Source organism: Lycium ferocissimum, chromosome 6, assembly GCF_029784015.1.
Source record: "Lycium ferocissimum isolate CSIRO_LF1 chromosome 6, AGI_CSIRO_Lferr_CH_V1, whole genome shotgun sequence".
NCBI classification, from domain to species: domain Eukaryota; kingdom Viridiplantae; phylum Streptophyta; class Magnoliopsida; order Solanales; family Solanaceae; genus Lycium; species Lycium ferocissimum.
In genome coordinates this window covers 64,598,098-64,670,186 of record NC_081347.1, presented here as the reverse complement: position 1 = coordinate 64,670,186, position 72,089 = coordinate 64,598,098, and the positions used below count along the sequence as shown (strand labels likewise).

Genomic DNA, 72,089 nt, shown 5'->3' with positions numbered 1-72,089 from the left:
ACCTCCCCCTTTTAAAATATAATACACATTTTAAAAACATAGTACATAGTTTAAGAATTATTTAACACAAAATGCCTTCGTAAAAATAATATTTTGATAGGATAAAAATCGTAACACGTCGTTCTAAAATACGAGCTTCGAAATGAGCCCAATATTGATACACTTTTGAGAAATATTCAAAAATGGAAATAAACGCAGTAAAAATGAGCGGGAGTTTATACGTCACTTTAATTAACAATTTTTCGAAGTTGGACGGAGCAGGATATGTATCTTCTTTTCAAATCATGTTTGTGATAGTAAGTAACTAATAATTTCTTGTAATTGTTAATTTTTTTTATAAAAAGTAATAATTAAACGTCAATTTTTGCAATTTTCTTGAAATTTTTAAAATTTTAAATTTTAAAGATGCATCCTTGCTCCGTCTTTGACTCAGGAATTTTGAAAATTAAAATACGTGTCTTATGCGGTGGAAATTAGGTGTCAAAAATTTCCCCTTCGGAGTTTGAGGATGGCGAGGCCATCCTTGAGCTACGAATTTGACAATCCTAATTTCTACTGAATAATAGAAGTTACAGCTCTCTTGCGCAAAATTTCGGAATTATGGCCAAACCCTGGCTTCTGAGCTTCCTACATATCTCACACTAAGTGAGAATTCAGGCCATTTATAGTTCTGACTCTATGAGGACTACGGAAAAAAAAGAAATTTTCTTTAAACTACTTTGAGATATCTTGAGGTAATTATAGGAATATGGCCGAGCCTCGAATTTTGAGTAGCCTACATATCCCTGGCTTTGGGAATCAAGCCAATTGTAGTTTGACTCGATAGCTTGAAAAGGAATATCGCTTTATGTGGGAATCCCTTTGACTATTTCCGGTGAAAACCCTGACCGGAAGCGATTTTTCAAAAGATTTATGAGTGCAGTTGCTTGAAGTGATGTTTTAATCTCGGTGTAGAAAGATTGACTTTTGTACACGATTTTTAACCGGTTGCCCAAGAAGAGTTCCACATTCGCTCCGCATGTCTTGAGTCTGGCTCTTGCTTCCCACCTTTGCAGCTTTTAGCCATCTCCAAATGCTAAGTCCTGCTTGTTAATTTTGAAAACTTTGATTTTAATATAGTCATACCTGAATGTTATTTCATCATTTTGTTGACATTGGAGTCATCCTCCAATATTACGTCCGTCCTTTCGCAAATGCTTGTCCGTCTCCTATCTTTTTCTTGCAAGTGTGTGTCTTTCGTGGATTTTTTAAAAGATGATCTACTCTGGATAATAATCACAATACTTTGACTGGCTCTTTTTCATCATTTTTAGATGTTTTCATCGTTCAATGATAACTTCTGTTGGATCTGGGTCGGGCAATACCGCATTTCTGCGAACCTACACACCCAGTTCGATTGTCATTTTCGTAAGTCGATATGTCAATCATGAAACCCATGTTTTCTTGTGCGGGGCCCTTTTTGTTTCTTACGGCGTCCACTACCCTCGAAAATTTGGCGTCACATCATATTTGCATATCGAGATGACTGTCCAAATCTAGTGTCGCATGTCCCGTTATCCGCATACGGTGATCGCGGTATACAGTTGGTCTAACGTCACCTATAGTAAAAAATACCCAAATGTAGACTGCACATCAGAGTGCAGTATCATAATCCTCTCATGATGACCGCTAATCCCTGTGTCCAAAATTACAACATTTAGTCAGAATTTTCAAGTTAACTACTGCATATTCAAGTGCGGCGCCTTTTCTCATGATTACCACTATCCCTGAACCATGATTATGTTAACTTGAAATAGACTGCAATAGCGACCACAAATCTTGATGTAGGAATCACATTCGTATTTCGACGATTGCGAACATCAACCTCGGAATTATGCTACCTATTTTTGGCTATATTTATGGATGACGACTCAGCCCCTTCGGCACGTAGTCGTTTAATAGATATCGACATTTTGAGGAATGAAGCCTATCTCGGTGGCAAGACTTATACCTTCCTTTTTTGACTCTGGGGAAGAATATCCGCCCGTCGACAGGGTTCACATCTTCCAAAAGGACTAGACTCGATTGTGAATAACGGCATTCAATCTCGCTATCAACGTGTCATTTTAAATTTTTAGATTTTTGAACGTCCAATCAGCCAATATATCAAGGCAAGCCATGCGACGTCTAGGCCGGGGTCTCAATACCTTGATACAAAACTGTTTTTAGTGCAGACCCAGCTTTCGGTATCGTGATCATGTCCTTTAGTAGTCTTAAAATTTTCTTTTTGTAATGTTTTCGTGTTCTACAAAATGAACAAACTTATCAGTGTAAAGAAACTTTACTTGGGGAGGGCTTCGTTACCCTTTCGTACACTTGTTTGCACCGCTATTTTTTGACGTTTCTCCTTCACTTGGCTCGTCATCACTGCCCTATTTTAAACATTCTGGCAAACGAGTTAGTGTAAAACGTCAATGCTTGTTTGTTCCCGCATCCACAAAAAAATTTGTCAATTTCCTATATGGTCGACCGCTCTCTCGGCGCATGGACTTCTTCCTGTTCAAATTTTGGCAGAAAGGGATGCTCATTTTCTTTAAAATCTTTTATTTTCTAGTAGGGCTAATAAAAAATTGCGGTGATTTTGGAAAATATGTATGCATACTTGAGAACATTATATTGTGTTTTGAAAAATAATATTTTACATACGCCTCTTTTAATGTCATGACATTGGTTACTCAAACAAGGTCTTCCGCCTCTTTCCTCCTTTTGATCTTGACTTGTGAAATTTTCGAATCCCTTTCGAAAATTTTGCCCCAGTTTGTGTACGTCTTTGTACTAACTCGAGTCTTGCTATGTCGAAGGATTTTTTGAGACCCACTCAAAAATTTTGCCCTAGTGTAAGTGTGTACTTGTCATTTCGAGATTCTCAAAAATTCCGGCCGGGACGAATTTTTGAGATCTTTCTTAAAAATTTCGAGGTCCTCCCGATTTCCTTGTGGGGTTACCTTTATCTTTCTCTCGGCGAATCACTTATGAGGTTTCCTAGTGTTTATTGGGAATTTTATTCGGAATGACTGAGCTCGGGAGAGCGGCTACGTATCCCGTTTCGGGAATCAGGTCGAAACGTAGTTCGGGGGTAAGCATATTAAAAAATTTTGGTGAGACCGAACTCAAAAGAGCTCCTATGTATCCCAAAATGGGTATCAAGTCATAACGTAGTTCAACATACATAATTTGGATTTTTGGGTAAAGCGGTCGAGCTTGGAAAAGCACCTACGTATTCCCTTATAAGTATGGGGAATCAGGTCCTTGCGTAGTTTGCACATAATTTTCAGATTTGGTTTTTCTAAGCAAAATTACAAACAAAAGGGAATGCAACTTAATAAAACCTAAACTATGGAAACTCTGAATCCTCGCAGTTGTCTTCTTCTTCACACGTTGTATCTTTTGATGGCATCTGAATTTATTGCTTTTGGCTACTCTTGACCATCCATTTCAGCAAGTACTACGGCTCCTCCTGATAGTACTTTTCACACCATATAGGGCCCTTGCCAGTTTGGTGCGAACTTTCCTTTGTATTCTTCTTGATTATGGAATATTCGTTTAAGTACCAATTGCCCGATTTGAAACACCCTAGTTCTCACATGTTTGTTGAAAGCATGCGCCATTCTTTGTTGGTATAGTTGACTATGGCAAACAACAATCATCCTCTTTTAATCTATCAGAGCTAGTTGCTCATACCTTTTGCGGATCCATTCAGCATCGTCCAGCTCAGCTTCTTGTATTATTCAAAGTGAAGGGATTTCTACTTTACCGGTATCCTCGCTTTTGCATACACCAACAAAAGTACTGGGTGGCTCCGGTCGAAAGTCCTGCGTAGTGCGGTATCCCAGCAATGCATAAGGCAACTGTTCATGCTAGTCTTTGAAGTTATCAATCATCTTTCGGAGGATTTTCTTGATTTTTTTGTTGGCGGCTTCCACAACCCCATTCATTTGTGGTCGATATGTGGTTGAATTTCGGTGGGTGATCCGGAACTGTGCACACATGTCTTTCATCAAGTGGCTATTCAAGTTAGTCCCATTGTCTGTTATGATTGATTCTGGGATGCCAAATCGGCATATGATGTTATTGCGCACAAAGTCTGTGACCACTTTCTTTGTCACCGATGAATAAGATGCTGCTTCCACCCACTTGGTGAAGTAGTCTATGTCGACCAAAATGAAATGATGTTTGTTTGACACAGCTGCTCAATCGGTCCTATGACATCCATGCCCCAAGAGGCAAATGGCCAAGGTGATGTCATAGCATTTAGTTCTGTTGGAGGGACCTTTATCAAGTCTCTATGAATCTGATACTTGTGGCATTTTTGGACAAATTTGCTACAATCATTTTCCATGGTCATCCAGTAATAACCTGTTCTCAAGATTTTCTTTGCTAGCACGAGCCCATTCATGTGAGGCCACGGTGTTCCAAGAGATGCACTTCTTCAATCAATTTTGTAGCTTCAAAAAGAGTCAACACATCTAAGCAATCCCAAACTGGAGTTCTTTTGTACAGGACATTCTTGTTGAGGAAGAAACCATTTGCTAACTTCCTGATAGTCCTCTTCTGATTTAAGGTGATTCCTTCAGGATATTCTCCTTTCTCCAAGAACATTTTAATGTCAACGTACCAAGGTTTTCCATTAGTCTCAGCCTCTACAAAAGCACAGTGGGCTGGCTGATCTCTGATTTCAATTTTGACAGGATCAATGTATCTATTGTCGGGATGCTGAATCATGGATGCTATTTTTGCCAATGCATCGGCAAATTAATTCTGGGTTCTTGGTATATGTTTGAACTTGACCTCTCGGAAACGATCTGCCAATCTTTGCACAAGTCCAACATACGGTATGATCTTTTCATTTTTGGTGGCCCACTCTCCTCGAACTTGATGGATTAGCAAATCCGAGTCGCCGATTACCTGAAGTTCTTTCACATCCATGTCGAGGGCTAAACGTAGACCCAAGATACAGGCTTCGTATTCAGCCATATTGTTGGTGCAACTGAAACTCAACTTGGCTGCCACCGGGTAATATTGACCCGAATCTGAAACCAAGACGGCTCCGATTCCTGATCCTTTAAAGTTGACTGCTCCATCAAAGTATACTTTCCATCCTGACTCATCTTCACCTTCCTCACCTTCAATTTTCATTATTTCTTCATCCGAGAAGTAAGTCCATAAAGGTACGAAATTGTCATCTATTGGGCTTCCTGCCAGTAGATCTGCCAATGCTTGCTCTTTATCTGCTTTCTGCGCTACGTATTGGATGTCGAACTCACTTAATAGCATTTGCCATTTGGCCAACTTCCCTATGGGCATAGGCTGGCGAAAGATGTACCTTAGTGGATCCATTCTTGAGATAAAATGGGTCGTGTACGCAACCATATAATGCCTCAACTTCTGGGACACCCAGGTCAGAGCGCAACACATTTTTTCCACCAAGGAATGTTGACACCCGATTTTGTCCCGCCCTCTTTTCCAAAATATTATTTATGAATAATTTTGCATACTTTACCACAATTATTTGCCTTCTATTAATAGGGTCGTTTTCCACTGTCTATATAGTCATCACCCATTATCGTTATTATTATTATTATTATTATAATTATTATTATTATTATTATTATTATTATTATTATTATTATCATTAATGTTATTATCATTATTATTATCATTATTTTTTATTATTAATAATATTATATTTATTATTATTATCATAGTTATTATTATTATTATTATTATTATTTTATTATGCTGCGAGCACTTAATATTATAATTATTAATATTATTATAATCATCGTCTTAATATTATTATTATTATTATTATTATTATTATTATTATTATTGCTATTATTTTTTCATCATACTGCAAGCACTTAATATTATAATCGCGATAGTCGCTTTTAACATTTTGTTTTCCGTCTTATGTAAGACGCATCGCATTTATGTCATACAATCAGGCAATGGCGTTTACTTACTTTCAAACCTTATAAATATTATCGCGCAACTATTATGATAGCGTATAGTTTTCACTGCCATGTAACTACTAGTAATTATACTTTGCGTTGCAAAATTTATTCACTTAAGAACTTGTTAATAGGTAATCTATTAAAGGATGTTAAATCCTTATTTGAAGCCACGAAATTAGAAAAGGGCAGCCCATTTTTTTTAGGCCCAACCGGACCCATCGTCAGCCCAATAAGATGATACCCGCTCGGCCCTTTCATTTTTTTTTCTAGAACGAAAAGGACAAAACTTAATCCCTAATAGCGCCGATCCAAGTTCCTCTCTCTCTCTCTTCCATTTTCATACCAATGTCAGCCGCGGCTCAGCCAAACCCAGGCTTTGCCTATACCATTTTCACGCAAAACGTGTACCCGCGCCTGCTCGTCCACGTGCTCTGTTGAAGACCTTCCCATTCTCGCCTCAAAACACACTATAATCTTCAAAGACCAATGTGCTTGAACCATTTGCGGGTAAGGTCAAGGTCGAATCACGTGAAAAATCTGTTCAAATATTGTCCCTGTTCGGATTTAAACGGTTCCATGTTTGACTCTGTTTTCAAACCCTAGTGGATGGAATCCCGCCCAAATTTCGAACCCAGCAAACCCTAGAACTCTTCCTATAAATACTCGTTTCTTCAGGCATTGGGGAGGGGTTTTTTTTTTTTGGTTGGCTGAAAACGCCCTTAAAAATTATTGTTAATACCCTTTCAATATATTTCCTTTTTTTTTATATACCATCATTTTCATTTTTTGGATCTCAACCGAGGTATTGAATCTGAGTGCGCTGAAGCTCGGAGTTGTCGGTGTTCGAGCATAGATCGAAGACCCCGTACCCAGTTCACTACATCTGAAAAAGGTCAGTGCAATTCCCTCCCACTTTTAATTCGCTTCAATTTTGATGTATATCTGTGTTCTTTTGTTTGTGTGTTTACAGTGTTTTCAGTTTCGAGTTGGGTGTTATGTCAAATTTCGTTGTCCGATGTCATACAATAGGCAGTTATGTTCGACGTCGTAAAATAGAAAATTATATCTGTTTTTGATAATGGTTAACGCTTGTTAGTATACTCAGTGTCTTGTTCGAAATAAGGTTTAAAGGTCTCTGTTTCACCGTTTGTGGGAAGCGTAAGAAAACTCTTGGTTTGGATTAAATTGAGTTAAATATGTTTTCCTATGTTAGTTTGGTTTGCTAGTTAAGTCTGTTTTATATGTTAGTTTCTAGTTAATTCTGTATATTAGCTTAACTTAGCACTATTCACTCAACTATGTCTCATGTATTATCATAGCCTAATTTTGTTTCAGTTAAGCATAATTTGGCTGTTAGTTTAGTTAAAACATGCTTTAGGAGTTATTTTGGCCTGGTCTGTCTATACTAAGCCTGTATTATCTATCGGTTTTGCTCTAGTTAACCATGATTTATAGGCTGTCTTGTTAGTGTTAATTATCTAGTTATTGGATAGTGAGATTTAGATGTTGTTTGTTTTGAAATCTGGCCGCAAGGTAGATATTAGTCCAATCCCTACCTCTCATTTGCTTAAGTACAGCTTGCTATTAGTTTTATTGGTCCTTTACTGTGATAATATGTAGTGTTATGGTTTGACCAAATGAGCTAGTAATACTATGAATGGTTTAAATGTGCTAGTATAAAGTGTAGTTTTGTTTTGCATAAAGTCATGTCTTATTAAAGTTGATCATGTCCTAGCTTCTGTGCTTTTGTTACTTCCTTCGGTTAAATGGGAGTTGATGCAATATGTCTCCGTGTTGTGTACTAAAGATCCTGTGTTAACTTTGCTGGTTATCTAAATGTGAATCTAGATAATTTTGGAGTTAACCTTAGAATCATTTTGACCTATGGTGTCTAAAATAATGGACTGGTTTTTTTTCTAAATGATATGTAGTTGGAACAAAATGTTGTTTTACTGCAAAAATACATTGCTAACTTTAGAACAAGACCCCTCTGTTTACTAGACATGAAACTGCATTTTCTGAGATTGAAACTTGAGTTATTAAGGTAACCAGGATTTGCATGCCCCTTAAAGAACTCTGTCTACGCTGTATGGCCTGTTCTATTCAACTTGCTGATTGTTGTAGTGTCTAAAGATCTCAGAATATATTCCTTTAATATGGGTAAAGGTGTTCAAACTCAGTTCTGCTCCTTTAAAACTGTGTTGGTACTCTGTTGAAATTTGTAATGAATGTTTGAAATTATGTATGGATGAAACATGCTAAGAATGAATGTCCAGCCCTTGTTAGACTTTGTTGCTTATCTTATTTTGAACTTAAACTACGTGTTGAATTAGAATCCCGCTAAAAATATTTGCTTAAAATGTCATCGGTCTAAAGAAGCCTATAAGTCATATTAGGTCCCTGTGATTATGTGTTCTGTTGACTGACTATGCTAAATCCCTACTCGTGTAAACATGCCATGTGTTGATCTAGATATATGCTGGGCAAATTCTTAAATTCTTTTATTGATCTAATGTGTTGAGTGCATTCTGTGTGTGATCCCTTTCTGAGCCTGTTTACTCCGTTACCTACAAAGTGTTCTATGAATATGCCTTGTATGAATTTCCCTTGTTCCTTGGTTTAAAAGCTGTTACCTAAGGTTGCATCCAAAACTGCTTTACTAGAACTTGTATATTGTTGCATATTGGTCCTGCATATCGCTGGCTGGGCTTTGATTCTATTATTGCCAGCCCACATGAGATTTTGAATAATAAGAACCCTCAGCATGTTGTCCTATTACTCTTCTCTCAATCTGCCGATTTTCTGCCTGATATACCAAAGTATACAGGGTATATTCATCTCTGTACCCTCACAGGTGTATGGAGGTGGGTATATTCAGTATACCTAAGGTATGTCACTCCTACAATTTATTAATATGGACTAACATTGTGCCAGTTTGGTCTTCTGGGCCGGATGCTTTTTATCTAATCGTTGGCCCTCCTCTTACGTGCTAAAATTCGCTTTGTCCGTGGGCGGAAATTTTTTTAATTTTGTTAAGTGACCCATATAGGCTTTGGACTTCTCTTTTATTATTTTTGAGCCTTAACTGTTTCTCTTAAATACTATGCTGTAGCTTAGTGACTTATTTGCTCAACTTGTGTGCTTGCTTAGGTTAAATATAAATTGTTTATGCCTTAGTATAAATACTTAGACGTGTACTAATCTTTATCCCCTTTTCTTTGCATGTACACTTTGGAGCAAAATGGAGTCTTCATAAAAGACTCTCATCGCCGCAAGCAGTCTCGTTTGAGATTAATATTTGTTGCCGTTGAGTACAAGACTTGTATTTACATCCCTAGTGGCGCCTCTCCTGTTCTCGAAAACGCATCCAAACAGAATGCACAGAGGGGAAAGAAACAATGGAATTCCCCTCCTATCGCGTCAATCGACTTTACGCTTTATATATTTCTTATAGATTTCTTGACTTGCTAGAATAGTTTATTTCATAGATACGGTTAAGTTAAGAGTACTTCAAATGGTTAGTCTTATGGGGGTTAGTTTAGAGATGATGGATTAGAGTTCAATAGATTTTGAAATGACGTCTTAAAGAGTTTGTTAATTTAGGGCCTGTTTGGAAAGCCACCCAGGTAATTAGAATTGGGTGTAATTGGATGTAATTACACAGTTTGGCCTGTTTGTTTTTCCAAGTAATTACACAGTTAGGTGGGAATTGGGTGTAATTGAGAGGGTGTAATTACACTCTCTAATTCTCAAGGGGGGGCTGAGAATTGAGTGTAATTACACCCTGTAATTACAGGGTTACTTTTTAGTTTATTTCTTTTTAATTTTATTTTAATTTCTTTTCTTTTTTAATTTATTTTTTATTTCGATTATTTAATTTCTTTTTTATTTTATTTTAATTTCTTTTCTTTTCTAATTTATTTTTTATTTCTATTATTTAATATCTTTTTTATTTTTACTTCTTAATTATTTTTATTTTTTAAAATATATTTTTCTTTTTATAGTATTTATATTTCATTTCCTTTCTTCTCATTCTCAACATTTACTTCTTGTGGTTCCATGTAATTGCTCGAATTTTTTTTTCAGTTTTTTATTTTATTCATTTAGCATAATCGTGTTAATATTCTAATATTTGAAATTACATCTCTTAATATTAGAAAGAATGAGTCATTAACAAACTTGGCATATAATGAGTGAAGTTATTAAAATAGAATTTTGTTGTGAATGAGGTTATAGAGTTGTATTTTCCTTTTCTTTTGAATTATAAGAGTATTTACATATGTTACGTTGAAACTTACTTATGTAACGTTGGAATTTGACATAAGAGTATTATGTTAATTTTTTTTCTTTTGGATTTTGAATTTTGAATTTAGGTTATATTTTCGATTTTAAAAATATTTGCTTTAGTACTATTGACTTGTTATTTCACATTGCTTGTTGTTTATTTTTCACTTACAGTTGATAGAATTATTGTCAAACATTTGAATAATGTTATGGCATTATATTTATAATTTTTTTTTTTGTCAAACAACCAATATCATGATGTTCTCACAAAAAAGGTATGCTTTTTGTTTTATAATCAATTAAAATATTATTAATTTGAAATTATATATCAATTATTTTTTACAATATTAGTTACAAATATATGATTATTAATTAACTTATTTTCAAGAAACAATGTATTATTAAATAAATAATTTAATATCATTTATATGCACATATTTTTTAAATATTAATTTTATTTTTTTTATAATTAAATTTTATTTTTAAATTAAACTAACTGTGTAATTACACATGTGCAACCAAACAGCACGCTTGTAATTACACTGTAATTACATTGTGACAAACAAACAGGTCGTGGTAATTACAATACTGTGTAATTACTAGGCTGTGGAATTACTAGGTAGTAATTACACCAATTCCAATTATCAGGTGGCTTTCCAAACAGGCTCTTAATCTATTTTCATAGGTTAAGGTTTTTTTTAGTTATTAATTTTATAGAAGTCTATCTCTAACTATACTTTAGATCAATAGCAATTTTTAATTCAGTCACACCAACTGAAATTTAAATAAAGAGATGTCTTCGAGCATTAATAGCAAATTTTAGGATAATAACTTTACGTTTTTTTTTTAAAATTGAGCAACCCTTTTGTGAACTAAAGGTTATTACCTTTACTTAACTCCTCTTAAATAAAAGTGGCATTCCACCCTTAAGTTATTAAACCTTCTTTTTTTAAAACAAAAGGTTCAAGTTTTTTTTTTTTGTTTCTCTATTTAAATAATTTTCTCAACGTATGAGTCAAATTATTGCTAACATCAAACCCGAAACTCTTAAGTTTCTTTAAAGCAGTTATTTATGTACAACCCCCTTAAATTCATACGAGATACTTTTATTTAAAAACGAGTGACGCTAAGATATATAGTTTACAAAAAATGATTTCAGTTCTTTGAAAATAATTATTTCCTTGTCCAAATTTAGAAACGCACCACTATTTGCAAAGCTCTTTACCTAATTACCTATATTTTTTAGAAAATATCTTTTTTTTCAAAATTACTTATAAGGTATTAATCTAATATATTTTCTCTTAATTTCTAACATTAACCTAAGTTTGGTGATACTTAGTATTTAGCGGATCCTAATGGATGCCTAAGACCTTTCCATTAGGATATTTAGAACCCTTACCTAGAGTTTATTAGGTTAGTAAGACCTTTAAAATTAGAGTTTAGTTTAGTTTCATTTTAGTTGATATTAGGTGTCCTAATTCATCATTAAAAAATAATTAGATGGCGACTCCTTAAGTCAAATAGTCAGGAATCACCAATATGTTGTCTTTCCGCTTTGACCCGGTTAAAATGGGGTATAACAAGGAATATCTGGATTCGCAGGGTGTGAACTTCTTACTGATGTAATAGATGGCTCTCTCTTTCTTGCCTGTTTTGTCATTTTGTGCTAACATGCATCCAAAAGCATTTTCTGATACAGACATGTACAGCAGCAAAGGACTTCCTGGCCTAGGCGGGACCAAAACAGGTGGATTTGACAAGTATCTTTTGATTGTGTCGAAGGCTTTCTGACAGTCCTCGGTCCATTTAGTTAGAGCATCTTTCTTGAGGAGGCTGAGGATCGGCTCTATGATCACTGTGGACTGGGCGATGAAACGTCCAATGTAATTCAACCTTCCTAAGAAACTCATGACCTCTTTCTTTGTTCTCGGCGATGGCAGCTCTTGGATTGCTTTGATCTTGGTGGGATCTAACTCAATACCACGACGACTGACTACGAACCCTAGCAATTTTCCAACAGGCACTCCAAATGCACATTTTGCAGGATTCAACTTCAAATCGTACTTGCGAAGTCTGTCAAAGAATCTTCTTAAATGTTCTAGGTGGTCCTCACCTACCCGGGATTTGACAATGACGTCATCCACATACACCTCAATCTCTTTGTGCATCATATCATGAAAGACGGCGGTCATCGCCCTCATGTTAGTAGCGCCGGCATTCTTGAGTCCAAAAAGCGTTACCCGGTAATGATACACTCCTCATGGTGTGATGAATGCCATATTTTGAGCATCTTCTTCATCCATCAATATATGATGATAGCCTGTGTAACAATCCTGGCATACAACTCTTCGACTTTGGAAAAGTCGCTCCTCCAGAACCTAACCTTTGATAGCCTTTCTGGGTGATTTCTTCTTTGGTCATATGTCAGGAGAGAGTGGGCTCCCCACAGTTGGCTAATTCTCCCTTGGTCAATCCATTGGATAATCTTCCTCTCTAATGCTCCGCACTCGTTGATGGTATAACCTGAATGACCTCGATGGTAGAGACACTTTTTATAACCCACAGAAGGAGCGCATGGTGGCAACAGTTTTGGGCTTTGTGGGTACACTCCAATGCTTACCAAAGTCTCCAAGAGTTCTTGTTTTAGCAGTCTACCGGTGTACCCCAATCATGTGATCTTGTGCCTTTAAGAACAATTATGCATGAAACAGGTGGCTCCTCAAGCTGGAGTCGCGCAGGTCTCCATAGACTTTCAGATTGAGGATAAGTAGTTCGTCATCTCCGTACGGTATGGGGTCAAGCCCTTCTTGTTGATTGAGTGGGACATAACTTTCAAGTGGAGCTTCCGGTGCCTTTCCCTTTTTTACCCAATTGGCAGGGTGTTGCTTTGTTAGTTCCTCAACATAAGCCAGGAGAGTTTTTGCTTCCCTCATTTTCTCATTGGCTGCCTTAGTGGTTTGCACAGCCTCTTTCATTCTGGCAGTGGCTAGGGCCATTTTGTTGTTCCATTGTCTGTTTTTCTCACTTGTTGCTTCCGCACCCTCGTCGCCACTGACTAGGTTGACGTAAGGTGAAGTTGCACTCATGCTGTCTGGAGTCTCCATTTCCTATTAGCAAATCAACCTTTCAAAAGTGGATCTAAATTTGTTTTGATGGTTATCTTCTTTGGTTTTTCTTTTAGGTAGTGGCTGGAATGTGGACCAATGAAGAGTTTCAACAAATTACATGATTTTCACACAAAGCAGGTATATCAAGTAAGCATTTAGATAATATATAATTCGCTTTCCTATACCTCGTTGCTCCGAGGCTACTAACGTATAAAGGAAAATTGTGCCATATGTAAAACAAATGTATTGTTCCCAAAGATAAAATCCAGTGCTTTTCATTAATGATATTCTCCCAAGTGGGATTACAAGGCTTTTAAAAGTAAATGCAATGATCAGAAAAAATCCACTCCACGGAGAGAAATCTGCTCTCTATCATCTTGTGCCTTCTTGGCCCTTCGAAGGCCAGTCTGAATGGCTACATGTGCTGGCATTAATGTTGTCCCGATCTATTAACCCCTCTGATCGTCAGTTAATGACGTCCCCGTGTCTATGGCTCCTTTGACAAAAGTGTCAAGCTATTCCAAGCTCTTCAATAAAGCATTTGCCTCATCTGTCAAACTCTCAATTATCTTTTGGTCATATTCTATCTTTGCTTGATGATCCATTTCTCTTCCTTCTATTCGCCGTTTCATTCTTCTAACTTGGATGGCATTCACGGCTTCCCTATCCTTGGGAAATTTGTACAGATATGGTCCTGGAGTGGCAGTATCAGCTAACTCGGCTCTAAGCCACTCGTAGTAATTTTCGTCATGACTTGGATTGTTTATATCCTTATCCAACTCGTTTTCCCTTATCACATTCTTCAAATTTTTCTGGGCATCTTTTATAGTTTCGATGCGACCTTCTTCATAATCTCGTACAAACTCTCCCATATTACACTCATTCGGAATAACCTGTCTCATACCAAACCGTCTAAGAACTCTCAATGGTGCATAGGTTCTGATTCCCCTAATGCCCATAAGTGGTAAATACGGACGTCTCCGACTTTTAACACAAATAGTCTCGGAGTAAAAAGCAGGTACCCTCCACCTGATATGTTCTTCTCTCAGTCTGGAAAAGATGTGAGCCCATCCTTTTAGATCCTGAACCCCACAAGGCATAACAGTGACTCCCAAATCATCCTATCTCAGGGCCGGATCTCGGCGGGTAGGTAAGCTATTCCTATACAAATGCTTAAGTATCCTCTATTGGACTAAAAGGTTGCAACCTTAGAAGTAGTAATAATGGTCGCGGTATTTTCCCAAAGCCCGGTATATGTCTGACAGGATAATGGGGATGATATCAAAATATTTGGTAAGCCCATTTGTTATGAATCCCCTAAGAACAACATGGGCAACAAAGACAACCCGGGTGTCAATAGCTAGGGAAGTATTTTGTGGAAATACCATGGTCCCCAATAGACAAGTGATAAAGGCTAGTGTTTGATTGGCTTCCCAGGACTGGGGTGAGGAAAACTCAAGGATGTGGTTCTCGTACCCCTGTTTGGATGAATACCTCCCATATAACTCTCTAAAGGCTATAGTGGGTCCCTGCGCCCAATCGGCTTTGTTGACAACAAACAGTCTTTGATTTCTTTTGGGGTAGGTTTGTGAGGGATAAGGATATTTTGGGCTAATTTCTTTTTGGTTCTGATGGCACTTTCTACACTTTCCAGGACATCTCTAATTTCTTCTAAAGTGGGAGTCATCTCTATTTCTCCAAATCTGAACACCATTCTGTCGTTGTCCCAATAACCAGTAATGATCTCTAGCAAACTCGGATCCCCTGTCATATCTATCAACGAAGGCAAATGCCTACACAACTCTTGATTTCTTTCTTCTGATTGTTAGTCAAACCTTTCCACCATATCACTAAACCTGGTAGTGGACCCACAACCATATCAAACTGCACATCAGGAGACATCTGTAAGACAAGACACTGTTAGTTCCCCGCCCCTAGGGATAATAATTTATTTCACACTTGGCACAATAATGCTTCCAAATAGCAAATAGTGGGATGCAGTGTCTTCAGGTTTTTACGCCGTCTGAACACAGTAAGGTGTCTTTCCTGTCTGATTCAGGTAGGTCTGAGATACCCAAACCGGTCTATGGTCAGCATGCGCTATATCAGTAGGGATTTGGCTTAGCTCTACGCTAATTATTCTAGAGTGGCTTTCAAACGAATGACACAGGTTACCCAAGAGGACAAACTGGGGGTGGGCTCTCTAAGGCTGTAGGATGACCGCATGCCCACTCGACCTTAGAGACCTCCAAAGAATATATTAAGGTTTTTTAGTGAAGGTATGACTGCAACTCATCCCGCGTCATCATCCTTTAGAAAAATATAAAATAAATGCCAGGAGAGGCGGAGTATGTATGCATGAATGACAGTTATATTTTGCGAAAATTAAAACACATAAATAATTTATATCACTTAAACAATTTATATCATACAAACACACAAATAATTGGAACCCTTATGGTTAGAACCTTAGATTGTCCCCAGCGGAGTAGCCATCTGTAGTGTGTTCTATTTTTTCTGATTCGTGTTTGCACTTGCCTCATTTAAAAAGAAAAGTGTCCCGGGGAAGTACAGTTGTCAATCGTACCGGAAAAAAGAAAAAAATATACTTCTACGTAATAGTACTCTAAATGGACTTATTTTTAGAGTCGCCACCTAATTTTTAGGAAATCAGAAAAAAATCGAGTAAAAAAGGGTTCATTTACACAGAGTCTAGGTAAGGGTTCTGGTGATTCTCCGGAAAAGGTGTTAGGCACCCCGGTATTAAGGATCCGCTCAATTGCGGTTTACCTACGGGTTCTAATAATATGTCCATATGGATATAAATTGGTTGTGATAAAAATAATTTTGTTTTATACTTCCGCAAATAGATATTAGTCATTCATGCAAAAATACCGCGTTTCAAGAGTCAAAAGTGGTAAAAGTTTGTCCAAAATTGGGCGTTTAGGGTGTCGGACTAGAACACTTAGGCTAATACCCGAAGGCTCTTAGCCTAAGTAGGACTCTACGTAAGTCCACCCAAAATAGTTTTGAAAAAATCGTTAAAGTATGGGAAGATAATTTTAGGATAATAGGTTGAATATATAGTTTATATAGTATTTTACATATATGTATAGGCCATTTTTTATGTCTACCTTTTCTGAGTTTGAGTCAAATTTTATCTTTTAGCCTAAGTCCGCCAATCATAATTAGTCCTAAAAATTCTAATATTGTTTCAAATCAGTCCATCTGCCATCAGCCCACAAGTTTCACAAACGTTCAAATCAGATTTTAATTTCTCGAAAATAGGCAGTTTCAGTCCTTCTCATTAAATCAGTCCCAATTTGCATTAACGTCTCAAAGTTTATAGCAAATTCATTTTTTTAGCGACTTTTAAAATATGAAAATCCGTTAAGGATTCCAATAGGCATGATAATTTGCACAAATAGTAATTTAAAGCACATAATTTAAAGGAGATAGGGTATTTGGGCCGACCAAGCCCAAAAGAGAAAAACGTTCATGCACTTGGGTTCATTGGATCCAACGTATGCTCCATTTTGCTCCGAATTGGGTCGACTCGATCTAAATGCGTTGGTGAACCCCATTGGGGCCCACCAACGGGTTTGAATAGGCAAAGATACAAACGGATATGCATAATATTAGTGTACATTCATGAATAAGACTAAGTACAAAATTAAGACTACAACAATTATTACAAAGGCCAAAAATGAATTACAACTTTATTGGGCTAGGCCCATATATTATAACTAACAGTAGCTAATGAGATGACCTAAAGGTGAAGTGGAATAGTAATGGCAGCTTGAATGTGAAATCATAACTGACGGACCTAGGTGATAAGCCCACGCTATTCTTTTTTCTCTAATTTTCTAAGGGCCAAAGTGTGATATACATGATATACTACTACTATACTACTCGATTTTTCTTAAATTTTTCCAAGTGACAAGAGTCGATATACATAATATACTAACAGTGTATCGCTTATATAGGGAGAGCAAAACCCTTCAAAGGGGGCATACCCTCCATATACACTTGATATAAACCACATATTCAATTTAAACTTGACTCTAAACACCATATTCAAGTCATGTACAAAAACACAAATTTCACAGAAATCCATACAATTTGCAAACATCCAGTTTTAGCTACTACCCAAAACTCAAACAGTCAAACACACAAGCAAGATACCACTGAGTGGTTCATTAGACCCAAGGGGAAGGAAATACCCAGTATTAAGCAATATAAAAGTAACTTAAGGCAAGGCACAACAAATATTTGAGACTCAAGAGATGACCATGGCATAACCAAGAACAATATGAAGGTTTAACATGAATACAAAGTCCTACAGAATTTATTTATGGCATAAAGAATGGCCAAGACAAGATCAACAAATTTCTGAGAGGGTGAAACCAATATGAGTGCAAACATAGTTCAACTGTGGGCCTTAAGGGGTTCATGACACTATCCTGGGCTTAAAATACTATAGTAGGATTTATTATGGGCACCAAAACGGGCGAGGTAAAGTAAGAATTCAAGTGCATGAACCATAGAAATTCACAAACCAGCTATAGGTGCAAGTGCAGGTATCCTACTTACTCTAGCAATAGTAGTTTTGGTCTTAGTTTTAACATGACAGTGCATCAAAATTCAGAATCACACATAGCATAGGTAAGGAAGTAAGCAGTTCTAGGTTACAGTAAGTGAGGCAAAAATAGGCCAGGGACCATACTTGAGGGTCTTCTTTTCTAAATTTAGGAAGAAGTTAGATCTTACTCTAGTTAAGGGAGAAGGGTTGATTCTATGGAGGGTCATCCAAATGCTAAGTAGTGAATTAAGTCATACTCAAACAATCAAGCACTGCCAAGGTAATATCATGAAAACCAAGAACTGATCAAGTAGTTGGCAAAGAAACTAAGAGACAACTTATGCGAAAGTGATCTTAACTCATGTCTCCCCCCCCCCCCCCCCTCAAGCTTTTGCTTAGTTTTAAACACTAGGCACAACAATTCCCAGAAAACTACATTGAAGAACCAACTTGAAAGAACACAGTTTTATAAGAAAAATACACTGCAGAAAATTCTAGGTAAATAACAGGTAAGAAAGGGCAGACAAGTCACAGAATTCTTCAAGTTCTTATTTTTAAAACCAATTCTCCAGTTTTAGAGGCTTCAGTCCACATTCAGGACTTTCCAGATTTACAGTGCAAGTTGACAAGATCATTTTTCACTTTTTCACGCAACTTAGTAGGATTTAAATATGGAAATATATATACAGGTGAAGCCAAACAGTCACAGAAAGACACAAAAACCTTTTCTTATCTCTTTGTCCATCACTTAGTCATAAAATAGGAGAAATCGGAGGGGTCTGAAGACTAATCTAAAAAGAACAAGAATAGGTCCAAACAAATGCAAAATAAGGAATCAGTATCCTAAACACCTTTAAGTCCAAGTTCATAATAAAAAATAAAAACACAGGGCAAACATTGCATTTCAGGTTTCCAAAGTTGTTTTTCAGGTTTAAGAATAGTCTTTGGAGGATCATACCAAATTAGAACATAAGACAAATTCAAATTTTTTTAGAGATATTCACAAGCAAGCTGTTTCAAGGAAAATGGATTCAAACTTAATATTTTTTAGAACCAGTTTTGTTGAAGGCCATTTAGCTATTTTAGAGAAGTTTACATCACCATTTGGACTGAATTTGGTCCATTAATCATGAATAAGGAATCATAGACCACTTTTAAGTTCCAAAACAGTTTTAACAAAGAGCATTGCCAGAAAACCAAACATCACAAGCTTGTATCTTACTCAATATCAACATATCTAAGGTTTACAACTTAAACTGAGCCACAGTCAATCAATACAAGCCTAAAAGAATTTCACAAAAAACAGTGGCCAAACACACAAAAATGGAAAAATGCCTCAAATACTTTAAATTAATCAATGAGACAATAACTAAGAACCAAAACTCAACAATCCTACTTCATTTTAAACCTATTCTTAGCCTCAATACTTACTGGCTAAAACTTAAGAGCCCCTTTGATCTTAATCATATTAACATTATAGCACAATAACTTGATAGACTTAATGAAACAGTAACCATATAACAAAGCTGGAAACTCAAACACCTTAATACAATCAAACTAGACTCCAAACACCATCCTTTATACCCCCATTTTTAGTTCCACAATTCCAGGAAGAAAACAACAAACAAAACTCAAACAAGATTCAACAAAAACAAACTCAGCCACATTATAGCATTTAAATATCATTAATACTACATTGTCAACTATGCTAAGGCAGAAATATATTCAAATCAGTGAAACAAAGCTTCAAACACACATTTTAGACAATAATATGATCATTTAAACTCATATAAAGATTGAAATTGAATCAGAACCTCAGCAACAAAACACTTCAAAACCTTTTCCAAAACTTTTTTTTTTTCAAAAGCAATCCTCTCTATATTGGAGTAGTATCTCTCTCTCTCTCTCTCTATCTCTCTCTCTCTCTCTCTCTCCCTCTCCCTCTCTCTCTCTCTATCTCTCTTATATATATATATATATATATATATATATATATATATATATATATATATATATATATTTTTATTATTTATTTAATATTTCTATATATGGAGTATATACTTAGTGGAGTATCAAGAAATTCAAACCCTTCGAACCCTCTTTTTTTTTCCAGAGAAGAGAGAAGAACCAAAAAAACCAACCCCTTCCACTCTCACCCTCCCCTACCTATTTATAGCAGGGGGAAATTTATCCTTTGGACAAAAGTAGAAGATTCTAGACCTTTTCAAACGAATTTTCCCACATGCACAAAAATCAGAAATCCCAATATCAAATAAAACAAAAGGGATCTTATCCTAATCGTACTAATGGCAAAATAAATTTTAAATTCATACGAAAATAGTGCACCCAAGGACGAAAGATTCCCATTTGTCACAGATTCAAATTAAAAAAAAAAGAATAATGACAAAATAATCCAGCACATTGTACTAAATAGTACTAAAAATCCCTAATATTTCACAAATTGTACAAGGAATAACAAGAATGAGATCGGATTGTACATCCAGTTGGCAAATATTACACCAACACACAAAATATCAAAACTAGACAAACAACAAACAAAAATAGGGCCGTTAAAACCTCATCTAGGCATACACGTGCCCCAAATGATCATCCCATTGTCGAGTAAATAACCACACTCCCCCTTTTTGTGGTGGTGTGGTGGCACAAGGCGGCAAAAGTCTTAAAGGCTCGCCCATGGCATCCCACACCACAAAGGGGGTGGGGAAATACCCATTATAGGATAGAAATAGTGGTAGCGTGGCGGATAGGTGGTGGCTGGTGGTGGAAAAACCCTAGCGCCGCCATCAGATTCTCTCAAAGAGAAGAGAGATAAAATTAGTGTAGGAAAAAAGAGGGGGGAGGGGGTTAAAATGACGCGTCAAAATAAAAAAAGGGGGTGGGGGTAAGTATATTAATTACCTCCCCCTTTAAAATATAATACACATTTTAAAAACATAGTATATAGTTTAAGAATTATTTAACACGAAATGCCTTCGTAAAAATAATATTTTGATAGGATAAAAATCGTAACACGTCGTTTTAAAATACGAGCTTCGAAACGAGCGTAATATTGATATACTTTTGAGAAATATTCAAAAATGGAAATAAACGCAGTAAAAATGAGCGGTAGTTTATACGTCGCTTTTAATTAACAATTTTTCCGAGTCGGACGGAACGGGATATGTATCTTCTTTTCAAATCATGTTTTGATATTAAGTAACTCGTAATTTCTTGTAATTATTAATTTTTTATAAAAAATAATAATTAAACGTCAATTTTTGCAATTTTCTCAGGATTTTTTAAATTTTGAATTTTAAAGATGCATCCTTGCTCCGTCTTTGACTCGGGAATTTTGGAAATTAAAATACGCATCTTATGCGGTTGAAATTAGGTGTCAACATTGAGTATCCACTCTAATACCTTCATCTGAAATAATGTGACCAAGAAAAGTCACAGAGTTCAACCAGAGCTCACACTTAGGAAACTTCACATATAATTCTCTATCTCGAAGAACTCTAAGCACTGCACATAAATGATCTGCATGTTCAGCCTCTGACGATGAATAAACCAGAATATAATCTATAAACACAATCGCAAACAAATCTAGGAAGGGTCTAAATACACGATTCATCAAGTCCGTGAATACAGCTAGAGCATTAGTTAGCCTGAATGACATAACACGAAACTCATAGTGCCCATATCTAGTCCTGACTGCCGTCTTCGGAATGTCTTCCTCCTTTTCCCTAACCTGATGAAACCCCGATCTCAAGTCTATATTTGAAAAGTATTTGGCACCCTGCAGCTGATCAAATAAGTCATCGATCCTCGAAAGTGGATACCTATTCTTTATAGTCACCTTATTCAATCTCCTGTAATCAATACACATTTGCAAAGATCCATCTTTCTTTCTTACAAATAATACTGGCGCTCCCCACGACAATGTACTGGGCCTAATAAAGCCATTCTCGAGTAAATCCCTCAGTTGCTCCTTCAATTTTTTCAACTCTGCAGGTGCCATTCTATAAGGGGGGAATGAATATTGGTCGACTATCTGGTAATAGATCAATAGTAAAATCAATCTCCCTTTCTTGCGAAATACCTGGAAGCTCATTTGGGAACACCTCTGGGAACTCATTTACCACGTAGGCGATCGAGGTGTCGGTGACTGCGCTTTGCGTATCCGAACTCGAACCAGGTGATAAATATACCCTTTTCTGATCATCTTACTTGCCTTAAGGTAGGAGATAAACCTACCCCTCTGCAAAGTAGCATTACCCTTCCACTCTAAAACTGGATCATCTGGAAATTGGAACCGGACCATTTTCATTCTACAATCAACATTAGCATAGCAAGAAGCCAATCAATCCATACCCATAATAACATCAAAATCAATCATACCTAACTCATCAAATCTGCTATGGTGTGGCAATTACAAACTATGACTACACAATCTATATATACTGGCCTAGCTACTACTGGGTCACCAACTGGCGTAGACATTTCAAAAGGTTTAATCGATTCAGGCTTTATCCCAAACTTACCAGCAACAAATGGAGTAACATATGACAAAGTAGATCTGGGTCAATCAATGCGTATACATCATAGGAGAAAACTGATAATATACCTGTAACAACATCAGGAGATGACTCATGATCCTGTCGATCGGCTAATGTATAGATGCGGTTCGAAGGACCGCTCGAGCCAGATACTCCACCCCTTCCTCTACCACGTCCTGCTGGTGTCAGAGAGCCTTGCACTGAAGGGCGTACAGATGAAGAAGAACCAGCTATGGACCCTGTAGGCCGAATCATACCGACACCACCCTTCGACGGACACTCCTTCATCACGTGACTTGGTTGGCCACAGGCATAACAAGCATCTAATCCCAATCGACACTGTCTAGAGTGTAATCTACCACACTGGGTACACCGTGGCAAAAGTGGTCTCACCTGGCCTGACTCTGATATGTACTGAGAACCTGAAGCTATAGAACTCAGACCTGGAAACTGCGGACATGCACTCGCTGCAGAATGGAATAGATGCCGAGAATACTACTGTCTCTGTCCTCCTCTGAAATCACCAACAATATCTAAAAACCTAGCCCTCTTGCCATGGCCCCAATCACGCTCACGATCTATCCTCCGCTAACGCTTATGGTCCTCCAAATTTTGTACATATGCCTGTATGCGAGAAATATCGATACCCGGCTGCAACGCAGCTGTCGTACGCTCATCAATAAAATGTGGCCCTAGACTAGCCACAAAGTGATGAACTTGATCCTCCATCTCAGCCACCATAGCTAGGGCATATCTAGCCAATGAATCAAAGTATACACTATACTTCTGAACACTCATACTGCCCTGCTGAATGTGTAAAAACCTGTCTGCTCGGGCCCGCTGAACCTCTAGCGGCAAATAATGACGAATAAAGATATCTAAAAATTCTCACCAAACGGCTAGAAGGGAATCCCCTCCCCTAGATAGTTCCCACGTCTGCACCACCGTGACCGCAATATCACGGAGCTGCGTAAGAAGCCAGCTAATCACTCAACCTCATTAGCATGCATGACCCTCAGAGTCCTTTGCATGCTATTAATAAAGTCATGGGGGTCCATATTTTTCCAAAACACGGAGAACTCTGGGGATCTAAACCAAGGAAATTCTTAACCCTCGCACTACTGGCTCAGTCTGCCTGATCAACACCAACGGCTCGACAAACAGCGAGCTGCCAATGCTACTCAACAACTATATAAGCATCCCGCATATCCTGACCCGGTACGTACGGGGAGGGACCGGAGGTGTCTTTGGAGGCGAAGGTATCTGCAATCGAGAGATGGGGTCTCACTTTGAGACTCGCCCCAAGCCCTGGTAGTCTGCTGAGTATGGCTAGTAGCCTCCCCAATCACTCTCTTGCCCTTCTGGGCAACTGTAGCTTCCTTTCAAGGCATCGCTGAAATCATAACAGGTTGTTAGCAAATAAATTCTTATCACACGGCTCTATCGCACGATTTAGAATAGAAAAAATAACAGCATCCTAAATGTCCTGTAGCCTCCTGCTTATAAGTGTGGTGCGCGACGTCACACCCATAAACAAGACTGCACTAGACACGGTGCAACAACCCTGGAAAGAACGCTCCGATACCACTTCTATCACGACCCAAACCGATGAGTCATGCCGAGTGCCTGACCCCTACTGACCGACACCCCTAAACTTATATCGAGATCTCGCTAAACAACTGGTGGACTATACATGACTTATAACTGAACTATAGTGATACAAGTAAGAACAATACCATGGACTCTGCATCAGAAATCACATCCACCTGTATATATATATATATATATATATATACTGAAAATAACAGTACGAGCCAACTAGGCTGCCATATATGTTGTACATCAAAATAATAGGAGCCGACAAGGCTACATCACATCCCAACTATCACAACCTGCCTGTACGGACTACTAATAGAATGCAAAATTTGTCAGAAAGGATGGGACGATTGCTTGCCCCATCATACCCGTATATACATGTCGAAATAGCATACCAAAAATTAAGCAGCATGACTCACGAACTAAGTAGAGCGCGGCGGCTATCGGCCATGAGTGGAAGTCCTCTTTGCATTTGGACCGCCTATCATCTGCACGAACTTGTGGGCATTACGGCAGCCAAGTTTTGTGGCAATTCAAGCTCATAAGCTACTAGACCAACTTTTCGCAAAATTCTGTATGGTCCAATATAGCGGGGATTAAGTTTTCCCTTCTTACCAAGCCTCATGACACCCTTCATAGGCGAGACTTTAAGAAATACCCAATCATTAACTTCAAACACTAAATCTCTTTGTCTCATATATATGTAAGACTTCTAGCGACTCTGAGCCATCTTCAAATGCTCTTAAATTAACTTGAACTTTTCCATAGCCTGAAAGACCAAATCCGGTCCCAACAACTCTACTTCACCAACTTCAAACCAACCAATCGGTGATCTACACCTCTGCCCGTAAAGAGCTTTAAACGGTGCCATCCTGATACTGGCATGGTAACTGTTGTTGTAAGCAAACTCAATAAGAGGGGGGTGATCATCCCAATTACCTTTGAAATCAAGGATACATGCCCTTAACATATCCTCAAGGGTACGAATGTGTGCTTTCTGTGCCATCCGTCCGAGGTGAAAAGTCAGACCGAGGTTAACCTTTGAACCCGATCCGCCACGAAAGGATTTCTAAAATTTTGCTGTGAACTGAGCACCACAATCTAAAATAATGGACACTGGAGTCCCATGAAGCCTGACAATTTCGTGAAGATACAACTTGGCATAGTCCTCCACTGCATTTGTGGTCTTAACCAGTAAGAAGTGCGGTGACTTCGTAAGTCTGTTCACAATCACCCAAATTGAATCATGCCTCCTAGCTGAACGAAGTAAACCTGCTACGAAATCTATATTTATCATCTCCCACTTCCAAACGGGAATATCAATATTAGAAGATACCGGCCTCTGCCGTGTTCGCTTTTGTTGACAATTTGGACACTTTGCCACAAAATCTCGGCTATTCTTTTTCATGTCATTCCACCAATAAATCTCCTTAAGATCGTGATACATCTTTGTGGAACCTGGGTGAATGGAATACCTGTAGTGTGAGCTTCAGACATAATTCATTCTCCGAGCCCATCTACATCTGGAACACATAATCTGCCTCGATATCTCAAGGTTCCATCATCTCTCCTTGTTCGAAAGTCGTCGTCTTATGCTTGTGAATCCTCTTTCCGTCAGCCCAACAAGTAAGGATCTTTATACTACTTCTCTTTAACTTCAACGACTTAGGAGGAAAGGGCTCTATTCTGAACAACCACACCACCGCCCTCGGAGTCCAATAGTCGAACCCCACGACTGGCCAAACGGTGGACTTTCTTGGTCATAATTTTCTTATCTGCATCAACATGAGCTAAAATTCTCATGGAACACCGACTGAGAGCATCGACTACAACATTCGCCTTTCCTGGATGATAGAGAATATCCATGTCATAGTCCTTAAGCAATTCGAGCCATCTCCTCTGCCTAAGATTCAACTCTCTTTGCTTGAAAATATACTGAAGGCTTTTATGATCTGTGAAAATATCCACATGCACTCCATACAAATAATGACGCCATATCTTAAGTGCAAAAACTACAGCTGCCAACTCTAGGTCATGAGTCGGATAATTCTTCTCGTGAACCTTGAGCTGACGAGATGCATAAGCTACCACCTTATCATGCTGCATTAAGACACAACCGAGACCAGCGCCCAAAGCATCACAATAAACTACGAACCCCTCGGTCCCTTAAGTGAAGGTCAAAACGGAGCCGATGTCAACCCTTGTTTCAACTCCTCAAAACTGCTTCTGAGCATCGATCTGAAACTTATACTTCTTCTAAGTCAATCTAGTCAACGGAACTGAGATAGGGGAAAATCCCTCTACGAAACGCCTGTAGTAACTAGCCAGACCCAAGAAACTACGAATATTTGAAACAGAGGTAGGTCTGGGCCAATCCTTGACAGCTTCAATCTTAGTGTTATAAACTCGAATACCCTCTCCGAAAATAACATGGCCTAATAACGCCACGGACTTGAGCCAAAATTCACACTTGAAAAATTTTGTGAATAGCTCACAGTCCTTAAGTGTCTACAATACTACTCGGAGGTGCTGAGCATGATCTGACTCGCTGCGGGAGTATACTAAACTATCGTCGATGAAGACAATCACGAAGAGATCGAGATACGGCTTAAACACGCTGTCATAAGATCCATAAGGTTCTTGGCGCGTTCGTCGGCCGAAAGACATCACACAAAACTCATAGTGCCCATATACGGTCACGAAAGGCTTGTCTTAGGAATATCTTTTTCCTTGACCTTAAGCTGATGGTAACCAGATCTGAGGTCTATCTTAGAATAAAACTGGGCACCCTGAAGTTGGTCAAATAAGTCATCTATTCTAGGAAGGGGATATCTGTTCTTGATAGTGACTTTGTTAAGTTGGTGATAGTCTATACACATACGCAAGGAAGCATCTTTCTTTCCCACGAATAGAACTGGTGCTCCCCATGGAGAAACACTGGTGCGGATGAATCCCTTATCTAGGAGGTCTTTTAACTGAGCCTTAATTTCTTTGAGTTCTACTGGAGCCATTCTATATGGGGGAATAGAGATAGGCTTAGTGCCAGGGAGTAGATCAATTCGAACTCTGTTCCTTATCGGGAGGAGATTCTGGAAGATCCTCAGGAAAGACTTCGAAAAACTCACAGACTACTGGAACTGACTAAAGAGTTGGGGTTTGGATATCTGCATCCCTAACCCGGACTAGATGATTGATATAGCCCTTGGAAATCATTTTTTGGGCCTTCAGATAAGAGATAAAAGCGACCTGCGGGTGCTACTAAATCACGGACCAAAATAAGGGCGCTCGTTTGGGAATTCAAATTTGATTGTTTTTGGTCAACAACAAACTGACGCATAACAAGAATATAGCCAATCCATCCCGCTGATCACATCAAAGTCTACCATTTCTAACTCGTGAAGGCTGCTTTATTGTCAACTTATGGTACTGCTCTCAGGACAACCCCTATACACATATTTGGCTAGAATTGCCTCATCAATGGGGTTAGACACTTCAAAAGGTTTGGACAATGGTTCTGGCTTGTCCCCAAACTTTTTAGCAATAAAAAGGGTTACATAAGAAAGGGTGGATCCTGGGTCTATAAGTGCAAAAACATCGTAACTGAAAACGGTGATAGTACCTGTGATAACATCGGTACGACCCTCAGCATCCTGTCGAGCACCTAAAGCGTACGGCGGTTTGGACCACTTGCATTCACGATCTCGGCTGGGGCTCTACCGGCCCAGAGCTTTGAGTGTTCTTGTTTGCAACCGAATTGGTGGACTAGGTTATGGTCCCACTTATACCTAGCTTAGCAAATGGACAATCTCTCAAAAAGCAACCATATCCATGTTGACCATCCGTATGAACAACATGTCCTCAATGTCTCTTCCACAAGTATTACAAGCGGGTGGAAGCCATGACTACTCAAATTTCCTTTAGATTGGGAGCACGACGCTCGAAAGCTTCCTCTCTTCTCCTCTCGAACTTAGGGCTGGAGCAACATGGCCGTGATGAAGGAACGGGTCCAGATGACCTGTTGTTGAAGAATTTTTTGTTCTTTCCACTATTCCCGCTGAACTGCCCGGTTGACTTAACCCTCTTGTTAAACTCTTTGTCTTTCTCTTTCTGCACAGCTTCCTCCTCCTTGAGCCTCGTTTCATTTCCTTGCACAAATGCCAATATCTTGGCGATAGTCATACCTCGATTCTGGGCTGCAATATTCGCCCCATCATATAAGTAAGAATCAAGACCAGTGACAAACCTCTTTACTCTGGCCCTCATGTTAGGAACAAGCTCAGTAGCATATTTTGCCAAACTCATAAACTCCAAGTAGTAATCCTGAACAGTCCTCCCATTCTGTTTGAGCTTCAAGCTTGCTCGGCTGCGCTTCTCAGACCTCAATAGGCATACAGTGGTCCAGAAAAGCCTCTACGAACTCATCCCATGTGCCATCAGAAGCATTATTACCTCAGGATAATTCCCAAGTCTCGTACCAGACATTTGCTACTCCTTGCAGCTGGTGAGCTTCAATCGTAGCTGCTTCTGTCTCCATCACATTCATCATTCTATAAATCTTCTGAAGACCATCAATGAAATCTTGAGGGTCCTCTTCCTTCTTTGTCCCCGAGAAGGCGGGGGCTTCGTTCTCGAGAACTCTTTAGCCTGGAGGATTCTCCATGATTTCCCGAAATTAGACCCCGCTTCATTTGGCGGGCTTTGACGAGCCGACTAATTGTGTGAGCATGGCAATAGTACTCCCAACATCTACATTAGTTGTTCTAGTTTGAGGAGCCGGATCTCTGTCGGAGCTGGAGCAGTAGGAGTAGTCTCTGGCGTAGGCGTCTGATCAGAATTGGCTCGGATAGCCTCACGACGAGCAGCGTTGGAAGCTGCCCTTAAACTGTTGGTAGTCTTTCTCTTTGGAGCCATAATCGTCTGAAATTACGTAAACGCAAGAATTAGGAAGACATCCTGAAGTTATAGCTCTAGTTGCATGATCTAGAATACAAAGAAGTGAGATTTTCTTAATATGTCCTGGTGGTCAGCTGTTTATATGCATGCGGCCATCATACATATAAAGGAGACCTCTCGGGACACGATTTCATAGACTCCCTAAGACATCGAACCAACTTGGTTGCTCTGATACCAAGCTTTGTCACGCCCCGAACCATGGCCTGGGCGCGACACGGCACTCGGTGCCTGACTGTCTATGACCGAGCGAACCCATGGCTACTGAATCTAACAGTTGTATCATGAAAGCATGCAAGATATAACACGAAGCAAGAGAATGCTCTAACTCAAATATAATAATGAATGCGGAAATAGATGTTGTGAGGAAAAACCAACATAACGGACTAAAGTTTGTGTCTATAAAACCTCTATGATCAAAATACTGAAAGAATAACTACGTCAGGAAAAGACCCTGACATGCCTCAAATACTAATAAACTAACTAATACTCGAAAAACTGGGAATGGACGGGAAGCCCTGGATGAGAGGGGCTCACCAACTAGCTGATGTACTCAAAGCGCTGGAAGCTAAGCGACTGCTATATCCTCCTGAAATTAAGACTGTGCACCGTGAAGTGCAGGCCCATGCACAAGGATGTTAGTGCATTTGAATTGTACAAGTATGGTAAGCAACTGAAGCAATAATAAGGGATATGAACAATAAAGCATAATGAAACTGAATGCTCATATCATGGGCTGATCTGTATAGAAACCACCTCTGCAAATATCATATAACTATGGCCTCAGGACCAATAAATAATGAGATCTCAAAGCTATGGCCTCAGGCCCAAAATAATTACATATGTATATGAATCATAACTATGGCCTTAGGCCCAATCAAACATGAAGCAACAGGTGTAAAAGCGACTACGGCTCTTTAACTTTGTTGATGACTTAGGCGCATTCGAGACTCGTAGATTGAATTACAAGTCTTTTAGATTAAGCTAGGGTCCATAGCATGCATAACAAGTATGAACATAATCAAAAAAGGCGAGCTCTAACCCTAGGTTATGAAAATCAAAACTAGGGCAAAAATCATGTTGTTGGATTTCTCGAGAATTATGATAATTGAGTATGAGGATGATTAAACAATGTTCCTCATGTATATAGTATGCTTAACATACACAGGAATTGCTCTCAAACTTGAATAATAATGGTCTTGGAAAAAGAGTTCTAAGGTTTTGCTCTTTATGCTCTTTAATTGGGTTTTCTTGAAAACCCTATGTTAAGAACATGGTTTCATGATTAGATTAAGAGCATATATGATAGAATTGATTTGGAAGAGTTTGGAATGACTTACCTTGTTGTTTTGGATTGTTGGGAGAAAAACACTTCGTTTCTAGGGCTTGGAATTATGAAAAACGAAATAAAATAACTGAAGGCTGGTATTTATAGGTTCTGGTGCGGGTTGGGAAATACGGGCCAAAATACGGTCCGTAAACTGATTTACGGTCCGTAAACCTGGACCGTATTTCAACATACTTCAAACAACATCACTGTTTTATGTTCCTTCCTAAATACGATCACACTTTACGGGCCGTAGCCGTATTTCAAAATACGGTCCGTATTTAACAATATAAAATTCCACATGCCAAATTCCAGAATGCACGGTGATTTTAGGGTATCACTTTACGACTTGAAATACGGGCCATATACTAGTTTACAGTCCGTATTCTGGGGCGTAAATCCCCATCTGATAGCTGAAGAGAAGTTTCCAATTCTCACATTCTTTATCTGGTTTTATATGTCTAGGGTCATGATTAAGGCTTGAGTTAAAGGTCTGAGGTGTTACAACAAGCCAAATAGAAAGGCAAACCAAGATTATTATAGATGGCAACTCTGATGAGAATGGATCAGATGAAAGGATTAAAGAAGATAATCCAAATCAAGAGACAAAGATTGTACATACCAAAAGAACCACCGGATATAGATGCTGATCCACCTAATGAGAAGAAGGATCATGTTGAAACAATTATGAATGAAGGTGTAGTGGTTACTGATATTCATTATGAGCAGGAGGAGGAGACTATAGTTGCTAATGTCAAACATATTAGAAAATAAGATGATCTCTCCCCAAAACTTGTCAACAAGTTGAAAGGAACCACCAGTAAATTCAAAGCAGGAAAAACTCAGAAAGAGCAAGCTATCCCAATTAGAATTTTATCAAAGAGGCTGGCAGCCTCCAAGTCAAACAATCAATGATGAATAAAGCCTTATTTTGGAATATTAGATCAGTCAATACTCAACAAGCTTTTGAGAGATTGAATAATCTAAATAGAAGGAATCAATATCAATTAATAGGATTAATGGAGCCTTTTCAGGATGCTACAGAATTAATCTTTTAGAAGAAGATTGGGACAACAATAAGCTCTTCCTAATTGCATAGGCAAGATTTGGTTGTCTGTTATGGAAGAATGGGAAGTTCACTTAGTTGAGGATCATACTCGGCTATGTCGACGACATGAGTAGTACATCCAGCAACAGAAGCTTTAGTCTCAGTGGTGTATGCTTCTTGTGATGTAAGCATAAGAAGAAACTTATGGGATTCTACGATTCATTTAGCAGGGCAATGGCAAATCCCTTGGCTGGTGGGAGGTGATTTTAATGTGATTCTGTCTGATGAAGAGACGTTATGTGGTTTGTCAGTATTGTTTCAAGAAACTGAAGATTTTGCAGCTTGCATAAATAACTGTCAATTGTATGATTTGGGATATATAGGCAGCACATTCACATGGTGGAATGGCAGATCAGATGCAGCTACTATTTTTAAGAGATTAAATAGGATCTTGAGCAATCAGAAGATGATAGATTAGGCCCCTCAAATGACTATCACTCATCTGATCAAAAAAGGCTCATACTATGCTCCACTAGAGTTGCAGATTAGGCAAGAAACTGAGAGGATCATCAAGCCTTTCAAATTTCAAAATTTTTGGATTCATCGTGCTACTTTCAATTAGGTTGTCATTGAGAATTGGACACCAGATTTTGTAGGAAGTCCTTTTCTCATTTTTCAGAAATCAAGAAGTTGAATAGGATCGGGTGGAAAACGAAGTAAGCTGAAAGTTATCGAAACACTTTCCAGAAAAGTTACCACTCTGACAGGTGATTAGCGCACATGAAACTCAGTTTGAGGCTGATCCATCCATGGAGAATAGAGCTCAGTTGCATAAAGCTTAGGCTGAACTTAGTAAATACTTACATTGAGAAGAGGATCAACTGGAGGCAAAAGTCAGGCATGAAGTGGTTCAAAGATGGTGATAGAAATACAAGATTCTTCCACTCTTATGTAAATGGAAGAAGAATGAAGCTTAAGTTAACCAATATTTAGAATCGGGATGGAGAGTGGTTAACTACTAATTAAGATATTACAGTTGAGGCGATGCTTAACTTGATATTACAGTTGAGGCAGTTAACTTCTATAGCAGACAGTTTGCTGCTGATAGATGTCCTAATGATTTTAGTTTACTAAAGCATATTCCAACAGTTATTACTGAGAAGCTTAATCAAGAACTGGTGCAATTACCTTCTGAGGAGGAGATCAAATCAGCTGTTTTTGGACTTAGTGGGGACAGTGCAAGTGGTCCTGATGGTTTCACTGGCTGTTTTTTCCAACATTGTTGGAACATAGTGAAGGAGGACATTATCAACATGGTAAGAGCCTTTTTTTGTTGGATATGAGCTTCCCAAGTTCATTACTCATAAAAACCTGGTACTGCTGCCAAAGAAGGACGTAGTTGAGACTTTTTCTGATCTCAGGCGAATCAGCCTGAGTAACTTCAGCAATAAGATCATCTCAAGAGTACTACATGAAAGATTGGTTCAAGTATTGCCACTGTTAATTTTCAGTAACCAGTCAGTCTTTGTGAAGGGGAGGAGAATAGTAGAAAATGTGTTGTTAGCACAAGAAATAGTTAGAGATATTTCCAAGAGAACTAAAACCATCAACATGGTAGTTAAATTGGATATGATGAAAGCATATGACAGAGTTTCTTGGTTGTTTTTGACTAAGGTACTCAGGAAGTTTGGCTTCAATGAAATCATTATTGACATAGTGTTTAGGCTGGTTTCAAGTAATTGGTACTCAGTGCTTATAAATGGCCAAACGCATGGTTTCTTCACCTCTTCAAGAGGAGTTAAACAAGTAGATCCACTATCTCCTACTTTGTTCATTATATCAGCAGAAGTTCTCTCTAGAAGTCTAAATGCACTCTTAAAAAAGGACAGATTCAAACCATTTGGCATGCCTAAGTGGAGTCCTTCTATTAATCATCTCTCATATGCCGATGACACCATATTATTACTGTCTGCAGAGAAAGAGTCAGTTAAGCTTATGATGAAGAAAATTCAGCAGTATGAGGAAGTGCCTAGACAGTTAGTCAACTTGAATAAGAGTGCTTTCTATGTTTATCATAAAGTTTCTCAAACTATGATCAGAAGAATAATGGGAACTAAGATCAAAAAGGGATCCTTCCTTTTACTTATCTTGGTTTCCCAATATACTATGGAAGAAACAAGATTGATTATTATGATGACATACTCAAGAAATTGGCAGAAGAATACAATCTTGGCATGGGAAGATGTTGTCTTATGGTGGAAGGGCTGTATTGATTTTAAATGACCAGCAAAGTATGCCTTTGCATATTCTTTCTGCTATAAGCCCACTAATTGGAGTGATCAGACACATACACAGGCTTCTGGCTAGATTTTTTTGCAATTACAAAAGTGATACAAGGTGCAGACATTGGATCAAATGGGAGGCTGCTTGTCTACCAAAGGAAGAGGGCGTCCTTGGTTTTAGATCAGTTTTTAACATGTCAAATGCTTTGTTCTGCAAGTTATGGTGGAACCTAAGAACAAAGCCTTCTTTATGGGCTTCATTCATGGTCAATAAGTATTCACAAGAAACTGCATCCTATGATAGCTATTGCTGGGGGGAGGGGGGGAGGGGATCCTATACATGGAAGAAGATGATTCTTGTTAGGGATTTAGTAGAGCATCAAATTTGGTGGTAGATAATACAGGGAGATGCTAGCTTCTGGTTTTAACAACTGGACTTCACTAGGTGCTTATATCATGTTGTGGAAGAAAACCATACAAAAGAGGAGGTTGAAGTGAAACAGTTTAGTAGTGGAGGAGAATGGAATTTGTGTGCTTTGAGAGAACAGCTTTCTGAAGATATTGTTCAACATATAGTGCAAACTATCTCTCCACCAATAGATACATTGCTTTTGGACAAAACTTGGTGGATGTTGGAACAAAATGGTATGTTTTCTGTCAAAAGTGCAGGGAATTATATTAGACAGAAGGATGAGAGGGAAGATCTTTACAAGTATATATGGGAGAGATGACTTTCTTTCAAGATGTCATTTTTTATATGGAGAGCATGGAAATTTAAGCTTTCAATAGATCAGGTTCTTCACAGCTTGGGAGTGAGCATGCCATCAAGGTGTTGGTGCTGTCAAGAACCAAAACAAGAAACCATGTCACATCTTTTTCTAACCTCTGCAGTAGCGACCAAGCTATGGAGAATGTTTGTTTCCTGTGCAGGTATCAATATTGAAGGCTTGCAGCTAAGTCAAGTGATCATAAAATGCTGGACATATGATGGACTAGCTAAGGTGCAACAGATGCTAAAGGCTATACCAGCAGTTATCATGTGGGAAATTTGGAAGAGAAGAAATAAAATCATGCATGGAGAAAACATGACAGTTCCCAGATTGGAATATCAGGCTCATAAAACTATTTGGCAACCGGTGAGGGTCAAGTTTCCAAGGCTAGCTCATGTACCAGTAGGATGGCCAGAGTTGTTGGACTGCTTGGAAGTATGGAGGCCAAATTTGCATTACAAGAAAATCATATGGCAAACACCAGCAGAGAGACACATAAAGATCAACACAGATGGAGCTAGTAGGGTTAATCTAGGGCCAAGTTCTTATGTTTTTTTTTTTTTTTTTTTTTTGCAGAAATCACAATGGAGACATTATATATGCACAGGCAGAATAGATAGCAGACACAACCAATATGGTAGCTGAAGCTGAGGCAGTCAAAGAAGCTCTATATTTCTGTATACTTAAGGGGATTCCACAGGTGATCATTGAAACTGATTCCATGTAGCTCAAGAGAATACTAGAAGGAAGCAGTTCAACACCATGGCATCTTATTACAATAATAGAAGACATACAGAAGTTTATGCAATTATGTTTAGTACATATGCTACATATCCACAGGGAAGGAAACAAGATTGCAGATTACTTAGCTAACATGGCATTGGACACAGACAACAAGTTGGAGATAAATGGATTTCAAGATCTTCCAAGCACTGGTAGGACACTCATCAACATGGACAAGAAACAGTATGCAAATTTGAGGATTAAGACCAAGAAGATTTCATGATGATCATTATCATATTGTACTTATTATGCATACAGGAGGATGCAGAAATGCAACTTAGTGACATTGTGGTAGGAAGGGAGAGCTACTTGTGCTTGAACTTCACTCTAGTTTTAGTACATCTTATTTTAGCTAGTTCTTACTTTGAGCATGATGTGAGCTACTTCTTTTATGACTTTATTAATGAAATAAGCCACTAGGCACAGCCTAATGGATATTAATTTTAAAAAAAAAATCAGCAAGATAAATAAAAATCTAATTTTGCTTCTCCTTCATTTCCCCTTCTTAGATCTTCTGCATGTTGCAAGTTATGTCAGAATATACGAAGTAACCAAAAAATCTTACTCAATTCAATAGAAACTTAATTTCTATCCCAATTTTTTTCTTTTCCGGCTAAATTATTGGGATGAGCTTTTTATAGAGATTCATGAACATACTCGTGCGGACCAGAATTATTATTTTTTTTCTTCGACGGACCAAAATTAGTTAAATCACTAAATTTCAAATACAAATAAGTAAAGTAAAAAGATCTATTTAAATGGTGCCTATCAAGCATGGGCGGAGCCCCTTCGGATGTGGCACTACAAGAAAAAAGATATTTGACAACAATTTTTGTTTTTTGGTTACCATAGATTGATTATTGTTGCAAAAAGTACTTTTGGCAACCAAAAAAAAAAATTGTTGCATAAACTTTTCCCAACGGCAGTTATTGCAACGACGTGCAACAACTTTTTTTTTTTTTGCCAAAAGTACTTTTTGTAACAATAATCAATACTATGGCAACAAAATTGAATTATTTGACAACGACAAAGTTCATTTGCCAACAATAAAATCAAGTTGTTGCCAAATATTAAATTTTTTGTTGCCATTTCTATACTTTCTTGTAGTGTGGGTTTGATCGAACCCAGTATCTTTGGTTCGAATCATATATTTTTATTAAACTTTATGTCACATATGTACAAACTATTAATTTAGAATCCGATAACTTTAAAGAATTAAAACCCCGAACCCAAAAGCTTAAAATATTAACTCTGCCTTGCTATAAGTGTGGTCATAAATCTCCACGAGAAAAATGAAAAGAACTTAAAAATGACACGAAACCATATGATTCAGGAATTTTATTCATTTACGTCTCTTGAATAACACCTACTTAACAAGTCGTATTTATTTTGTGTAAGTTATAAAGACAAACTAATGTTTGCCTTTTTTGAATTCATACGTAATCACTTCTTCTTTGTTAATTTGTTAATTCTTTAATTCTGTTCTAATTTATTCAATGCTTCCTATATAATTACAAGTGTGTTCTTCATCGGCCAAAATAGTTACAGGTGTGTTCCTCATAGACCTTACATGTGAAAAAAAATATCCTACTGTGAAAACGAAAGGACCATAAAAGCTTAATCTATTTTTAGTCAATTTTGCCAAGAGCCTTTTGCTGACTCTGTGAGATGGTTTTCGTGGTGTCTCATATATCTATGTCGAATACGTAGATAATGATCTATGTTTCAAGTGATCAATTTTGTTACTAGCTGTCATGCAATTTCAACTATATATCTATTTCTTTTCTTATCATTTATTCTTGCTTGTTTAGTAGAAACTTTAAAATAACTTTGTTCTTGATTGAATACACTGAATTGTAAATACACCAAACAATAAATTCAATTTTTTTTTATGAGGTGGATAAGAAAAGATTAATGTAAGATTTTCATTAAGTACTTTTAGAATTTCTTGAAAAAGCTTATAAGAAGTTTTGTGGAAAGCTTTACAGCGACAACTTCTAAAAAGACTTGCAATCAAACAGATAGCTTCCTAAAGATCTTATAACAACTTATTGAATCGTTTCGCAGCAATTTTTTTTCAAGTTAAGCAACTTATGTATCAGAGTCCGGAGCCTAAAGGGTATAAAAATACACGGTATTTACCAAAAGTGCTTTAAAAATTTATATACCAAAAGGGGTATATCGTAAACCGATCCACGATATAAAAAAATTTTTCTACGACACAAGTCAACGAAAAATTAAAAAAAAAAAAAATTTAATTGTATAACGTGGTGATCCACGTTATACGATATAAATTGTAAAACGTGGATCAGTCCACGTTTTACAAATATATTTTGTAAACGTGGGTGATCCACGTTTTACCTCTAAATTTTTTTTTTTTTTTTTTTTTTTTTTTTTTTGCGAGCGAGCACTAAAAAAAAAAAATTTAGTAAACTTTTTTTTTTTTTTGTAACACTTAGTGTGTTTTTTCATACTTTGACCAATGATTAATCGTGTGTGAAGACTCCGAAACGTCAATATTTTATATAGAACATGATATTTTTTTACCGCGTACAATAATGTAGGCTCAATACATCAAGGATACGTAGACGTTCGGATCGTCATTTTAGGGGTTGAAAAGGTGCCAAGTAAGTTTTGTTTGAAAAACTTAGTGTTTATCGTAAGGTTATTTTAGTCAACTTTATATGTTGAGAAAATTAATCACTTTATTTTCAAAAATTGAAACCTTGAAGTGAAATTGACATTCACGGTACATTACCTTGGGATTTTTACGTTGAAATCTATTGCGTATCATCATCTTATAAGTAAATAAACTGAAAATTTCACGCCAATTTGGGGGAAAATCGAAATTGAATGGGATAAAAGGCGTTTTTTTTAAATCGGCTCGGCCAAACCGCCTTGTGGCGGTTTGTCCGCATAGATCTCGAAAAATACGCAAGTTCAAAAAAAAAAACGCGCGTAAAACGGACGTCAGCGCAAAGTTATGACCATCTAAAGTTTGACCACTTTCAAACTAGCTTTTTCTCCCTATATTTTTTAGAATTATATTTATATTCAAAATAATGTTTTATCGTGATTAAAAAATAACACGCTTAAATCAAAACCTTAAAAAATAAAACACTTAAACCTAAACAAAACTTATTTCGCACCTTTTCAACCCCTAAAATGACTATCCGAACGTCTACGTATCCTTGATGTATTGAGCCTACATTATTGTACGCGGAAAAAATATCGTGTTCTATATAAAATATTGACGTTTAGTCTTCACACACGACTAATCATTGGTCAAAGTATGAAAAAACACTAAGTTTTTCAAACAAAACTTACTTCGGGCACCTTTTCAACCCCTAAAATGACGATCCGAACGTCTACGTATCCTTGATGTATTGAGCCTACATTATGTGTACGCGAGGAAAAAAATATCAGGTTCTATATAAAATATTGACGTTTCGGAGTCTTCACACACGATTAATCATTGGTCAAAGTATGAAAAAACACACTAAGTGTTACAAAAAAAAAAAAGTTTACTAAATTTTCTTTTTTAGTGCTCGCAAAAAAAAAAAAAAAAAAAAAAATTTAGAGGTTTTACAAAATATATTTGTAAAACGTGGACTGATCCACGTTTTACAATTTATATTGTATAACGTGGATCAGTCCACGTTATACAATTAAATTTTTTTTTTTTAATTTTTCGTTGACTTGTGTCGGTAGAAAAAAAAATTTGGGGTATATCGTGGATCGGCCCACGATATACCCCTTTTTTGTATATAAATTTTTGGGCACCCCCTTTTGGTAAATACCGTGTATTTTTATACCCTTTAGGCTCCGGACTCTTATGTATCATCTCTGTATACTTTTCTCTAGTTAATTTATTTACGCAATGAATATTTGAGAGCATGTGGAGACTTTATTCAAAATTTGAGTTAAAAATGTCTAGAAACATTCTATCACATGTTCGTATACTTAATTGGAACAAATCATAGTGAAAGTGTCTAAATGAAGATAAATTTAAGTAATTGATGTATTAAGCCTTTAAGGAAGCGTGCTATGGCAGCTTCCTAAAAATCTTGCAACAGCTTCTTGAAACGCATCAACTTACCTCTTTACAAGTTAAATCAATTTATTTCGTACACATTTCAAGAGAAATAATATATCATATTTCCCTTTATATCTTTACACTTGGCTTTATAATTTTTGTTTCATAACATTTCCATCATTTCTCTATTTCTTTTCATCTTCATTTCTTTTTTCTCATTGTTTCTTCATATACCCCTTTGTCTAATTCGACGAGTGGTTCATATTTGACAACCAAACATATATTTTTTCACATAGAATTCTGGTTAGTGATGAACTCTAATTTTCCCCCTTTCTTCAAATTGTTGTTCCTATCTTTATTGGATGTGTGTGTGTGTGTATATATATATATATATATTCATCATGTGGCTATATTTGTCTATGCTTAAACGGCGAGTTGCAGACTTGCTTTTTGGCTGCAGATATCTTATCAATGAACTCGTCATATTCTGTCTCCAAGGGACCACCACATCCCCTAAAACGGTGGAGAATTTCTTTTTTCTGATTTTCCTCTCACTGAGGAAAGCTCATTTCTTTTGTGTCACCTCATGAATTATATGATTATATATTTTGCCAGATAAACTTGACAAGTGTGAGCTACAACATGGCTGTTTCATATATTTCCTTTAGTGGCAAATCTGATTGTCCTTGTTTAGGTATATATTTCAACTGCATGCGCATAAACTCATTCACAGATTGGGAATCTTGGAGGTGACATAGAAACAACAAAAAACTAATGGACCAGGTAAGAAAAGGATAGTACATATACCAGCTTGAATTAGGACTTGGGAGTCTGATAATATGATCTTTTTTAACAAACCAAAGCTGACTCTTGAATATTTTTTCTTTGGTTAGGATTTTTGGAGTGTACTTAAGTTGATTGAACTTCCACCTGATCAAAGGGAATTTTTGAAGATGTATATGGTGGAAAGTAAAGCAGGAGCTATAGCTTGTATGCTATTTTCTCTGTTCTTTTTGGGAACATGGCCTGCTCTGCTTACTTTACTCGAAAGGCGAGGTCGTCTTCCTCAACATACTTACCTTGATTATACTATCACAAATCTATTGGCTGCTACTTTCATTGCTTTTACTGTTGGTGAGATTGGAAGGAGCACTATGGAACAGCCAAGTTTTTTCACTCAGCTTTCTCAGGTTAGTTGGCTTAATTACACAACTTAAGGGAGAGTTGTGGGAGGACATTTGAAGTGTGTGACCACCTTGTCAAAAAGTTTAAGCCGTTACAGAGAGCATATTTTAATTCGTTTATAAAAATACTTATGTCTCTACATGGTTTCTCAAATAAGTGGAATAGTTTTGCGTTTTAGGTGTATGGGATTTGCGCACAGGACTTTTGAATTCCTTGATACTATGTTGAAGTGTGTCACGACATCGTTGAAAACCTTATACTATTATAGATATCTTACTTTTAATTAGTACTTAATTAAGCTGTCTCTGAAGGAGTAAGCTTATATGCAAGATGCTGATTGCTGAGCTTCCTTTCGACGTTTCTAATACATCACGGTATTGGTTGTTATAGCATACCTTGCTTCTTCTTTTTTTTTTTTGACAGTTTAGATGAAACACACCCAGTAAGGTGAAGTGGATACAGAGGATTTGTATAGCCAACTCAAATTAGTTTGGGATTCAGATATAATTGTATTTTTGTTGCTGCTACTGTTTGTGTTGTTTGTCATTGGGAACGTATTGAGTTCTCCATGTTGCTTGCTTCTCTAACTAAGTAGAGGAAATATATTGAAATTTTACAATTTGATACAGACAACAGGGAGATATGATTACCGTTTTGATTAGATTCTAGATCAATATATGCATCTGTTCTCTCATTGGTTCATCTGATGGATTGGTGTAGTTAATATACTATGTTCTTCTGGTGAATGGTTGTAACTTTATCGCTTTTCCAAGAGATCCTTAATGCTGATGCAAAAAAACCATGTTCTACTAGTAACCAAATATGTTTTCTGATAGATTAATCGGAGAGTTAAGCAATCCTCGCTAACACAGCTCCTTTGTTTACATTAAGGTCACTTATCCACTAAAGACAAGACATTATGACATTCAAATGGTCCGGTGTTGTAGAAACTTCCCAACGATGCCACATAGATTGTGTGTATTGTTGTAACATGTTGAATTTGCAGAACAAAGGAATTTGTATTTTCTTTTGGTTTCTGAACATATTTTGGGAATAAAATTAAAGATGCAGGACAATTGGCCCAGTGTCTTGTTTGCAATTGCTGGAGGAGTTGTCCTCACTCTTGGAAACCTTTCAACTCAATATGCATGGGCTTTTGTTGGTTTGTCAGTCACCGAGGTCATCACCGCAAGCATTACGGTTGTTATAGGTATCATATTAACTTAAGTTGTTTATATTTTGGGATTTTCCCGAAATTAATTGCAGGCGCTAGCCAAAATATACAAAACATATAAACTGATTATGGCTATTATATGTATATTATGAGTATATCGCATGTATACAATATGCATATTATATGTATATTTATACTTAATATACAAAACTTATACCTTTTCTGGTTGTTTTTGTAAATTAGATCACCGAAAGGCATTGAACTATAATTATATTTATATTTTACTGAAGTGATCAGTCAGCGACTGATACCCTATGGTATGGAACTGCTATATATTATGTTGGAAATTTGACGTGCGTTCTTGATTTGGTTATGGCAGGAACGACGTTGAACTACTACCTTGATGACAAAATTAACAAAGCCGAGATTCTTTTTCCTGGCGTCGGATGCTTCTTGATTGCTGTTTGTCTAGGCTCTGCTGTTCATGCATCCAACACGGCTGATAACAAAGCAAAACTTGATTATTTTTCAAATGACTCTAAGAATGGGGACGGGTATGCATCAGTTCAATAACATATTGCAATTTTGAATTCTTCTAAGGGCATCATGTACATATTGCACCGTTGATGTGTGAGATTGATTTTAGTTTTTTTGAATCTTTGGCAGGACAAGCGGTGTTACTGATTCTAAACAAACGAATACAAACACAGGTACTTTAGCTCGAGCATTTGAAATTCGTGTGTTCTCCATTTTTTTATTATATTGGTGGATTTCGTATTTACGTTTTTAGTTAATGTATAGACCTTGTGTAGTTGATATCAATGACTTGGAGAATGGAGTTGCTTCTGAGTCTGAGGAGAAGGCAAAGGCTGGAACTGCACTTTTCCTTGTACAAGTTGAGAACAAAAGGGCAATGAAGGTTAGAAATTCCCACTCAGATTATTTATCCCTCTAATTGCCACTTCAAGATTAACTTTATGCTGCATGGAAATTTTTTATAAAGATGAAATGCTGATAAGCATTAACACAGGGAAATTTGCCAATCCAATATATGGAATTTTGATAATTTCTACTTCCTCCGTCCCAATTTATGTGCATATTTTCATTTTTAGTCTGTTCCAAAAAGAATATCATATTTCTTTCAAAATAATTTAACTTTAAGACTTTCCATTTTACCTTTAATTAAATGATTTATCACAACACAAGTCTTTGTCTTGTTTTAGACCACAAATTCCAGAAGTTGTTCTTTTTCTTAAACTCTGTCTAGTCAAAGACCGCCACATAAAGTGGGATGAAGGGAGTAGTTTCTAGAGAACCTCCATTTTTTCCGATTATATTCCAGCGAAATGGACTTGAGCAGGGCGGCATGGTTAGAGAGATTCCTATAGCCAATCCAAACTGTCCGAGACCGCGGCATAGTTGATTGATTGATTGCTTTGCAGGTTTTTGGGAAGAGTACTTACATTGGTCTGGCTATTACCTTCTTTGCTGGAGCTTGCCTTTCTCTCTTTTCGCCAGCATTCAACCTAGCAACAAATGATCAGTGGCATGCTCTAAAAGATGGAGTCCCGCACTTGAGTGTCTATACGGCATTTTTCTACTTCTCCATTTCAAGCTCTTTGCTTGCCACGATTCTGAACTTCACCTTCTTGTACCGCCCTGTACTGAATGCACCCAAATCGTCGATGATGTCCTATGTGAACGATTGGGATGGCCGAGGTTGGGCTCTTTTGGCGGGACTTTTAAGTGGCTTTGGAAATGGTCTTCAATTTATGGGAGGTCAAGCAGCTGGATATGCAGCTGCAGATGCTGTTCAGGTTAGTGCATTTGTCCGCAGAATAAATGCTGTACAGCATACCGTTACAAAAGTAATCATATACGAGACCACCAGCCTGCTAATAATTTATTTCAATTGTCCAACATTCCAAATCGTCATATTCAATAAGGGTTGTTTTGTTGCTGGTTAAGAAGGGAGTTGTTCATGTACTAAAACTAGCATAGCTAATATGATATTTGGTAGCTTTTTAGTTGCTTTGTATAAAAATTCAGCACACCAAAGTATAATGTTTGTTTATATTTTACAATCCGAAATAAATAAACGAGACATAAGTTATGAGTCATAACTAATCCCTGCATTATTTAACTAACACATGAATAGCTAAACGCTGCATAACTAAACCCTGCATTACTAATATACCTGCATAACTCTAACAAGCAACCAAACAACCCCTTAGTGAATATCGTTGACTACAATGAAGCAATGCTTCCTCATTTTGAAATGCGGTGTTTAATTGCAGGCACTGCCTCTGGTGAGCACATTTTGGGGGGTGATATTGTTTGGAGAGTACCGAAGATCATCAGGAAGAACGTATACGCTTCTTGCAGGAATGTTGATCATGTTTACAGCAGCTGTTGCAATTCTCATGGCGTCTGCAGGGCATCGCAAACAGAACGGGGGCAAAATAGAATAGATAATGTTTCTGTACATATCACCATACAGCTTAATTAGTCCGGTCGAAGAACATTTATTAGAGTCGGTCAGAATCGCCTTAGCTTACTTCAGTTGCTGTTTTATCAATGAAGAAACTGAAGAAAACCATCCTAGTGAAACCTTTGTATGTAGATGTGCAGTAGCTGTTGCAAGCATTCAGCAACCTTCTGCATGGATGATAGATATCTGATCTTTCTATTTCCTTTGCATTTTGTATGATCTTATTCTACACAGCAATATTGATATCTTTCTTAATATTTGGCAGTTAGTAGCATTGTCTTATCTTTTTTTATCTCTATTTTTATTATTTTAACATCTAGACAGGAGCATACTCTGGAAGTAGAAGAAAGCAAACAACTAATGCCATCTGCCCAACTTAATTGATGAGGTGACTTGTAAGTTGTAACCAACACTAAACTTCACAATTATCTCTATTATTCTTCGGAGCATGATTAAGATTTTAGGTGCTGACTTGTTACTAACAATGTCACTATTCTCTAGCAATAGCATATATATGGTCCAATATTTGTTAAAACCATGATGTTCCTCTCCTACCAAATGAAGATGAGAAGATAATTTTGAAGAGGGGCAACTTATGTTTGGCCATTGCATTACTTGTATTTATAAGTGAGATTTACAAAAATATGAGATAAGATTACAACCATATCTAAATACATACAGATAAGTAAAAAGTAATACTATCAACTAATCCTAATTCCTAACACCCTCCCTCAAGCTGAAGGAGAAGAACGTAGATGAAGCTTTAAAAGGAGCTCTAGAAATCGTTTTGAAAAAAGAGCCTTAGTGAATAAATCAGCAATCTGTTGAGAAGTGTGGACATGCGAAACAACCCAACCACAGCCACGATCATTTCACAAACAAAGTGATGATCCAAGGAAAAATGTTTAGTGCGAGAGTCGACGTCAAAATTTTATCAATCCCAAAACTCGTTCTAAAAAGGATAAGCAATCGTTGTAAATATAATCCGATTTTTAAGTCTGGAATTCAACCCACTATTTCAGTCACAACTTTCACTATCACCAAGAAAGTTAATTCAATCACCTTTTCCAAATAATAATATTTTTTGATTTGACTAGTAAGCTAATAAATATATATAGAACTAGGCATAGACTGGAATTTCTTGCATTTTTTTTTCTTTCAAATTTTCAATCTTTTTCGATCAATCACTATTTAAGGCCCACAATATTTTTATTACATAAAAATAAAGCATTAACCATACCGCTTGCCTAATCAAGCCATTAGCAGCCATTTCATCCCTTTTGCTTCCCCCAACAAAGTCATGATGACGTTTTTTCTCAATCAGTAGTACAATATAGGACTACTTCTATGTTATGTATAAGTTGCAAAGAAGAAGGTTGCCATGATCTTCCTCTTCCAGTTTGTTCTTCCAATTAAATATTTACATGTGATAAGAGTAGTACTATATTTTTTTACCCCTTCCAGCGATTTAAGAGTCATGTAATACTTTTTGTAGGAATTGTCCTGTTTTCTTTATATTATTATCTTATTTGTAATGTTGGTTCGATTTGTTTCATTATTAATCTTTCTGCCAAAATTTTGTGCTATGGAGGTTTTTAGATTGTTCTTTTATTTTTTCTTTCACTACCAGCGAAAGCATGGATACTTTTATTCAAATAAATATGCTTCAATTTCTTCTATCATTTATCGGAATTAATAGTATGTATCATCTTTTTTCTGTTTTGTCCACCTCTTAATTATTGTAACAACACTGATATATTTGAATTTTAGGTTTATAACTTGAGGGATTTTGTATCACATGTGTGATTGGTTGATTGTATGTTGTTTTGGGTATTGAAAAAATAATAAACTGCAGATGAATCACTTTCTTGATCTACTCATTTATTCTCCTTTTCTACTTTAGATGACAAACTTTGAGTCCATGGAGATTTGGTGAAAACTTTTTTCTTTCTTTTTGTTTGGCTTAACACGGTGTTTGTCTCGAGAGTGAAAATTTATATTAAATAAGGGAAGAAAAACATTTTAATTACTATAAGGATGCTCCTTTTTATGTCATGTAGATAATAGTGCTTAATTGAGGAGAGGATGATTTGATACACCTTGAAGAATACAAGTATTTTAATTGACTTAAGAGGCCAGTCATGTGTGAAGATCTACATGACTATTATGACTATTGTCAAGGGGGAAATGAAATAAATAAACATGAAAAGGAAAACGGAAAGAAGTGAAGGAAAAAAGTTAAATAAGGAAAGAAGAAAAAAGTTAATAGTCATAATAGTCATGTAGATAATCGTGCTTAATTGAGGAGAGGATGGTTTGATATACCTTGAAGAAAAGAAGTATTTTAATTGACTTAAGAGGCCAGTCATGTGTGAAGACCTACATGACTATTATGACTATTATTATGAAGGGGGAAATGAAATAAATAAACGATGAAAAGGAAAACGGAAAGAAGGGAAGGAAAAAAGCTAAATAGCGTATCGATTCGAACATTGAAATTAGTATCAGAAGTTGGTGTCATGCTGTCCTTCTTTGTGTTATTTTTCATTTGAATTATTTTCTTCTTTATTTTGAATTTTGCACAAATAATATGTTGTAAATCAAAATCTAACTGAAGTTAAACAACAATTTTGGACATAAAATAACTAGATCACTTACTTACAAAGGGGAGTTGGCCAAAAGGCCATTTTGAAAAGTTATTTTGCCAAAAGGCCATAAGTGTTCAGAAATTGGTGCTTTGGCCACCATTTATGACGTCAGCATGTCAGAGAACTGTTGTGTCAAATTCCAGCCTCAAAGTTTTGAAAACTATATTTTTGCAGCCCAACATTTTTATTACCATAAATAGAAATAAAAAACAAAATATTTCCCTCCAAAAGCTCCCGTTTTCTGCAGTTTTCAGACCATTTTTCCGGCGAAAATTTTGACTTTTCACCGGATAATCGGTCCCCAACGATGGAAAGCTTCCATAGTTCAGCCATTGTAAGTTAAATCTGGTAGAAATCGTTGAGAAGGAGCTTTCCTCATTGTTATAAAAGCTCACTTTTCCAGCGAAAATTCTGGCCTAATTCCGACATTCCGTCAATTCTCCATCCAAATACCTCAGTTAGCAACTGGTACGAGCTTCATCCCTACTCTTTTTGGTTCTACATCTGGTACTGCTCTCCGGTCAGTAATAGACTATAGTTATAGACCACAGTCATCAACGAGTCATCGACTAGGCATAGACCAAAGTCATAGTCTATTATATATTTTATTATGGCGTCGATTGCAAAATATATTATAGCAGGTGATGATTACATGGGTGAATGGGAGGAGACCCAAAATGTTGGAATTGGAATTCTGTGAGCAAGGGTGATCAGGTGCCGATTGCCGTGCGTCGAAATGGTACGTATAATGACTTGGTTACGAGAGTAATGGAAAGCGGGGAGTTAAATTGTGAGTCTAGCGACTTGCGCATTAGTTATATGGTTAATGCTTTGCCCACTAGGGGAAAAACCCATCTTTCGTTCATAACGAATGATAGGCAGGTGGTATTGTACATGCTTGATGTTGCTGCTGATGGTTCTAGGCCTGTTTTAAGAATAAATGTTGTTAAGAGGTCTCAAGTTGGTTCTACATCAGTAGCACCACCCCTACCCACAGACCCACCACTGCCACAGTCGCCAACCGATGAAGCTTCAATAGCACATGAGGGTATGGGTGATCATTTTATGGATATGGATGATCCTGATATTGATGACGAAGAGTGTGATGGAAATGATGGGGGTGAACAAAGAAACCACAACTTCAATGATGGAATCGGTTTTTACTGTGGGCAATTGACAACAATGAGTATTTAAAGGTTTTATTGAAAAAAGCTGTAATAAAGATCCAATTATGTTTTAAACCAAACAAGAGTAACAACAAATATTATAAGGTGGAATATACCTCTCCTAATTGTGGTTGGATATTGCAGGCCAATAAGTACGACAACTCAAATAGGTTTGGCATTTACAAGTACGTTGGTGATCACACTTGCGGGGTTGAACACGTTACAAGCACTCATAAGCATGCCTCGGCAGTTGTCCTTGGATCAGCCTTGATGAATGACTATATTGACAACAAAGGGCCAACGACAAAAAAAATCCAGAGGACGGTTTCAGGAAGTTCCATTATAAACCAAGATATTGGCAGTGTTGGAAGGCAGGAGTAACGGCTCAGAACATAGTTAGGGGGACACCGGAGCACGGGTATACTTGCTTACCTGCTTATTCGTATATGGTTGAAAATCTAAATCCAGGTTTCAGAATTTGCATTAGTCTTGATGATGCGGATAGGCTCAAATATTACTTCATAGCTTACGGAGCTTGCATTCGAGGATATAAACACATGCAAAAGGTTATTACCATTGATGGTACACATTTATATGGCAAGTATGAGGGTGTATTGTTGTCCGCCGTCGCACAGGTTACTGAGAACCATATCTATCCAATTGCTTTTTGCGTGGTGGATAAGGAGTGTGATGAATCCTGGATCTACTTCTTCGAGCAGCTGAGCTATATAATTGCCGATGAACCATACTTGTGCGTCATCTCTGATAGGCACAAGAGCATAGCCAACGGTGTTTCCAGAATTTTTGAGCATGCTCATCATGAACTATGCATGAAGCATCTTGGTGATAACCTTCGAAAAAAATTTCAATGTGGAAATTCTCTTCATGTGTACTATGACGCAAAGAAAGGCATATGGTTACCAAGAGTTCAACGAACATTTTCGCAATTGCGGATAAATGCCCCCAAGCTGCTAATTGCCTCGAGTTTGATATTGGATTTGAAAAGTGGAGCAAGGCATATTTTCCAGCAAATATGTACGATGTGCTGACCATAAACATTGTTGAGTCGCTCAACTCAATATTGAGGGATGAAGGAGAGTACCCAGTGACTGCTTCCATTTCTAGGAGGTTTGCTGAAATTTTCAGGCAGAGACGTGCAAATATCGCTACATTTAATCAATTTATTTGTGCCTTCGGCTGAAAAGACGCTAAGGGAAAAGATGAATGAGGGCGACTCCTTATTTGTTAATAATATAAACGGGGATGCCAACGAGTTCACCGTAGTCTGCTATGGCCTAACTGCCAAAGTCAATCTATTGAACAAAACATGTACTTGTAGAGAGTGCGACTTGGTGAAATTACCGTGCACTCACGTGATAATAGCCTTGAGATTGAAGTATGGACCTCATTATGATTCAAGCATCTATGAGTATTCCTCTCCCATGTATAAAGTTCAGTCTTACATTCTTGCATTGGTGAAACTATTAATGTAGTCCCTCCAGAATTAGAATGGGAAGTCCTAGAGAAGTACGCAAACATGTATATTCCTCCACCCCCTTACGACCATAAACTTGGAAGGAAGAGAGTGAAGCGTATTCCTGGTCGCGGAATCTTTCAAGCCCAAAGGAAGTAACAAAGGGACGAGAAACAAGTGCTCGACTTCCAAAGGGGCTGGTCACAACAAAACAGCATGTCGATATTTGAGAGAGCATCCACTTGATTTTTTTTTTTTAATTTGAATGTATTTTTATTGTATTAGTTCAATATTAATCAACTTTGTTTTAGTCTATCATAGAATATATGCGAGTTTATAATAAACCAATCCGTTGGTCTATAATGGTTCATAGTTAGGAAATTAATCTTCCTTTAGGAGATCTATACTCCCCAATTAAAACCCTTATCATGCGGAACTGAGTAGTGTAATGATTACCTTTTCAGAATACTGTTGTTTCATGTCTAATCACACTGATAAAATATAAATTTAAACGACACCTCCATGCCCATAGCCACTTGTCTCTTAGCTATTGGGTGAAGGTTCACTTAACTAATGCAAACAGTTTTTATATCTTCCCTATTCCTTATTTCCTCCATTTCAAATAAACTCAAGCCCATAGAAATTTCAGATCATTCATCTCGAAAATGCCCAGAAGAATACGCCTTCCTAGGCACCCACAGCTACAAACTCCATCACCAGACATTCTTCTACTGTGAATGACTTCAAACGGCTCTTTAGGGCGCTGGGAGAGGACAGGGAGAGATTGACAAGGTCTCTTCGCAGGATTGAGCGATTTCTTCATGTCCTCTCGCAATAGAAGAATATTGACCCAGATGCCCTCATAACACCCCCCCCCCCGGTAGCACCCCCTACAAACCCCTAGATTAGTTTAGTTTAGTTTAGTTTAGCTATGTAGTTTTAGTTTTTATGTATATTTCATTCTATTGTAAGTTTTTTGCAAAGCTTTAATAGGTGAAAGTTGTAGATGGAAGCAGCTAGCTTTTCATGTATAAAATCTTTTAGATATTTTTGTCGTTATGGTCAGGTTACAATGAAATGAATATATATTAATGTTCATATTTTTGTGTTGTGTTTTATTTATGTCCTTTCTGTTTTTTGCATTTCTTTTTTAACCGTCGAAATAAAGCAAAGTGTGTTGGGTCTATTAATAAACATAACTATAGTAAATGACTATGGTCTATAATTACTCATTGAGACGGTCTATGATGGACCTTCAAGGTTGATTATAAACCATAGGAATAAAGGTTTAGAGTCCCATCCATTAGATAAAAATAAATAAAAAGACTTGATAGTATTTAAACATTATAATAACACTTTAATACATCATATGAGAGTCCCCATCCATTAGATAAATGATCAAAATAGTTTTAAGACACCTAATGGTCCTTAAATCATTAATATTAGTCTAAAAAAGCCAAAAATAAATAAAAAGACTTGATACTATTTAAACATTGTAATAACACTTTAATAAATCATATGAAAGTCCCCATCCATTAGACACGTGATCAAAATAGTTTTAGGAAAACCTAATGGTCCATCATAGACCGTGTCAATGGGTAATTATAGATCATAGTCGTTTACTATAGTTATGTTTATTAATAGACCCAGCACACTTAGCTTTATTTCAACAGTTAGAAAACAGAAAAGGACATAAATAAAACACAACACAAGAAATATGAACATTAACCGTATAATTCATTTCATTGCAACCCCCAACCATAACAGCAAAAACTTCTAAAAGATTTTATACATGAAAGCCCAAAAGCTGCTTCCATCTACAATTTTCACCTATTAAAGCTTTGCAAAAAACTTACAACAGAATGAAATATACATAAAAACTAAAACTACATAAAACCAGCCCAAAATTCAAACTCATCCATTGTATTTTTCCTAATCAAACTCCTCATTTGTCTTTCTTGATCAAACTCCTCCATTGTCTTTCTTGATCAAACTCCTCCATTATCTTTTTTCTTGATCAAAACACCCAAAATGTCTCAGCTGCCCGAAACATCTCAACCAGAAGATCCCGACATTTGTTTCTGCGGTGAATACACTGTCTTGAAGACATCACGCACCCTAAACAACCCAAGTTGCAGATTCTTTAATTGTGCAGCTGGAACTATAAGTTTCTAATTCAAAATGTATGCGTTTTTTTAGTGGTTTCAGGACAAAAAACTCTAATTAATTGTTGTTTGTTCTAGGATTATGGTGGCTGCAACTATTTCAGGTTTATTGATCCACACCTCAACAAAACACCAAAAATATCTCAAATGAGCCCAGGACCTAGCAGGAGCCCAGGACCTAACAGGAGCCCAGGTGGACCTGAGACACCAACATCAAAAGGCTTAACCAAATCTGAAATATAAATAGACTTAGAGAATCTTTAGAGAACGAGGAATTACTTCAGTCATTGTTTAGAGAATCTGAAGAAAAGAAGAATCACTTGAAATTTATGTTGGGAGAAGCCGAAATTGAGAGGGATGAAGTAAAATAGAGGATAGTGGTGACTGGAGAGAAAGAGAATAGACTAACAATGCTTTTGTATGGTTTATTAGTGGTGTTTGCTCTATGGCAGTATGTAATAGGGCTGTAGTGGGACTGGGTATTTCATTTTGGCGTATGAAGAATTTTGGACAATATGAAGCGGGTTTTATTTATATGAAAAATATATGTGTTTGTCATCAAGCGTTATAACATCTCTACTGAGTTTGTGTATAAGCTTTATTCATAGTCGATAATAGTATATATAAACTCAAAGTTGATGATTAACATTCATCGTAGCAAATAATAAGGTTTCATGTCACCGATAGATAATTATATTAAGAAGTGACCACTACTTGTAAAAACAGTCATATTTAAAGATATCTAAGTTCACAATGAAACAACACACTTATATACAAAGGTTTCAATGATCTAACCTTCATATAAATTAACCCAAAACAGTCAAAATTAATTGTTTGTTAAAACTGTCAGACATTAGTACTGATTGTTTGACATCATCCACCACATACATTCAACAAAAACTTAATTGTTCATTACAACCCAAATAGCCAAATTAGTTGTCTGAATAACCATTAATCTGGGCGAGGATGCCCGACACAACTTTTTCAGAGTCAAACGCAACATCAGCTTGACACGCCTCAGTAGCTTTCTTCTTATTAACCTTAGCAGTGGGGGGACATCCGTCGCTTCTCGCCCGAGTGTACCGGCATAGGAGCTCAACTTTCTTGACCTAAACCTTCTCAAGTTTCTCCCCTTCAGAAGCTGGTCTAGAGACCTTAACCTTTTCAAGATCAGTACTAGCGTTCTTCTCATTAACCTAGGCAGTTGGAACAGAAACATATGCTGCCTTCTCAGCTGGCATAGGGAGCTCAACCTTCTCATGTTTCCCAACTTCAGAAGCAGGTCTAGGGGCCTCAACCTTCTTATGAGCAGCTTGTCTAAGGATCTCAGCAGTGGGCTCAACACCTACATTCAACTTGTTGATAGCAAATGGTTCCACATGTGCTTGTGCTGCATTTTTTGGACATAATTAAAAAGAATGCAAATCGTATACAATATAATTACAACAAAAAACTTCAAAATGTTCACCTTTCTCTTTGACAGTCTCCTGATTTTTCTTTTTGTTCAACTTCTCGCTCCTTTTAAATTTTTCTGCCTCCACATAAGCGAGAAGAACATTCAGAGACTCCTCCATTTTATTCACATGTTGTCATAGCCTCCACATGCTCTATCCAAGACCGATAGACCCCCACTGGGTCGCGCGACCCTAAGTCCCAATGCCAACATTACCACCAAAATCTTCTGATTGAATATCTTCCCCATCATATAAGAGCTCCTTGGACTCCTTTTCAAACCTATTACGACGCTTCAAGGCATGATGAGTATCCTCATCAGAAGTCTCCTTGGGCTCCTTTCTTAACCTACTAGGAGCCTTCGAGCCATTCTTTAATGTAACCAATACGGTCACGCCTTCCAATTCAATCTTCAATTTATCTATAATGGGATCATCAACCTCATCATCAAATGCCAAAAAGTCTTTCATGTAGTCCTGCTCCATCTCATGCATTGTGAGGATGATGTAAGGGTGCACAACCTACAAATACACAAAACATTAGCATTTAGTTTATACTTTTGCAAAAACATCGATAATAGACTCCAAATTTATAGCTGTGAAATTCCCCCTCCAATATTAAATGGATCACCTTCAAGAATCGGTCCATTTTTGTGGTGTGCCACCTAAGAATCCCAAGAATAGGCAGAGAAACGTCATCTGATTGGCCAGCATGCAGTCTAAGTGTAGGAAAAGCTTCATAAGTCCAGACCTATAATGACACAAATAATTGCTGAGTGCATAAATAAATAACACACAGTCTATAATCTACTACACCAGTGGTTTATAACATGTACCATGAATGTCTAGAGGAAGCCGTAGAGAGCATATGATGGTGTCTTCTTATCAAGGTAGTGTCTGGGGATGTCTAACTTGTCCATCAAGTATTCCAAGGTGAGTTCAAAGGATTCCTTTCCCCAAGGATAGCTCTGGAAGAATTCCAAATCGTCAGCCATTTTAAACCAATCAGCGTCCACACCCCGAGACACATCTTTGGTCATTAAAATTGTATGGAGAAACTAAACAAGACAACATTTCAGCTTTTCTTCTTTATTTAATCTAGGCCCTCTTATCACCGACAATAGCTTGTCTGATGTAATCTTCTTCTTTTGAGTAACCTTTGCGTGGAATTCTACCCATTTCTTAATTGCCCGTCCTCTCTAGATTGGGAGGGATATGATCCACAATTTAAACCGGTGATCAACGCAAACTCGTTCAAGCCAAAACACGCAGGCTTTGTCGTTCACGAGCAACCACACTTCATGCTTCTTTTTCTGGACCACATGACGAAGAAGCATATAGTGGATCATCCGTCCGTTGAAGTTGATGAAGAATTTGAACTTTTCTAAAGTGACCAAAGCAGGAACGCTTCCACATTTTCCTTAGTTGTTGATCTCTCAACACATTGTTAAATTCAACTAACAACGATACCGCTTTCATGTAAACTTTTGCTGCAAAAGATTCATAATCATCCAGCCAATTGATCAAGCCATACTTTTCAACGTTAATTGTCTTTGCACAATATGGCAAGGAGAAAGGATCAACATCTTTAGCAGCACTAGAGTGTTTTGAACCATCCTCGAATACACTCTTAACTCTACTATCAGCTCTATCTCCATCAACACTACACTCATCAATGGGGTCTGAGTGGGACACATTCTGAGCTTCTGCACTTCTTTTTCTTTTTCTATCTCGTCTAAGTTCTTCACCTCTTCTTTTTTTATCCTTACGATTCGCATTAGAACGAGTTTCAACCATAGCACAAGAACGGTGGAGTAATTTTTCTCCTCTGCCTCTACATCTAGGCATTTATACGATCTATATATAAGCAATAGAGACGTTGATCAACCATTATAAGAATAATAGACCAAAAGTCTATTAATAGACCATATATAATTGGCAAAAACAGAAAAACAAAGATCGAAACAAGCAAAATAAGTATACAGGTACAAGTTTTGCAGACATTTAGAGAAGGAAATCACCGTATTTCCTAGCAAATGCAAAGACCGGGCAGAGAATCAAACTGAATACACAAGCTTTGAATCATGCCGCGTACTAGGAAGGAAGATACTAAATTTAGACAAGGCACAAATTCCATCACTGAGGATCAAAACAAGGAAGATTCAGCCTACTTGAAGATGGAGCAGTTCACTTGCTATTTTATGATTACAAAGTGTAAAACTATCTCTGAGTATGCATACTCAAAGATGGTGAGCATCAATTATTTTTTGTTTTCTACTTTTGCTGTTGAACTTGATCATTATTAATAAAACATCAGGGGGCCATATCTCCTGATAAATTTGCATAAAAAAAAATATAGTGACCACAATTGCTTTTCAGTATTCGGGAAAGTAGAATTAGAGGTATTGCCAAGTGGTATATTTAGTAGTTGCAAAAAAAAAAAAAGTATAAATAACACACATTTCGACAAAAAAAAAAGAAGGCAAAACAGCAAAGGTATTAAAAAAAGCAGATCTTTATGAACACTAGTTTTTTATCAAGACCGAAAAAAATTAAAAAATTTCAGGGCAATATGGAGCTCAAAATGCTCCGATGGAGTTGCAGAGTTAAAGAAATTACCTATTTACGACGATCAAGGCGTATTGGAGCTTGGGGGAGAGGTGGAAGTTTGAGAGTTTCAAGCTAGAAAGAGAAATAAAGAAGAGAAAGGGACGGATGAGAGAGAGAGAGAGTGTTTGTATATTTTATTAGAAGTCAATTGGACTTAAGTGTATAACTTAAAACTTTCAATCTTTTTAAAATTATGAAAATTACCCCATTCCCATTTTCCTAAACCCTAATACCAAAAAAGTAATTGAAAAAGAAATTGAGTGGCCATATTCCCAATTAAAACTTGAGAGTCGCCTTCTATACAAATCTTCTCTAATTACAAACTTAAGAAAAGTGATTTTTCTCTTCTTTTCATTTTAATAAGCGTTTTTCTTTTTTGCATTTAGTAATGAAAAGTTTAAAGAGAATTTTTTATTGGTAAAAATTATCGTTGGTGCTTCGATGAAAAAGTATAATCTCACAAGGTGGATATAAATTTCTTTATTATGATGTAGAGATGTAAATTCCAAAACACTACAATGGTTACTTCAATAACCTTGGAAATTTCACAATGAAAATCCATTTTATTATTGAAGGATCCCACCGAAATAATGAATGATAGAGTACTTGAAATAATCATTGAATGGACAACACTAAAAAAATGTATCTGAAAAAAATAAAATTAATGAGTAAACTCCCCATAGCAATCAGTAATAGAATTTTTTTTTTTTAAGGATGAGTGACAATACATTTTTGTAAGATTAGGTTAATTTCTTTACTGTTAGAGTTTGTTAATGGTTTTATATGTAAAGTAAGTACCTATGTTTTAATTTTAGTGTCATTTTTTTTTTTTGGGTTAAATTAATGCCATTGTTATTATCTTCCTATTATAAATTATATATGTATCTGTTGAAGCAAACTGAAAAATAGTTATATATGCACTTCATTCAATTTATAGAATTAATAGATGCATGAAGTTTTTAAATCGTTTTTTCATCTTGACTAATTTTATAAAAAAAATGTTAATTAAATTCACTAATCGGGGCCAAATTTACTAGTACATAATAAATAACAAGAGTAATAAAATTATGGAATTTTTCGAATATATACAAAAAATAAATAAATTAATATTTATCATAACTAATAAGTAATACTTTTCCATTTTCGAAATATAGCAATAGTTTATCTACAAAGCATATAAAACCTTCAACAAATCCCACAAATTAGGAATTTTGAAGATCTTCCTTTTTCTCTAGCTTTCTATCTTCTCTGTCTCCCCATCTTCTCTTCTCACAAACCATAGCCGCCGTTGTTCTGCCGCCCGTCATCGTTTCTCCATCACTATCTGTCACTGCTTCACCTTGTCTACTGATGCTCTGTCCCCCTCCACAACTTCTCCGCCAAATTTTATTCGAAGTTCACCAAAAACCAGTGACAAAACATACAAGATATATACATGTCATACACACAACATACAGTTTTATACATACTTGTATGCATTGTATGTATTTTTATGTTATGTGTATATCTCTGTACATACAATTATACATAAAATATACACCAAATATACAAATATATATATATATATATATATATATATTTATTTATTTATTTAGTTTATTTTTATTTATTTAGTTTAGATTATTAATAAGTGAAGCTTTTTGAACGACGAAGGCTAATTCTGTCATTTTACATTTGGGCTTTGTACTTAAATGAGTCAATTAGCTTTCCAGGTGTAACATGTACAATAGACCCACGTGACTTCTTTCCAGCTCTGTAGTTATCTTCATTTCTCTGGCTAGCTTTCCCTACACACTCTGGTGGGTTCTCTCACCTTCTTCTTCCGTGTTTATTAATTTCTTTCTCATGTCCCGATGGGATTTACCAGGTGAGCTTTGATCTCATATTTTTTTCTTGTTTTCGGAGTCTTTTTATTTTTTATTTTTTTTTATTTGCTGTGATTGATTGGATATTTCTTTCAATATTTGTTGATTGTTTTGGAATTTTAGGTTTAATCATGTTGCATGTATCTTCGGTTTTCAAATTAACATAATTCCTTGTCAGATGCAATTGAACGACTATTCTCTAACTCTAAAAGTTTAATTACCCTCCCCATTTTCTGTGTATATACAGTTATGGATACTCTTCAAAAGACACATGGTAAAACCAAAAAATACTGAAACGGACGAAGATAAAATTTCTGAGTTCTGGTAAAAGTTCTCTTTCCTTTCTTGGCCACAAGGTAAACCTCTAATTCTAATTTTTATAAACTATTGATTTAGAATTATCATTTTCCTTTGAAGCTCTTTTTTAGTTTTTGCTTCATTTTTTTTACTTCAATGTATATGTGGATTAGTGGTTTATAAGTGTCTGGGTTTTCCTTTTTTTTTTTTCGAAAAAAAAACAATTGGGTAGATTAGTAGATACTGTGCATGTGGTTTTTAGTATTTGAATGCTTCCAGCACTAAGCATAATTGAGTTGCCATCTGGACAAAAATTTCTAATTAAAAGGGAAGAATTTGGGTGCAGTTTAGGTGTTTGTTAATTTGCCTGAAACAACTGAAATAATATTCTATTCCATTCCCTTTTTTAGGTGATTTTAACATAAATCTCTATCCTTTTGCAAGGCTAGAACTTTGAATAGCACAAATATAGGTCATTTAAAAGATTTTTTGGCAACTAATAGTATGACAGTGAAATATGCAGCTTGTCCCTTATTAGGAATGTATTTGCAAATTGATTCTTTTCTGAAAGAATGAATCTTTTTCATGAAAGAAAATGAATATTGGATAATTCTTTTATGGTGCTCTACATTTTGATCATGCTACAATTAGTAATTATATTTTGCCAAGGATTCATCATTAACAGAAAGCCTTGGTCCTATCTCTCTGTGTGGAGTATCTATCTAAACACTAAGGTATACTTGATTAGTTTTCATTTAATTTTCCTTCTTTTTATTTGATATCTAGGTCTTCTTCTAATGTGTTTGTAAACCTAATAGTGTTTAAATGCAGTACTTGTGATATCCGAACTCCTTACTTGCCTCTCTACTTTCATTTATAAATGATAATATGATGTTTGTGCTTTGATTTTTTCTTGATGTGACCTCTAAAAGTAAGTTCGTTTATCATTGGTCAATGGAGCAGATGGACTCATTGACTCGCTCTGTAGTTTATGCAGCACTGAGGTAATATTATATTCTGGTGTCGTTCAGATGCATGGTCTGTTTGATAGTGAACTCCACACATCTCATATTAATAGGTTACATAATCTTATTGCTTCCCCAGTAAACTGTAAGAGTTTTTCCAATTACTTTAATTTTGCTATTAAGTTATTCCATTTACTGGGATTTCGATATTAGTATATAAAAAGTGTAGATGTTTCCTGTTGGTTTTGGGGCACATAGGTATATCATTTGTGAGGATGTGGCTGCAAGAAACAACAACGTAACTTGAGAGAACTTCGTCAGAAATATAATTGTTTTGTTGTTCAGGGAATAGTATCCTCTTCTCTTTCACATTTTCAATGTAATAAATTGAGTATTTTGAGTTTTCCTGTTAAAGAGTATGTAAATAAAGAATTTCCTTTGATTTTTCGACAAGTTTGATTGTCTGATAGCTTCCCAGAAGTGAATGGTGATTATGCGAGGCAACATGATTGTATCAGTCTATATGATTAGATATTGACCGTTTATAAGTTTCTCAAATATCAAAAACTACCCTAAAATCCTTTAGGGAGTCTAGGTAAATGCTTTATTCAGTAAAAAGCACTTGAAGAAACGGAAGCCTCAACTTGACTTACCACGCAGTTTGAAATAGTAAACTAATATTTTCTGAGGAAAGGAACCATTAACTATGTATATGAACTTTTGTGATGCTAGCAAGCTTTTCATAATCATGACTATTCCAATATTAGTAATATCGTTTTGTCTACAGACGCCAATTGGCATTTTCAAGAAAATGAATCTGGGAAATCTCTCATTAGTCTTTGGTCCTTGCCATCAGTTGGAGCAATCTTCTATATATCGGGTTATATTTCCACCTTGCAAGTAATAACATCTTTGCAATAGCCTGTCTGGACAACAAATACTTTACTTGATGTAATTTGCTCTTTACCTAATGTAGGTTTAGTGGTTATTTGCTAGCTTTTATCTCCTAACGGCTCATTGGAGGGACCTTAAAATCCTTATGAGGGAAGTATTTAACAAAAACAGACAGCAATGGATAAATGCTTTGGGAAAAGAACTCCAACTAATGTGGTAATTGAATCTTACTCTTTATCTTCCCCATAATATTTGTCCTGTACTATAGGTTGTCTGCCCTGTCTAATATGATTCACATAAAATGCTCACTTACAAATATTCTTTTTGATAGCCATATGAAACATCTACATGGATACTTAAAACTTTATACAAAAGGCGACTATGGTGTTTTTAGAATAGTGATGTTTAATAGCTTTCCTGAGAATACTTTGCCTTTGATTATAAGGTCATTGAAGGATTCTTTAAGGCCTGTTATAACTGCTTCCGTGCTTTGTGACTTGAAAATGACAAATTTCTCAACAAAAAAAAAACAAACAAACAAACATTAGTTGAATGCAGTAGAGTAGAAGTAAAGAAAGATGACAGATGTTAGAGATCAGTTTCACCAGCATGTCCAGTTTAAGGAAAAACTGCAATAGAATTAAAAAGGCCAATTAGAAATGTCTAAAAGATTCAAAATCATCAATGTCTATTACTTTTGACGGGAGAGGAATGGCTGAATCTATTTCACAATATATATTACTTATAGGACAATAATTTTAGCTTAATCAATGTATTTGTTTTACATTCAACATGTTGTACTATTTAGCTAAGTTGCTTGGACTCAGGTGTGGCCTGTGGGTGTCTGATATGGGTGCGGATCTAGAGGTCGAATCCTTCATGATCTAAATTTTAAGATTCGGAGGCACGGATCCAGGTACGGATACGGTGCGGGTGTTCGGCTAAAAATAATTCAAATAACTAAAAGTAGAGTTACATGTCTAAAATATGAGACCTTATGTGAAAAACTTATAAGGTATTCCAAAGAGATAATAGTGATCAAGAAGAGGATCCCAGAAGGGCATATAAGGAGAAGGACTGTCTTAGAAATTTCTATACACAAGGTATATTCCGTTTTGTACAATTTCAATGTAGCTCTTGTTTTGATTACAAATATCGTGGTGTCGGCACTTGCGCGGCACCGGAAGTGAAGAGTCCGAGCAACTTAGCTATTTAGTAAACCTGTAATTCGTTGTATATGTTACTTGCTGATGACATGTTTTGATTGCTAAGGGCATCTCTGGTCCTTGCATACTTTTGGTCCAATAGCTACCACAGCATGTTGAACATTTGCGTACTTCATTTAGCTAACACGTGTTATACACGTGGGCTCTTTTTGAGCCCTACTCTGCTTTTTGGTTACAGTTTTCTCTTCACTTTCTTTCTCAAGCTTTTGGTTTCTTGTATTTTACTGTGCTCTGAATGTCTTGCTCTTTCTCTTGGTGAGTTTTTGTTAGTCTTTCTACTTTTCTTTTTGCCCAGTTTTTGTTCTAATCTTCTGGTTCTCTGCTTAGTTCTTCTTCTTTTATTTTTATTTTTATGTACTTGTAATCTAATTTAGGTATTCTTTTTAGTTTCTCTTATAGCTTATAGTTCCTCACTACTGAAGCATGGAAAATGACACGTTCTTAGCTTCTTCCTCTGTTTTCTCAACCATGCATGTGTTTTAATCATGTCTCAGAATATAAATTTGAGGTTTGATTTTCCTTTTGGATAGCACTGTATCAGATTTGCACAGTAATGCACCAAGATGTTCGATAATATTCCTAAATTAACGGATTTCTTTTTTGACAGGACAACCCCTATTCGAAAATATTCAGGAGTCCAGCGTTTTTGTCCCTGGAAGTAAGTTTTCTTAAATGTCTGGACTTTAGAAAGTTGCTTGTCCCCACCCCTTAGTTATAATACCAATTTTTGCTGAGTTTTCTTCAAACTCTATTGCAAACTTCCTCGATTATGCTCTTGACACTTGATTATTGATGGTATATGAATTTGAGGAATCAATATGCCTATGAGATGTGTTAAATCTTCATTCAAATGCCACCTTCTGATTATGTTGACAAAGAATCTACCCATTTAAAGACACCGTTTTCCAAATCTGGTTATGGGGGTAAAGTTTTGAGTAAAATTCGGAGTTTGGTGGGTCATTTACTATTGAGAATATGTGTTTTTCTTGTTTATTTTTGACTTTTTTCTTCCTAAGAAGGTGGATTTATAAGGTGAAATTCTTCTCTTCTTCTTTTTAGCTTTTACTATTGTTAGTACTCTGTGCAATGTGTGATTCACATAAAGGAGTGTGGGACTAATGAACCCAAGACTTTTGATTCTATACCTAAAACAATTAAATTTTTTTATCACTTTTCTTTCTCCACAGGTGTTTTATGACATACTCTTCTATCATTCAGGAGCTCAAAAGGTATATTATCTACTTCTACTTCACATTATTGGTAAACAGTAAATATGCATTGTTATAAAAACATGTTATAATGTATTCCATTTGCTTGCGTTGCGTATTTTTATTGCGCTACTGCTACATTTTGTCGAACTTTGCGTCAGCAAGAAAAACCAGGTTATTTTTTATGAAGACAAGAAAAAACCAGGTTATTATATAACCTTGATTAAAAGAAAAGTAGATATACCTTATCACTCCCCTCATTCTTCATTTTATTTTGACGATGGATCTTTTCAAACGAACATGAACATGTGTTTTAGCTTTAAAACACATTTTCTTCTTTCCTAAATCTATATAGACATCTTTCTTACTGTTGCAGTTCATGGAAGATATGCTGCTGGATTCCTCAAATTCTGCTGTAATGACACTTTATGTTGGCTCAAGAGGCAACTTGAGGATTCTTGTGAGCCTGCACAAGGTATTGATCACTTTTCATGTTCCTCATTATCATTGTTATTTGTTTTAACCCGTATGTCTCTTATAATACAACAACAGCAGCATACCCAGTATATTCCCACAAGTGGGGTCTGGGGAGGGTAGAGTGTACGCAGACCTTACCTCTACCTTGGGAGGTAGAGAGGCTGTTTCCGATAGACCCTCGGCTCAGTTTAGTCAGCAGAATACAACTCAAATTACTTGTAATCTTTTTCCCATCTGAATCAGACATATAGGACATATCTTGAAGCACTTCTGAATAATCCAAAAGTGCACTTTGCGCAACACGAGCTAGCTTCTTTCTAATATAGATAATGTCTGATTAAAGATGGATAAGATTCAATTTGAGATGAAGATTACAGCATTTTTACCTACAGATTACAAAGAGCTAAGAGAGATTTAAATTCTAAAGAACACATTAAAGTTATGAGTGTGAATGTCTCTTATAATGACATACATGTTTTCATTTTATGAGACTATATGCATGCAAGATGTATTGGGAGTATTTGCTTTCTATTCTATATGATTATACTATTATTTCTCAATATAGCAGCTTCTTTTTTTGTAAGAATTTAGATTTTTATTTTTGGTAAAGTTCTTTTTTTCAAATGATTGTGTCTATTATATAATCTACAGAAGAGAGAAGTTTGTTGAGAAAAGGGAGAAATTGAAGAGTACATTTTTACTGGGCATCATTTGCGAGCTACAATCAGGTGCAAATTTATCAGATCATTTTATAGTAATACCTTTCTTGTCCTCCCTTCCAAATTCTTTTACTATTCAAGTGAGAGTAATTTTTCAAAGCAAAACAATAATTACAATTTAAAGAGAATGGTGACGAAGTATGTATTCAATAAGATTTATAGTTGATATCATAAGCTTGTGGAATTTTTATTCAGAATTGCATCAAGAGGTTTGTTCATGTTGTTTTCCTCTTTGATATTCTTTTCCAAAATATATTTGATGCCGTTTAGTGAAAGGGTGGGGAAGAAGGTGAAAAAGAAAAATTAAGTGGCCATCTTGAAAAATTAGCTTTCTCTTAGCAGCAGCTGATCGACGAGACGACTGGGAAGCCTAAACAAAATGGGAAAGGATATCTATGAGTTCTTGGCATTTTGTTCCACCTTTCTCCCCATTGGTTGAACATACTGGTTTTGAGCATTTACTTTGCAGCAAGTTATGAGTGACACATCTCTCTTCTCTAGATAATTAGTGTGTGCTTGCGAAGTTAAATCACGAGTTTTGTGCTTAAGAAGCTAAACAACTTAAGTTGTGTGCTACTGAAACCTGTAGTGTTGTGTTGATCTCTAATGTAGGACCATTAACAATTGATAGGTGAAGTGAAATTTCTGGCAGCGATAGTTGTGTAGATCACTCAAATCTCATCAACTAATTGGATATTGTGTCGTTGATAGGAAAAGAGGTATTCAGAGGCTACTTGTGACAATTATTTTCAGTGGTGTCTTTCCTATTCGCTCATGGCAAAGAATATTCCACATAGTGCTTGGACAACTTGAGACTGACTTATTTGCATGAAGAATCGGTAGTCAGGTGTTTTATTTGAATATCTTCTGAGGTTCTCTTCCTAATTTTCAGTAATAAAATTATTAGAGTTAAAATTCTTAGCCAGATTTTCACTCACTATGTTCCCTGTTGGTGTTGTAATTGCATACACTAACGGACCTACTAATTGCATCAAGCAGTAACTAGGAACTGAAATGGATGACGAGTATGGATATGTTCTTATTATGATATTTATCTGTAAGAAAAAAATTAAGACCCACTAGAAGTCAGAGTTACAGTTAAGAAATAAACTGAGATAAAATGGTGGCAGGTAGTGCAGATTTCACTAGATATTACCTGATAGCATTCTAGTGAAATATTAAAGAGAGTTTGAGATACAATGTTGATTTGACAATTACACGGCCAACTAACAATTTGGACTGAACACTTTTGGAAGCAGCTCTATAAAAGAGAGTAATCCGAAAGATTAGCCTTCATAGTTTTGCTTCTGATTTTCTTCATTTGATGTCCTTAAAACAAATGTGGAATGAAATTTGCTTTTGAAGGTGAAGAATCAATCAAATGGCTTCAGTGTTCGAGCCAAAAAAAATGTTTCTTCATGAAGTGTTTTCTTAAATGTTTCTGTATATTTCCCCCTCATCTTTTTGCTAGAAATCTCTGTTTGCAAACAATGGAGGTTATAACTGTTTGAGGATTTTTGTTTGATAATATGACGAACAAGTTATTGTCTGCAAAAGGTGCACAATCTGCAAAATTTAGTAGAAGTGGATTATTTGCTTTATGTATTTTTATGCCCTTTATCATTTTTAGTGGTTTTGCCATTCATTTTGTTGGATCTCTGGCTGTTAGTATAATCTCTCCTTTTCAGCCATGCTCTGTGACCGAATAGCTAATTGATTAGCGTAGAGATGGAGATTCCTCTTTCTGCTTTATTTCTTTTTTGTCTTTTCAAAGCTTCATCTCCGCCTAAATTCAGTCTTGGATAACTTTTGTTTTTGTGGGTTAGCGTTGTAAAATTAATTTTGCATCTTATGGAATTGTTATTACAAACTTTTCTACAATTTGTTTGAGAAGCTTGTTCATATAAAGGTAAAGATGGATTACAGATGATGTGGATTCCCAAGAATACAGATATAATAATCCAATCTAATCTGTCGTTTTGGTCTATTATTACTTTCTCGGCTTTTCTTTTTAGTTTCTTAGTATCTCTGGCCATTAGCTATTATTTTATTTCTAGATTTCTCCATTTACTCTTTGATTTTGGCATTTATTAAACCTATGAATTTTGCTGGGTTTGTTTATATATGGTAATGTGCTATGTTGGTTTTGAAGCACAAGTGTAGTACCTGTATATGGCTGAAGCAAGAAAGTGTTTGGTTTGGTTATCTGTTGAAGCTTAAAGTAAAAAAGATTTGAGCTTTATGAATCTATCTTATTATTCTAAAGTTCAGTATTAACTATTGGTATAATTGTATGTTGAATCTCTTTTCTCCCAGCTGAGTGAAAAATGTGGTATTGAATGAGATTTTGTTTATCTTGCCAAACAGAATTGGTTTACTGAAGGAGATAAAAGAAGGGCTTATTCATGAATATGAGTTTCAAAATGATTCATGGAATAAATTGTGAGGATGATTAAAAAGTTCTTGAACTACAAGTCTCACTGATTGAGAGAATGCTTTATAGGACTAACTCAAAATGTATTGGACTGGCTAAGTTATTACGTGAATTGTTTTAGAAAATGTTTTGAAGGAACTGTGTGTATCTTTTTTACTCACTTTGTGCTTCTTCTTCACCTTCTTTCTACGAAAAAACTGTTTTTCTGTTTCTGGTGAGTGCCTTTGCTTCTGCCTCTTTCCTTTTTATTCCGTGTTTTCTTTTGGTTTCTTTTAAGTGTTTTTTGCTTCTGCTTTGTTTTGGGGTGTTATCAGTGGTTTTTTAGTTTCCCGCTGCAGAGAAACAGGGAAATGGTAGCTTCTTTGTAAGCACTTCCTAAATTAGTAGATTCCGCTATTTGGGCTTGGCAAACCTTGACTGGTATGTGATTTGAGGCTTCCCTATCACATGCAACAGTTCTTTTGCAGCCATGGCGTGGTATCCTTCTCTTTGCCCCATTAGAAAGAAGCAGGTGTCTTCAAATGTAAGGAGTAGCAGCACCAAAAGGTCCGTCTGATCCAATTTGTTAACCTTGGATTTCATTGTAAGATTCCTATGAAACAGGGATTCAGGATATCATACATATAATCGGGGTGGTCAACTCTAGAAAGGGATGCACCTCCGTTTGTCATGAAGCAAGCTAAAGAATGCGCTAAGCATGCTTTACACTGGTGGAGGAACATATTTCATGATCTTTTGGATATCTTTTACAACTTTGTTCTTCAATACATCTATATAGTATTACTTTCGTTTTTAGTAATATGAAACTACATTCTCAATGTTACACCTTTTTGGTTATATTGAATATGTAGAACACGACGACATCGGGCATATGCCCGTGCTATGCACGCGCACGGGCCATCTAGTATATATATATATAGGAGAGGTATCACTGTACATACAATTATACATAAAATATACACCAAATATACAATTATATATATCAATATAATAGGAGAGGTATAAGTAATGTGGTTAAGCCAAGTGGCAAGCTAATATCAAGCCACTTGGCAATTTTAAGACAAACTTTGGTTGGCTATGTAATAAAATTGAATTTGCAATCAAATATAAAGGTTGATTAAATAATAAACAATCTTTATCCATATCTTCTATTTTGAATCTAATGACATTCATCTAAAAAGATTGAAGTCAACGGATGATCAGTAGTATTTTAAATTGTTTCTCTATCAATGTTTACATTCTTTTTTAATTAATTAGAGATAGGATAAGTATTTACATTTGAATGTTTGTTGAGCTTCAAGCTAGATAAAAGATAGAAATCTTTTTTGAATGAGAGATAATAGGATAAGTATATCATGCATGATATCAATAATTTTCGTTTAAAAACTAAAGGAACTGAGACCTCACGGTTGAAAAGTTCTACATGAACTCAAACATTTTATTCTTTGCTATATTTATGCTTTTGCATTAAGCTCTATCAGCTATTTCCACAGTCACATATCACTTTGTACTTTGCAGATGTAATTTAATTTCTTTCTTTACATAAATTCTCTCTCAAATATTTATTCTATGTATCATTTCTTGCTTAGTCTTTCAAGAAAACAGAAAGATTACGTTGTTATTGTGATCCTTAATAGTAAGTTCTACTGGCCATTGATGCACATATGATGTATGAGTTTTTTTAGAGGTAATTTAAATTCATTCATGTATATTATTTTTTATACTTTTTTTCCTTCTCGATTCCATTTTTATTAAAGTAGAAGAATTCTTCTATATATACATGCTCCATATGTTTCTATGTTTGATGTAAGTAGCACCAGAGACTATATATATACACGCGATATTAGAAGAGCAAATATAATGCTTGGATCGACATGCCTGTTTTTGGATTTCCACCTAAGAGTATTTGTGTCATTCCGGTTTTAGATTTTCAAGGGGTAAAATCATTAAAATTGCGCGGTTTTTGCTTTTGTATAAACTGCTATAGAAAGTCTTAAGCTATGTTCTCTATTTTCGATCTTCTGTTCATATAATTACTTTTATTTTTGCATCAAAGTCCATTTCTTTTTTTAAGGCAAAAGAAATTGGTTTTATTTTGACAGAAAAAATTATGTTTGGCTTATATAATAGATGTTACTTACTTTTTATCCTGGCATATTTATTTACACTTATTTCATTGTTTTGCCATGAACTTGATGATTGACATAATTATATATTTTTCAAAAAATTATTGTTACAGAAGGAAATTTTGAAAGCAAGGTAACAATGCAGCAAATTCATAGCGTATTGCGTGATGTTTGTGCGGGAGGTATGTCAAAATAACCTGTGTACATTCTATTAGTTCATGCAACTGCATGATATTATGTTAGTTATTGTATTAGGTACATACTTCTTGCTTCATAGTGCATATATATGTTACCAAGCAAGAAAAATCAAATATTTTATGTACGTGTAGAATTGCAGATGGCAGAATTGAATAAGATATTAATCCACTACGGGACAACTTCAAACAAGTAATGTGACAATCACAATAATCACTGGATTTGGTGTCGAAGGGTTCAAATAGAGATTGCAACATTGATATTCTGATTAAGGTAAGTTCAACTTTTTCATGTTCACAAATTAAATTATTTGAAATCATCAACTTAGATTATTGTGCTTCTACTCTCCCTTTTATATATAGATATGCATTTTAATTGTACGCAGATAAAAGATACATATTTATTATCATTCCTCTTTTATGCAGATGAAGATACATATTATACACAGAGAATCATCAAATAAGGTACGACAACTTAGAAAGACATTCCTTTTAATTTGTTCACTATTTATATGTTTAAAACCTAGCGAATATCAAACGCCTCTTTTACTATACCGGTAACACGAAGCTAGCTTATTTCTACCATTAAAACAAGAGGCCAACTGTAAAGTGGTGATCAGTTTTTATACGAGTATTACTAACTAAAATATAAATGTCATTGCTAAATTTGTTCATCGTATAACTTATATGAATCTGCATCCATTAGGTTTGTCTGATTGATATTTTGTTGATATCATTTATAATGTTGGTCAGTTATTGGAGGAGTCCTTCTTTCTAAGGTGCAAATGAATCAGATAATTATTAGTTACTAAGGTTGGTTTGGGTAAATATAATAAAAGATAACATGCCTAATTGACTAATCCCATTTCTAGGGGTGTTCACGGTTTGGTTAAATACCGATCCAAACAGAAAACCAAAACCAAACCGATTAAATAAACCGATATTTACTTGGGTTAGGTTTGGTTTGGTTTTAAATTTTTAAAAACCGATAATATTTGGTTTAGTTTTGATTTTACTAAAAGCAAACCGAAGAAAAAACCGAACCGAACCGACAGATTTTATGCATAATTTTGTATTTTTATATATACAATATATTGATTTTTATATATACTTTTGAATAATTTATATACCTTTTAAGAATTTTTTTATTTATCTCTAATAGGCTAATGAACTTTATACCTTAAGCCAATTTTAAAAAGAAATCCATGAATTCAAACTCATTCATTCAAGAAAATAACTATATGAGATTTACCTAATTTTTTTTTTATATATTTATTATAAATTTTATTCACTTAATTGAAATCATAAATCCTAAGGCATTATGGAGCAAGAAACTATAGCTACCGCAATTAAAGGGTAATAACGGTTATAAGTTGGAAAATGATAGAAAATTCTCTCCTAACTGTAGGAAAAATATCATGATAGAGAGAAATATCGTTAATTTTCTTAAAAAATGAAAAACCGACCCAAACCGATCTCGACCAAACCGATAGATATGTATTATATTTGATTTGGTTTGGTTTTAATAATTTTAAAAACCAATTATATTGGTTTGGTTTTGGTTTTAATCCAAAACCGACCCAAACCGACCCATGAACACCTACCCATTTCTTTTCATCCTTATGGCTGTTTTGTTTTCAAAAGAAAATCTTTGTCAACATACTTATTTTTCTAATTTGAAAGTTGTATCTTCCCTCATAGTTTCTTAAATATTCTGCCATTTAAGATAAGAAAACTCAATTGCATGTAATACAAAATAATAATTAAAAATATCAATAGATTTTATGATAAGATAAGAAAATAACTTCTATATTTATACTTTGGTTGAATTCAAAGTCACACTTTAGTTTTAAATATGATATTATTTTGATTATAGGTGAAAATGTTAAATGGAGAAAACTAATTAAATACGAGAGAAAGAATGTACAAAGAAGGGGGGGGGGGGGGGAGTATATTTATACTTGGAATTAATTTTAAGAATATAATGAGGTAATTGGATAATACACAAAATATTATTCATAATATAAGAAATTGAAGAGTTGTGAACAATGAAATATTACATATAGATTTGGTTATTTGTGGGTTGGGGGTAATTTTCATTAAGTAACAAAATAATAGTTTTGAAATTTGTAAGGCAATATGATCTAATATGAGTAATTCAAAAATTGAAATAATTAGAAATAATATTTAAGTGATATATTAGTGATAAAGAAAAATAGAAGAGCTAGAATGGGTTATTGCGCATACTCTAACTCAAAATGTTTGTCTTACTTTTGAAAGGTAACCTCCCAGAGTATAAGACTTATTAGAATTTAAAATAAGAATATTTGAAATTATATTATAAAAAAAAAATATAGCTAAGACTACATAACGGAAGATTTAAAATATAAAATATTGATTATAATACGAGAGAAAACTAATTAAATACGAGAGAAAGAATGTACAAAGAAGGGGGGGGGGTTAATATTTATACTTGGAATTAATTTTAAGAATATAATGAAGTAATTGGATAATACACAAAATATTATTCATAATTTAAGAAATTGAAAAGTTGTGAACAATGAAATATTCTCATATAGATTTGGTTATTTGGGGTTGAGGGTAATTTTCATTAAGTAACAAAATAATAGTTTTGAAATTTATAAGGCAATATGATCTAATATGAGTAATTCAAAAATTGAAATAATTAGAAATAATATTTAAGTGATAAAGAAAAATAGAAGAGCTCGAATGGGTTATTGCTCATACTCTAACTCAAAATGTTTGCTTACTTTTGAAAGGTAACCTCCCAGAGTATAAGATTTATTAAAACTTAAAATAAGAATATTTGAAATTATATTATAAAATAAATAAATTATAGATAAGACTTCGTAATGAGAGAAAACTAATTAAATACGAGAGAAAGAATGTACAACGGGGGGGGGGGGGGGGTATTTATAATTGGAATTAATTTTAAGAATATAATGAAGTTAGTGGATAATACACAGAATATTATTCATAATTTAAGAAATTGAAGAGTTGTGAACAATGAAATATTTTCATATAGATTTGGTTATTTGCGGGTTGGGGTTAATTTTCATTGACTAACAAAATAATAGTTTTGAAATTTTTAAGGCAATATGATCTAATATGAGTAAATCAAAATTTGAAATAATTAAAAACAATATTTTCTTAATATTGTCCGCACATCGCACGGGTACATATATTAGTGATAAAGAAAAATAGAAGAGCTAGAATGGGTTATTGCTCATACTCTAACTCAAAATGTTTGTCTTACTTTTAAAAGGTAACCTCCCAGAGTATAAGACTTATTAAAAGTTAAAATAAGAATATTTGAAATTATATTATAAAAAAAATAAATTATAGATAAGACTACGTAACGCAAGATTTGAAATTTAAAATATTGAATATAAAAGAATCCAAATTCCAAATTAAAAAATTTTAAAAATACAAAAAGAAAATATCATGTGGGTAACTTTAAAACACAACATTCATAAATTCTTTTCTTTCCAAACCACATTTAGAATTAAATGCCTTAAATAATAGTTATGCCAAATAAACTTTTTCTTTTGTAGTGATATAATATTTTATATGTTAGAGATGAATGATCAGGATTGCGTAATGATATAAGGTTAATCATCAGAAGATGATAATTAAATATTTGTTAGATTAATATAATTCAATGTGCTCAAATAAGTAAAACTATAATTTAATATTATTTCAAGATCAACTAATTTTCAAATTTTTATTTAAGTTTTACATTACTCATGATGTTAATCAGTAGTCATTTTTAATATTTCACAAATTAAATAATTATAAATATGTCAAACAAATAAGATAATAATTTTCTATGATTAATTTCATTTGATACCAGCCGCGCATCGCGCGGGTACTAATACTAGTATATGAAATAAGAGAGGTGCTAGCAACGTGGTTAAGCTAAGTGGCAAGCTAATAACAAGCCACTTGACAATTTTAACATAACCACTTGACAATTTTGATAAGT

The 72,089-nt window shown here is 35.8% G+C and overlaps 1 protein-coding gene and 1 long non-coding RNA gene across 9 annotated transcripts; both read left to right on the top strand.

The window, feature by feature from the left end:
• The first annotated feature begins 36,795 nt into the window (after positions 1 to 36,795).
• LOC132060044 (ureide permease 1-like) lies at positions 36,796 to 44,438 on the top strand. Of its 7 annotated transcripts, XM_059452906.1 has the most exons (10): positions 36,851 to 37,194; positions 37,300 to 37,359; positions 40,009 to 40,097; positions 40,208 to 40,504; positions 41,565 to 41,709; positions 42,053 to 42,227; positions 42,340 to 42,383; positions 42,486 to 42,592; positions 43,116 to 43,490; positions 43,971 to 44,438. In XM_059452906.1, exons 3-10 carry the CDS (start codon positions 40,089 to 40,091, stop codon positions 44,142 to 44,144), a joined length of 1,326 nt encoding a protein of 441 aa, XP_059308889.1. In that variant the 5' UTR covers positions 36,851 to 37,194; positions 37,300 to 37,359; positions 40,009 to 40,088; the 3' UTR covers positions 44,145 to 44,438. The 7 variants fall into 7 exon arrangements, with proteins under 7 accessions (XP_059308890.1, XP_059308889.1, XP_059308888.1 ...); XM_059452907.1 differs by lacking the exons at positions 36,851 to 37,194; positions 37,300 to 37,359 and adding an exon at positions 36,796 to 36,826; XM_059452905.1 differs by lacking the exon at positions 37,300 to 37,359 and having other exon boundaries at positions 36,851 to 37,299.
• Positions 44,439 to 57,623: 13,185 nt separating this feature from the next.
• On the top strand, positions 57,624 to 65,124 carry LOC132060043 (uncharacterized). Of its 2 annotated transcripts, XR_009415871.1 has the most exons (6): positions 57,624 to 58,950; positions 59,064 to 59,705; positions 59,782 to 59,915; positions 61,533 to 61,583; positions 62,510 to 63,214; positions 64,127 to 65,124. It is a non-coding gene; the product is annotated as an uncharacterized LOC132060043 (long non-coding RNA). The 2 variants fall into 2 exon arrangements; XR_009415870.1 differs by lacking the exons at positions 57,624 to 58,950; positions 59,064 to 59,705; positions 59,782 to 59,915; positions 61,533 to 61,583 and having other exon boundaries at positions 62,284 to 63,214.
• Positions 65,125 to 72,089: the final 6,965 nt, after the last annotated feature.

Excerpts from the sequence above, each read along its gene's own strand:
- LOC132060044 (XM_059452907.1), top strand. Across the intron at positions 40,505-41,564 it reads TTTTCACTCAGCTTTCTCAG|ATGCAGGACAATTGGCCCAG; the intron begins GTTAGTTGGCTT and ends ATAAAATTAAAG. Across the intron at positions 41,710-42,052 it reads AAGCATTACGGTTGTTATAG|GAACGACGTTGAACTACTAC; the intron begins GTATCATATTAA and ends TGGTTATGGCAG.